This window comes from Lygodium microphyllum, chromosome 27, assembly GCF_053477565.2.
Source record: "Lygodium microphyllum isolate KBCC chromosome 27, Lygodium_microphyllum_v1.1.10, whole genome shotgun sequence".
Classification (NCBI taxonomy): domain Eukaryota; kingdom Viridiplantae; phylum Streptophyta; class Polypodiopsida; order Schizaeales; family Lygodiaceae; genus Lygodium; species Lygodium microphyllum.
This window is the reverse complement of record NC_141161.1, coordinates 94,934,104-95,006,192: the sequence shown is the minus strand read 5'-3', so window position 1 is coordinate 95,006,192 and position 72,089 is coordinate 94,934,104. Positions and strand designations below refer to the sequence as shown.

The 72,089-nt window shown below is 39.8% G+C and overlaps 1 protein-coding gene and 1 long non-coding RNA gene across 3 annotated transcripts; both read right to left on the bottom strand.

The window, feature by feature from the left end:
* Nucleotides 1-56,309: 56,309 nt before the first annotated feature.
* Nucleotides 56,310-58,824, bottom strand: LOC148012617 (peroxidase A2-like). Its single transcript, XM_087669589.1, has 4 exons — nucleotides 58,589-58,824; nucleotides 57,635-57,826; nucleotides 57,238-57,403; nucleotides 56,310-56,794 (listed from the first exon to the last, which is right to left on the bottom strand). Exons 1-4 carry the CDS (start codon nucleotides 58,817-58,819, stop codon nucleotides 56,409-56,411), a joined length of 975 nt encoding a protein of 324 aa, XP_087525715.1. The 5' UTR covers nucleotides 58,820-58,824; the 3' UTR covers nucleotides 56,310-56,408.
* A 3,143-nt stretch (nucleotides 58,825-61,967) lies between these two features.
* On the bottom strand, nucleotides 61,968-66,218 carry LOC148012616 (uncharacterized). Of its 2 annotated transcripts, none has more exons than XR_015689099.1 (3): nucleotides 66,100-66,218; nucleotides 65,882-65,992; nucleotides 61,968-62,457 (listed from the first exon to the last, which is right to left on the bottom strand). It is a non-coding gene; the product is annotated as an uncharacterized LOC148012616 (long non-coding RNA). The 2 variants fall into 2 exon arrangements; XR_015689100.1 differs by lacking the exon at nucleotides 61,968-62,457 and adding an exon at nucleotides 62,647-63,075.
* Between the last annotated feature and the right edge of the window lie 5,871 nt (nucleotides 66,219-72,089).

The window sequence follows — 72,089 nt, the reverse complement described above, 5'->3', positions numbered from 1 at the left end:
ATGCTTCTTGCCAAGTGTAGCCATATAGCGTGCCACAACACCAACTGCAAAGGCAATATCTGAACGAGTGGCTATCATGGCATACATCTGCCCACTGCAGATGCATAGAGAATCTTGGCCATCTCGGCCCTCTGCTCATCTGTCTTCGGACAATCAACCTGTGATACCTTCACATAAGAAGGCAATGGACAGCCAATAGGCTTTACATCCTGCATGCGGAAGCGCTCAAGGACTTTATGAATGTACTCCCTCTGTGACAAGTAGAGGAGTCCCTGAGGCCTGTCACGTCTAATGCGCATACCAAGTTTGTGAGCGGCCTGTCCCAGATCTTTCATCTCAAAGATCTTCTTGAGCTAAGCCTTAAGAGCATCTAGCTCATCATGAGCTTTCCCTGCTATCAGCATATCATCCACATAGAGTACCAAAATCAATAAAGAACCATCACGAGCTTTCTTCGTGTAAAGACACGGATCCATAGCACTCCCGCTGTAGCCCTGTGATTGCATAAAGGCATCAAACTTACGATACCACTCCCTAAGTGCCTGTTTCAAGCCATAAAGACTTTTCTTCAATTTGCACACTAGGTGCTACCTGCCAGGTTCTACAAAGCCCTTAGGCTACTCCATATAAATCTCATCATGCAAGTCCCCATGTAAGAAAGCCATCTTGACATCCATCTGGTATAAATCCAAGTCAAGATAAGCAACCAAAGCCAAGACTAAGCATAGGGTGGTCATCTTAACTAGAGGAGAAAAGACCTCGTCAAAGTCCACACCATGCTCCTGCTTAAAACCCTTTGCTACCAATCTAGCCTTGTATGACAGCTTGGGGTGTCCAGGGGTACTTTTTAGCTTGTACACCCACTTGCATGGCAAAGCCTTCTTGCCCGTAGGCAAGGAAACCAAATCCCAAGTGTCATTCTTATGCAGGGAGTCTATCTCAGACTGCATAGCCCTCTCCCAGGAGTGATTGTCACCCCTGCGCATAGCCTCATCATAGGTGAAAGGCTCTCGTGCATCTGTAACCAAGACATAATTCATTGAGGGCTGAAATCTATCAGGTGGACATCTGTCTCTAGTAGACCGTCTTATGGCAGGCTCTGTTGCCTGTCCAACACCTTGACCATGAGCATCTGCTCTGCAGCTGTAGGTTGTCCAACTGGTTGTGCGGGAGCTCTCGGCTCCTCCTGAAATATGACCCTGCGGATCTCAACAACTCTCTCAGGCTGCCTATGCATTTTGTCTTCATGGAAGACTACATCATGACTGTGGATGACTTTTCGCGCCTGTGGATCCCAGAGACAGTAACCCATCTCGCCTGCATCCCCATAACCAAGGAAACTGCATTTGACACTCTTGGGATCCAGCTTACTTCTCTTGTCCCTGGGCACATGGCAAAATGCCTCACATCCAAAGACATGGAGATGCGCATAAGAGGGAGGTTTTCCAGTCCATAGCTCCTCTGCAACCTAAAAATCCAAACCACTAGAGGGTGATCTGTTTATGACGTGCACAGTTGTACTAATTGCCTCAGCACAAAAGCTCTATGGTAGGCCTGCATGGCTAAGCATACTACGTACACGCTCTTGGATGGTTCTATTCATCTGCTTAGCCAAATCATTTTGGGGGGGTGTAGGGGGGCGGTCAACTGACGCTTAATACCCCTCTCATTACATAATTGCTCAAAAGCACGTGAGACATACTCACCGCCATTATCTGTCCTTAGGCATTTTAGCCTGTACCTAGACTGGTTCTCAACCAATGCAAGCCATCTCTGAAACATAGCCAAGACATTGGATTTCAGCTTAATGGGATAATCCCAAACTTTTCGTGAAAAATCATCTATGAATGTAACAAAATACTTTGTACCACCTATAGACTGACAAGGCATGGGCCCACAGACATCCGAATGTACCAATGCCAAGGGCTCACTCATGCGTGGCCTACCAGACTTCTTATGCGTAGACCTAGTCTGCCTGCCATAAAGACAATGCTCACATGAATCAAAATATGCATAATCAAGGGGCGGTAAGTACTGCAAACCAGAAAGTATTTTCATTCCCTTCAAAGACATATGGCCCAAACGGGCATGCCAAAGAGATACATGTGGGATAGAACCCACAGACAAAACATGATCAAGGGAAGAAGCTGATACAATCAAGGGGTAGAGACTGCCAGCCTTGGCACCTCTCGCAATCACAAGTTTGCCACGAGTGATCTTCCATGCAGAGTCTCCAAAACATACATGATATCCTGCATCATCAAGCTGTCTAGCTGACATGAGACTGCATGTCAAAGCAGGTGCATGACGTACATCCTACATAACAAAACTGCTACCAGAAGAAAACTGCAGCCTAACATCACCAATGCCCACAATATCAAGAGGGTTGTCATCACCCAAGCACACAGAACCTGAAACAGTATGGTATGAATGAAAACACTCTCGGCAAGGTGTCACATGAAAGGACGCACCTGAGTCCAAGAGCCAACACTGCATACATAGAGTGTATCGGTGTCATCTACGAAGCACTAGAAGAAGCTGCTAGGATATAATCATCATCATCAACATTCTCAGGCTGCATAACATTGATCTCTTCAATTTTAACACTGGACTTTGTAGGTACTATGCTGCGATCAGAAGACTTATCTTGCACTTTGTATTTCCCCTTATCTTTGTGCCTTTCATTGCACAATTTATGGCATTGTGGCCTAATATGGCCCTTTTTCCCACAGTGGTGACAAGTAACATCTGCATTCTCAGGCTGCATAACATTGATCTCTTCAATTTTAACACTGGATTTTGCAGGTACTATGCTGCGATCAGAAGACTTATCCTGCACTTTGTCTTTCCCCTTATCTTTTTGCCTTTCATTGCACAATTCATGGCATTGTGGCCTAGTATGGCCCTTTTTCCCACAGTGGTGACAAGTAACATCTGCATTCCTGCCACAGGATTTGCTACGTGACTTCCCACGAGACTTAGACCGAGATTTTTGAGAATCCTATCCACGGCCACTACCACTGCCATGCTTTCCATATCCATTATTCCTGCCTCTAACTGTCATAGCATGAGACATATGAGAGGCATCCAAGTTCTTACGGTTAACCTCTTCCTACAGAAGAGCACTCTCAACATCAGATAATTTCAAGGTAGTAGTAGAGGCACATAATGCAGTGCGGAATACATCCCATGACTCATTAAGAGTACCAAGCAAGAAAAGAGGAGTGACATCCTCTGCAAAAGTGATGTCCTACGAAGTCAAGTTCTTGAGTATAGCATGGAGCTGGCTCAAGTGAGTAGACATAGTCACATTCTCCTTTATGCACAGATCCATAAGCTGTTCAATAATGCAGGCTAGAAGACTGTAGACAGTTCAAAACTGCTTGCTGTTTACTGCAGAAAATGACCAAAAATCACCAAAAACAAGGAAAAATGGCAAAGAAAGTGGAACCAAAGCTGCTACCCACCAAGTACTAGTGAAAGTACATCATTTGAGAGTGTTTCAGCATGAAAAATCCATGTCAGTCCATACATATATGCTTGCTATAATAAATTTCAGATTTCAGTAAAAGAGAGCTAACAGTGCCAAAATCGGATCCCAAGGCAATCAGATACTGCCAAGAACAAAGCCGGCATCATGCGGGCATAGCATGCATATGATGGTCGATAAGCATGAATCCAACACCCAAGTATGTTATACAAACATCTACCAGTGAGTAGGCACACCCCCAGGCAACGGGGCAAAGTGTTCATACCACTACCAAAACTTGACACAAGTAGGTGTTAGTTCACAAAGATACGGATCCAAAACTGAGACTTAGCTCATAAGGATACAATGAACCAAGACATATGATGTATCATCCCAAAAGGTAAGAAGTCCCGAAGTCCCAAGTGCCTGTAACTGCTTAATAGCATGTAACGGCTCAATGCATAAAAGTACCACCTGCTCAATGTCTAATAAGCATTCAAGAATGCTCCCACTGGTACAAAAGACGTATGTACAAGCTCAAGAGCTCAAGCCAAGGCAAGACACAGTGCCAATGACATAAGTCCAAGACAATACATCAATAGTACATTCCAAACATATAGCGGTAGAGCATCTATATGTAGCATCCATAAGCATGTAAGACATCAAGTACATCCCAAGACACAACTTTGGCAAGCCAATAAATAGCTCAAGTAAGCTCCGAGAATCCAAGGTCAAGCCAAGACCGAGCTCCAGAGCAATAGGCTCCAAACAATGTAACTAGCATGTAGTAATGGCATGGGCTAAGCATGTCAAGACCGGTCAGACATAAGCAACATACATGCCATAAGTACATCCAAGACGGAGCATCCAAATGCTTTGCAAAGTAAGCTCAAGCTCAACCAATGATCCCGAATCAAAACCAAGCTCTATGTCGAGCCCCAAGTGTCAATACATCACCATATATGCCTGAAACATAGCCCGAAAAGCATAGGCATAAGTATACATGAGTAAAATGACTTCAACCCAACTATGTACAATAGTGCATTATGTTCAAAATTGACAATTTCAGCACCAAAATCAGCTCCAAATGGTTGCCAAACAATAGGCATACATTCCCCTAACATCCGGGCATCAAACGGGACCAACCGAGCATCAAATGACAATGCCAAACAAGTTGTAGCATCAAATGTCAGTGTAACACTGTCATAAACTGCATATGGACTATTATGACAGTCCCAAAATAGTGTTAAATCAGTCCAAATGCTATGCCAACACATGAACCATCAAAACCAAGCATCAAAGCATGTTCATATTCCCGAAATGGAGCCTTTTCAAGTGCCAATGAAGGGGGAGAGTTGCTGTTGTGACTGTCAATGCTGAAGACACATATGGTAGGGCTGCATGATTCTGCCAACTGTAAATGCTGGTCCTGGGGCTGCAAAAAATGGTGCCCAAGCTTCGGAGGGGTCCGGTTAAAGCCAAGGAAGGCCTCAAACAAGCTCCAGCAAGTCTTGTTCAAAGGCAAGTGAGATATGAAGCAAGGGAGCTTCAATGGTGGCTGCCCCAATCTTGTTTACAGCCTATGAGACCCGAGAACTGAAGTAGACCCTGAAGAAAATGATCAAATACCTCTGATGTAATGCCCTGAAGGTGTCGAACAATGTCGGGAAGGTGCTCGGGAAGCCGGGGAGTGACAGGAGCTCAAAAGAGTTGGATATGGCTGTCGGGAAGGAGATCCAATGCAAGTAGGGAGTCGATGGGATGTTGAGAATGCCACGAACCAAGCTCAAGAGTCGGAAAACAAAGCTCTGATACCAGTTGAAAGGGAGCGACGGATCGAAGGTTGGACTCGAGAGCTATGGCGGGAGAGCAAGAGCAAGAAAGGGAGAGACTAGCATTGGGAACTCTAACAGTCACAATGTGTGACCAGGCCTTCCTTTATTCAAACTGTCACTAAAACAATAAAGAATAAAGTGATGGTGATGGGTGCCCGCCACCTGCAGTGTGCAGTGGCGGTGACTATCAGTGTAGTGATACACGGGCGACTAGGCAGAGGGACCTTTATCCCCAACAGGAAAGAAGAAGGAGAGGAAGAAAAGAGGGAGAGAAGAAGGGAAGGAGAGAGAGAGAGAAGGAAGGAGAAGAGGAGGAAAAGAAGTGGAAGAAGAAGAGGTAGAAGGAGAGAAGAGAGAAGGAGAAGAGGGAAAGCAGAAGGAGAGGAAGAAAAGAGGGAGAGAAGAAGGGTAGGAGAGAGAGAGAGAAGGAAGAAGAAGACGAGGAAAAGAAGGAGAGGAGAGGGAGAGAAGAAGGGAAGCAGAGAGAGGGAAGGAGAAGAGAAGGAAAAGAAGAAGGAAAGGAAGAAGAGAGGGAGAGAAGAAGAGAAGGAGAGAGAGAAGAGAAGAAGAGAAGGTGAGAAGGAGGAGAGAGAGAGAAGAAGAAGAAGAAGAAGAGGAAGGAGAGAGAGAAAGAAGGAGAAGAGAAGAGGAAGAAGAAAGGGAGAGAGAGAGAAGAAGAAAGAGAGAGGAAGAGAGTTGGAGAGTGAAGGCGGTTCGAGGAGCCACACTCAAGCTACCCCCTCATCGGCAAAGGATCCCCTTTTTGCAACCTTCCCCTCATGAACCGGTCATCTTGAAGGCTGCTAAGGCTAGGACTATCCAAACCCCAAGTAGAAATGGCTCCCAAGAAGAAAATCACGGGAAGCGTACGTGCCAAGGCTATCGTTAGTACCGGTAATGCGGGAGAGATAAGCAGAGTGACCAACGTAACGAATGCCCCCACGATCACGAATCAAACCCAGGTTCTTTAAGCTTTATAATTAGTTATGTATTATTTCTCGTGGAGGAAATGAAGGGGTTAGTTACATGCATGGAACAAGGACGAGTCGTAGAACTTTGGTTTACTCTAAGCGCTAGGTTGCATGCGTGAAATGGTAGAGTACGGAGTTCGCATAAGTTTACATGCATGAAATGGCAGCTTTTACACACATAAAATGATAAGGCTTTCGCATTATTTCACATAAAATAATAGCTTTTAAACCAGTTCAGTGCATGAATAGTCATTTAGAATTCATGCTTCGCAATCGTGATTAAAAGAAACACATGAAATGTTAGTTTCCGTTCTTAAAATGCATTTGCACCGTTGAAAAGAAACCTAGACTTTCATATACGCAAGTCTCATGTGATCCGGTGCATTAGGAATAAGTATTCGTTGCCAGGTATGAAGAGAGCTAAAGGTCGTTTAGGATGTACAAATACACTAAATGCACCATGTGCATGATGGGTAAGGTTTATTGGGAAACTCCGCATAGTACCACACTAAGAGAGAGATGGAAGGGACACATGCATCTAAACTGTATCTTGAAGACCTAAATGAAGAGTCTTGTGTTTCCAAATGTGTTAACTGAACTTTGTTAGAAGTGGAAGGATAAAAGACCCTTGTTTGGGTTGCAAATAAGGCATGTTTGTTGCCTTGATTGTCAATTAATGCTTGGGTTAGGTTAGATACCATAAGGTAAAACCCAATGGAAAGAGCAAGTCAAAATAGAGTTAACTTACCAAGAACATTTGCTTGCATGATCTTGTTGAGAATATTGGGATCTCGCTATGTCACGAATGATCCAGGATAGGATGCTGGGAGCATCCGAGAAAAAGACCCAGGATCGAATGCTGAGAGCATCCGGAAAAAAAGAGTCACACCTTAGCAGTTGGTCATACAAACGACCTCTGAAATGTTTGTGCTTATACACTTAGATACATTATTTGATCCCTTGCTCAAGGAACTAATTCAAGGAAAAATACTTAATGCTTCAAGTTGAAATCTTGGAGGGAGAGGCAGGAGCAGTTACCTCCGACTATCTACCTGGCCCTATCCAAGGGGGTTGGACCTAACCCGCCGCAAGAGGTCTCTCTGTGGGTGCTCCTTGGAGCAGGAGGATGTTTGGGTGCCAGGGGAGGCTCTAGCTGTAAATCCCTTACCTCCGGATCCTGCACAAGAGACCGACGTGACTCAAGATGGGATCTGAAGGCCCGTGTACTAGTCAACGGGCGGAACTTGGAGCAGCAATCCTGTAGATTGCTGGGATAGCCTTCGGGCATGATATTGGATGTACTTCGGAATTATGATAAATAAAGAACAGATGTTGGAGAAAACGAAACTTGCTTGACATTGTTTCTGTCAGTGCCTAAGTTGCGTAAAGGAACCCGTGATTAATTTGATTAATTAAGGAAGCTGCTTTTGCATGTCAAAACATAATGTGGTAGGTAATTAGATAACTAAAGCAAACTGAGGAAAGTGCGGTGGGCATGACTTAGGTCTCCTACGGAAGGGTGGTCCCGGTTAGCTTGGAACTTTTCTCAAATGATGATATAACAAGACTATGAAGACCTAGTGTTAGTAGATGTAGAATCCCGGTAGGGGAAAGGAATGTGACTATGTTGTATGGCAGAGAGGTTGAGCTTCACATCCCTCTCATTTCCCATTCTCCATGAACCAAGTGCAGCATGAATCCACTTCGACTCTATTGTTCCTACGTAAAGTGGTATATCTGGAGCTCGATGCTAGCTTCTTTCTAGAGACTTTGCTGATAGGAAAGGAACCCTGACCTCAGGTCGATCCCAAGTGGGATTGGCCGGACACTTCCACTGGGGGCAGACTAGGAAAGACCTATATCGTGAACCCTGTGTCATTCCTTGCGAGTGCCAGGCAGAGCCTGCTAGACCCTCCTCCCGATGGGCTGCTAAGGTGTGTCCCACAAGCGGACGAGCGGACACGTTACAGTCCCTTTATTCAAGAGAAGAAGTGTCTTCTCAAATAAATTAAGCCACCCGAGTTTGATGGCAAGGGAAGGACTGTTCAAGCTGATGCCAAGATCTGGATTGAGTCCATGGAGAACTACTTTGAGGCAGCAGGAACTGCACCTGCTAACCAAGCCATGCTCGCCAAACTTAAGCTTACAGGCAAAGCGAGACTTTGGTGGAAACAGTGGTGCAGAGACCAAGCAATCTCAGAAGGGACAGTCACTTGGGAGAAGCTTAAGAAAGCTGTGCGAGGGAGGTATCTGCCACCTGCCTACCTCACACAAAAGATGAACGAATTCTATGACTTGAAGCAGCTAGGACTATCCCTTGATGCATATTATTCAAAGTTTGTTTCACTCCTAAAGTACGCGCCTCCAATGGATATAACACAACATGTGTCAAATTCTGTGCTGGGTTAAATCCACCCATAAACACCCGATTGGAATCCATGCGCCCAACGGACCTACAAGACACACTCATTCGAGCTGCTCCAATAATACAGGAGGTGCATACCAAACCAAGGAGTAACAGGACTTGGCCTTACAAGGATCAGAACAAGGGTATGTTTAAGGCTCAGACCAAGAGAGCGCAGGGTCAGAATTAGGGCCAAAGAAAGAAATTTAGGGCCAATGCTGTCACAACTTTGTTCCTACACAAGGTAATGACCGCAACCCACGTTGCTTCCATTGCAACGAGCCCAAACACTTTAAGAGGTAGTGTCCCAAGCTTAGCAGAGGACATCGCCAAGGGCAATTCCAAGGAGCCGCCCATGGCCAAGGAACCACCATTATGGTTAGAGGAAGAACCTTCAGTCTTTCCAACAAGGAGCTGGATGATGAAGACGATCCATCTATGGATGCTGACATTGAGAGGGCAACAGCTCATGCTGCTCTTCACAAGAAGGGTCCGAATCGCCAATTCTCGGTGATTCAAACTCCATCAGATTATGAAGGTAAAAGCTTCAAAACCCTAATTGATTGTGGCAGTACACATTCCTTCATTTCACCGATCTGTGCAAAAAGATTAGGGATAGCCACAATAGATGCACCTACTTTACTTATGGAATTGGCAAATGGTCGTGAGGTCTCTTATACTAGGCAAACTACTAAAGTGAAATTCCTATTGGGTGGGAAGCCAACTTCGGTGAGATTCAGGGTAATGAACCTAGGTGTCCACGAATGTTTACTCGGAATGGATTGGCTAATACCCAATGATGCCCACATCCACTGTGGAAAGGGCCAAGTCTCCTTCCAAAATTCTGAAGGAGAACTAGTCACAACTCAAGGAGAGGCTGGTAAGCCAAAAATACAGCTTCTAGCAAAAGCAACCCAGATAATAAAAGGTGTTAGGAAGGGCCTACCTGTCTATCTGATTAAACTGAATAAGCTGGATCAGAATCAGGAATTTGGGGAAGAGCCTTCATGGTTAAAGGAATATGCAGACGTATTTCCTGAAGATCTGATAGAACTTTCTCCTCAAAGGGAATTCGACCACGAAATCAAACTGGCGCCAGGAGCTACACCAGTCGCAAAGAAGCCGTATAAGATGTCCATTCCAGAAGCTATTGAACTGAAAGAGCAACTCAAGCAACTGTTAGACCAAGGCTACATCCATCCTAGCAGTTCACCATGGGGAGCTCCAATGTTGTTCCAAAAGAAGAAAGATAGAATGCTTCGTCTATGCATTGACTATAGAGGGTTGAACCAATCAACCATAAAAAATAAATACCCCATTCCAAGAATAGATGAATTATTTGACCGTCTTCAAGGAGCAAAGATCTTCTCTAAGATAGATCTCAGATTTGGATACTATCAGATAAGGATCAAGGAAGAAGATATCCCAAAGACTGCATCTAGCATAAGGTATGGACACTTTGAATTCCTAGTGATGTCATTCGGGCTGACGAATGCTCCTGCTACCTTCAACAGGTTGATGCAGGATATCTTTAGGCCCTATCTTGATGACTTCGTACTCATCTTCTTTGACGATATCCTAGTCTACTCTAAACAGGAAAAAGATCATGAACCCCATCTTTGCATTATTCTTGAAACAATGAGAGCACATAAGCTTTATGCCAAGAAGAAGAAGTGCACATTTTTCAAGTGACAAATTGAATATTTGGGATTCATTGTATCAGCGGAAGGAATTTCAGTAGATCCAGCTAAGGTCAGAGACGTTCTAGAATGGCCAACACCAACTTCTATCAAGGAAATACATAGTTTTCTTGGATTGACAGGATGGTATAGGATTTTCATGCAAAGATTATGCTTTGATTTTGCAGCAGCTCTGACTAATCTATTAAAGAAGCAAGTAGCAATTGTATGGTCACCTGTCGAACAAACCAGCTTTGACAAACTAAAGCAAAGCTTAGTATCAGCACCCATCCTGAAACTTCCTAATCTTAGTAAGGAGTTTAAAGTGGTAACTAATGCTAGCACACTTGCTTTAGGATGTGTGCTTATGCAAGAAGGTCATCCCGTAGCATATTATTCAAGGAAATTGAAGAGCCATGAAAGGAATTATGCTACCCACGATCTGGAGCTGTTGGCTGTCATCCATGCTCGCAAACTTTGGAGACATTACTTGCTAGGTAACAAATTTTCTTTAGTGACGGACCACAAGAGTCTTAAATGGATCTTCACCTAGAATGAGCTCAATATGAGGCAACGTCGATGGATCGAAGTGCTGGAAGAATATGATTTTGAAATCAAATACAGGCCTAGGAAAGAGAATGTAGTTGTCGATGCACTCAGTCGCAAGGCATTTCTAAACTCTCTTATTTTGCAAGATCCATCAACAGCAAGGTCACTAACCACAAAGGTATCAATGCCAAACAACCTAATTCTTGAGCTAGCTAAAGAATAGGCATATCATGACCCCGTCTATCAGAAATTGCTAAGAGAGATCCCCATCAAGGATCAAGACCCGAAGCTAAAGACAAAGTATCAAGAATTCTCTGTCATCAGTAGTGGACTTGCCTACTTTAGGACAAGATTATGCATCCATGCAAGCCAAACTCTCAAGCAGAAGATTCTTTGGGAAGCCCATGACTCCCCTTTCTCAGGACGTCCCGGCTATGCCAAGACCCTTAATGCGGTCAGAAAGAGCTATTATTGGGACAGGCTCAAGGGTGATGTTCTCAAATATGTCACGGAATGTTTGTCTTGTGTCAATGCATTAAGGCAGAACATGTCAAAATGCCAGGGAAATTGCAACCACTTGACATTCCCCAAATGAAATGGAAATTCATTAGTATGGACTTCATTTCATTGTTGGGCCTACCCAAGTTCAGGGAGGATACAACTCTATCATGGTTGTGGTAGATATACTCACCAAGATCGCACATCTCATCCCTGTCAAAACAAACTATAAAGCTTCAAACATAGCAAGATTATTCATCAAGGAAATATTCAAACTACATGGGTTACCCAGAAGAATCATTAGTGATCGTGATTCTCTATTCACATCACACTTCAAGAGGGCTATCTTTGAGGCTATTGGGACTCAACTATGTTTCAGTACAGCTTACCATCCCCAAATTGATGGTCAAACAGAACGAGTCAATCAAGTCATTGAAGATATGCTTAGGGCATACTGCTGTCACGAACCCAAAAAGTGGATTTAATATTTGCCACTGCTTGAGTTTGCCTACAATGCTTCTTACCAACAGAGTATTCAGATGACCCCTTTTCAAGCATTGTATGGGCATGATTGTCGTACCCCTTTGAGCTTCTCAGATCCAACTTTGAGGGTAGGCAGATGCTGGAAGACATGGATCATCAAATCAAGTCAATAAGATAAGACATCCAAGCTGCCAAGGATAGACAGAAGGCTTACGCGGACTTGAAATGACAAGATAGATCCTTTGTTGAAGGTGATATGGTCTTCATCTGCGTATGCCCTAAAAAGAGCTCACTTTCCTTGGGAGAGTACACGAAGCTAAGTCCAAGGTATTGTGGACCTTATAGGATCACTAAGTGCCTAGGACCTAATGCTTATAGACTACAACTGCCCGCAACCCTAAAGATTCATAATATACTCCACGTTAGCCTATTGAAAAAGTATCTACCTAATCCCAATCATGTACTTGATGACCAACAAATTATAATGCCTAGCCAAGGAGTCCTTGAGCTACAGCCTGATAGAGTCCTAGATGTCAGAGAGAGGCATTTGAGGTCAAGGACCTTGAGAGAATACCTCATCTAGTGGAAAGATTATCCCGAAGAGGATGCCACATGGATGGACAAAGATACTCTCAACCAACAATACCCCCAGGTCCTCTTGAGATGAGGACATCTCGATTCCTCTAAGGGGGAGAGGATGTAACATGCTCGTGCTGCCCCCCATAGGAACGTCCCCCCTTAATTTCAAAAAAAAAAATTCTTGTTAGTTCAAATTTTTTTAAACTCCCCCTCTCTCTCCCCGCCGACAGCACGTCGGGGAGAGAGAGAGAGGGAGTGATGTGGTGTAATGGGGGGCATGCAGCCCACCAGGTGGGAGGGGTGGTCATGCCACCCACCTCCTCCCCCTCCTATAAAAGGGGAGGCTCCTCCCCTCCCTCGGCCACAGACAGAGAGCGAGCGCCCCCTCCCTGCTGCGTCACCTTCCCCCCTCCGCTCGGTAGCTCCACGGCCCCTTGGGCTTTTCGATTGAGTCTCCTTCCCCCCCCCCTTGGAAAAAGGGCCCCTAGTGATCTGCAGAGGCAGCAAGCTCTCTCCCTCCTCCTGCATGCTTCGTCACCCTCCACGCAGTTTGTAGTAGCGGCCTTGGGCCTCCATGGGGATACTCCACCATTCCACCCCCTCCTCGATCACCAGTCACTGTGGGTCCCCCCCCCCTCGGGCTTCCAGCTAAAGCCACCCCCCTCCTTGATCGCTAGTCACTGCGAGCCCATGAGCAGAAAAGAAGGAGAGGGAGAGTGAAGAGAAGAAGAGGAGGAAGAGGGAGAGAAGGAGAAGGAGAGAAGAAGAAGGAGAGGGAGAGTGAAGAGAAGAAGAGGAGGAAGAGGGAGAGGGAAAGAAGGAGAAGGAAAGAAGAAGAAGGAGAGGGAGAGTGAAGAGAAGAAGAGAAGGAAGAGGGAGAGAAGGAGAAGGAGAGAATAAGAGGAGAGGGAGAGAAGAAGAGAAGGAGAGAGAGAAGAGAAAGAAAAGAAGGAGGAAGGAGAGGGAGAGAGAAGAGAAGAAGAGAAGAAGAGAAAGAGTAGGAGAAAAAGAGAAAAGAAGAATAAGAGGAAGAGGAGAGGGAGAGAAGAAGAGAAGGAGAGAGAGAGAGAGTAGGTGAAGAGAGAAGAAGAAGAAGTGGAAGAAGGAGAGGTAGAAGGAGAGAAGAGAGAAGGAGAAGAGGGAAAGAAGAAGGAGAGGAAGAAGGGAAGGAGAGAGAGAGAGAAGGAAGGAGAAGAGGAGGAAAAGAAGTGGAAGAAGAAGAGGTAGAAGGAGAGAAGAGAGAAGGAGAAGAGGGAAAGAAGAAGGAGAGGAAGAAAAGAGGGAGAGAAGAAGGGAAGGAGAGAGAGAGAGAAGGAAGGAGAAGAGGAGGAAAAGAAGAAGGAGAGGAGAGGGAGAGAAGAAGACGAGAGAGAGGGAAGGAGAAGAGGAGGAAAAGAAGAAGGAAAGGAAGAAGAGAGGGAGAGAAGAAGAGAAGGAGAGAGAGAAGAGAAGAAGAGAAGGTGAGAAGGAGGAGAGAGAGAAGAAGAAGAAGAAGAGGAAGGAGAGAGAGAAAGAAGGAGAAGAGAAGAGGAAGAAGAGAGGGAGATAAGGAGAAAGAGAGAGGAAGAGAGTTAGAGAGTGAAGGCGGTTCGAGGAGCCACACTCAAGCCACCCCCTCATCGACAAAGGACCCCCTTTCCGCGACCTTCCCCTCCCGAACTGGTCATCTTGAAGGCTGCTAAGGCCCGGACTATCCAAACCCCGAGTAGAAATACTTCCCAAGAAGAAAATCGCGGGAAGCGTAGGTTCCAAGGCTACCGTTGGTACCAGTAATGTGGGAGAGATAAGCAGAGCGACCAACGTAATGAATGCCCCCACGATCACAAATCAAACCCAGGTTCTTTAAGCTTTATAATTAGTTATGTATTATTTCTCGTGGAGGAAATGAAGGGGTTAGCTATGTGCATGGAATAAGGACGAGTTGTAGGACTTTTGTTTACTCTAAGTGCTAGGTTGCATGCATGAAATGGTAGAGTACAGAGTTCACATAAGTTTATATGCATGAAATGGTAGCTTTTACGCACATAAAATGATAAGGATTTTGCATTATTTCACATAAAATAATAGCTTTTAAACCAGTTCAGTGCATGAATAGTCATTTAGAATTCATGCTTCGCAATCATGATTAAAAGAAACACATGAAATTTTAGTTTCCGTTCATAAAAATGCATTTGCACCATTGAAAAGAAACCTAGACTTTCATATACGCAAGTCTCATGTGATCCGGTGCATTAGGAATAAGTATTCGTTGCTAGGTATGAAGAGAGCTAAAGGTCGTTTAGGATGTACAAATACACTAAACGCACCATGTGCATGATGGGTAAGGTTGATTGGGAAACTCCGCATAGTACCACACTAAGAGAGAGATGGAAGGGACGCATCCATCTAAACTGTATCTTGAAGACCTAGATGAAGAGTCCTATATTTCCAAATGTGTTAACTGAACTTGGTTAGAACTGGAAGGATAAAAGACCCTTGGTTGGGTTGCAAATAAGGCATGTTTGTTGCCTTGATTGTCCAGTTAATGCTTGGGTTAGGTTAGATACCATAAGGTAAAACCCAATGGAAAGAGCAAGTAAAAATAGAGTTAACTTACCAAGAACATTTGCTTGCATGATCTTGTTGAGAATATTCGGATCTTGCCAAGTTGTGAACGATCCATGATAGGATGCTGGGAGCATCCGGGAAAAAGACCCGGGATCGGATGCTGGGAGCATCCCGAAAAAAGAAATCACACCTTAGCAGTTGGTCGTACAAATGACCTTTGAAATGTTTGTGCTTGTACACTTAGGTACATTATTTGATCCCTTGCTCAAGGAACTAATTCAAGGAAAAATACTTAATGCTTCAAGTTGAAAGCTTGGAGGGAGAGGTAGGAGCAGTTACCTCCGACTATCTGCCTGGCCCTATCCAAGGGGGTTGTTAGCCGTGCTGGGTATATGGACCTAACCCGCCGCGAGAGGTCTCTCCATGGGTGCTGCTTGGAGCGGGAGGACGTTTGGGTGCCATAGGGGGCTTTGGATATAAATCCCTTGCCTCCGGATCCCGCACAAGAGGCCGACGTGACGAGATGGGATCTCTAGGCCCATGTACTAGTCAATGGACGGAACTTGGAGCAGAAATCCTGTAGATTGCATCACTCCCATGCATTTCTAAATCAAATCCTTCTATAGTGAGTAGAGTATTAGAGGATTCATATTCTCCTTGTTTTGTCATTAGTACTTCATAAAAGGGAATTAGATTTGAGGATTGATATCCCATGATTTTGTAATTGAGTACTTCTAGATGTGCCAACCATTTTAATTTAGATTTAATTCCAATCATCATGGCATCTATGAGTAGACTCCCCACCTATGAGGCTTTGGGTTAGCTTAGATCTAGTCTATTATTTTGGTGTTAGTATCATAGTTAGCGGAGTTACTATATAATTCATTGTCATTCTCATCCTTCATTGATTCTTCTTCATTATATTTACCCTCTTCTTCACTATTTACCTTGCTCTTGCATTAGGGAGATGAAGAGATTGTAATGGTAATCTAATAGGACTTGGTGGATCTTGATCCATTTCCGCTCACAAGATGAGTAGTTTGTCAATGATTAGTAGGTTAGCTTTAGGTGCACCTTGTGTGCCTCTAAAGCAAGGTTTTGGCTAAGTATCTTGCATAAGTCAAGCTTGTTTGGGGCACTAGATTACTCCTTAGTGCAAGTAGGTCTTGATGAGTCACCACAATTCATCATAAGAAGTGGTACTAAAATGGATTCCATCAAAGGTTCAATTATGCATGTAATGGGTTCTTGTGCCCTTCTTTGACTCGTGCTTAGAAGCCTCATGATAATCTCTTCCCCTCATTAATAGCAATTCTAAGGTGGCAAGTATATGCATCTAGTCTTTCTTATCCTTGGGGCAAGGTACAGATTGATTGAGGAGGTTGACTTTAAATCCATCAATGACGATCAAGTTGAAATGGACTTCATTAGGGTGAACAATATTGCAAAAAGGGCTCTTTCTTAATCATTGGATTAAAAAAAGAGACATGAAGGGTTTGCTACATATACAAGAATATGGTATTCTTGTATTTTATGTTTTAGAGATCATGGAATCCATTTCATGTTTCTCCTTTTTTAATTGATATCTTGAAAGTTTGAGATGTTTTGGTGGTTTCAATGGTCCTATTCATCACACTGATAAAAGCTATCAAAAGATATGGAAAATATGGGACTTAAAGTTAATGCTTAATGATTTGAAAATCAAGAGATTTAAGTGCATGTTTTCCATTTATCACCCAGTCATCTAACTTCTCTTGATTCTCCCTCTTGACATTTTCTCTAAGTTTCTTTCTCTACATGATAGGTGTACCTTTTTTTTCCATGGCATATTCAAGGCATCCTACTCACTCCATGAACTCGTGCATTTATTTTTTTCGATGGCATCCTCAAGGTGTCCTACATAATAGCTCTACCTTTTTTTTTTCCAGATAGCTCTACCCCCTTTTTTTTTCCCATGGCATCCTCAAGGTGTCCTCATTCCATGAACTCATGCATTGTCTATAAATAAGAGTGCAATTTGGGAACCCAAAACCTTTTTTTGTAAATGATTATGTTACCATGCTGCCATCTTACTGCAAGGCTCCCACAATGTAAAAAGATTAAAATTTGAGGATGTGAAACATCATTGGAAGAGATATATTGCTACTTTCAAAGCTACATCTCAAGTTCGATTCACTCAAGTTTAGCATGTTTATATGGCAAGGGATATCTAATTACCTTGAACTAAACGAGTATATCTACAAACATGCTATAAATTTTGATGAAATTAACAAATATATTTTTTATTCTATTGATGCAAGTAATACAAAGTGAATTTTTATTTACAAATAGTTTCCATCAATATGTTTTGAATGGTGGCCCACCGATAGCCTAAGTGGTACTTTTAAAGCATTTAGAAAGAATTTGCAATGATTATATATGCTAATCAAACCATGATTTTTTAATTAAACATAAGATTTTCCTATATTATATGAAATATATTGTCTCCTTGATACCAAGCATACCAATGCCAAGCCTTTTATATTTAAAGCAATGATGGGGGAGCGGGGGGGTGTAATTTGTTGAAGTCCTTAACCATGGGGGTTTAGAGAGAACGATGTAGAGAGTATGATTAAAAAAGCATAACGAAAGTGAAGATTGAATCGATTTGAGAACAAGGAAGATTTGTTTGAGGCTATCTCACAAAGCCCTTGATTCATATGATATGCAATAGAGTAAGTCCAATGCATGCACTCAAAAAATGAGTGCAATAACCGGATTGCCCAAAAGCTCTGAGATTAGAACTCAAAGATAACTCTACAATAGAAAAATACCCTATTGTACATAGGCTTCATGCAACTGCAAAAGCTTCAAATCTAATCTCTAATCCAAGAAAACATGTAGCATATATTTGCTACCATCAATCAAGCATGATACCAAGGGATGGTAAGCCCCAGATCCTGAGAAATCCATGTATGGGCCTAATCATATGAATTCAATCATATTTTACTATTATAAATAGAAGGAAAGAACCTCCTTTAATTTTTGGCCCTTTGCTAAACATTGTCTCTTTTGCATGCAGGATAAACATTGGTGAGTTGAGTGTCTTGATGCCCAAGCATACGAGGCTTAGAAAAACAAGCACAAGGCCCAATACATATGCACGGATCCAATACAATGAAGATCAAGGAATTTTCCAAACTGGAGGTGCATATGATTACCCAATTGGCAAGACCTACAAGGATGCCACATTGCAACCCACAAGCACCTTGTGGGCTAAGCAAGAGAAAGTTCACCACTAGGTGGCAAGATGCAGGGCTGCAAGCGCAACGCTAATGGGCATGCAACATTTGGCCCTAAGTTTGAGTCTAGAGGTTAGACTTAGCAATTGGCCTAGCAGCTCCAAACCACCATAGTCTACTTAGCATATCCTGTGAAAAATGTCTTTGTTTTATGGATGAAAAACATATTTTCTGTATGGAGTTCGAAGGGTTTTCTATTGGTATATGCTGCCATTGATTCTCCGTCTTTGTGTTCAAACACCATTAAAAATGGCAAAGGTTGAGGCTAGAAATTTGAATTTGCTGTATGGAGCAAAATGCCCACATGGAGTGCAATTTCTTGCATGAAGCAGAATTCTTGCATGAAGCAGACTTCCTACATGGAGAAAAATTCCTGCATGAAGCACTTTCGTGCATGAGGCAGAGTTTCTGTGTGAAGTAGAATATCCTAAATCTGGAATTTTTGTCTAGAGATGAAGCAGGGCAGATTGATTGAAGTAGTGATAACTACTTGAAGCAATGACAACTACCTAAAGAAATGGGTAAATCAAAGGAGAAGAAAAAGCGGTGCAAAGTTTTCTTTGATTCTGGACATACTTCAAAGCATTGTTCTTATGTTCATGGGTCTTGTGAAGACAGAAAATCCTACAAGTATTCTTGCATGTTTGATTTATGCAATGAGTATGATGGTATCCGCAAGAGGTTTTCATCAGCAATAAAGAAGGCTTCAAGTTCAAAGATGGATAAAGAATGGGAGAAGTTGGATTCTTTTGAGGATATTCTTCATGATGCTTATGAATGGCATGATGATCATGAAGGCAAGAAAGTCAGGTCTTGTTTAAGTGTTAAGCATATTGGGAGGTTGCTTACAACAGTTGAAAAGCTCAAGGAAAGATATGAAAATGTTTTGGATTATGATTCAGATTCTAATTCAAGTTCAAGTGATGATGATGATTGATGCTCTTGTTGAGATATCGAGCTCCACTCGTGATATGCCAGGGTGACCGTTGTGCATTTATGTCGCCGACTTGTTAGCTGCAGATGTGGTTGGTACACCGCCCATAAATAATAGCTAGATGACAGCTATCCTTATCTACTCTAGTTCGTGGCTCAGTTAGTATGCCACCTTAGTTAGTTGAGTTTGGTTTGAGACCCATATATAGGGTTCTTCTATTTCTCTGTACTAGTGTTCTTTTTGGCTTACACAACTAAGAAGAGGAAAACTGTTTTCAGCCTCCACCTTTGTGTGTATTCCCCCATTGTGTAAGTGAGAAAGCTACAAGTGAGACTCCTTCCTTCTCTCCCACAATCTTGACATGGTATCAGAGCCTGGTTCGTGGTAAGGAGCTCAAGAAAGCAAACCAAGTTCGCGGTGTTCTGGTAAGAGGACCAGTGTTGCTTTCATTTTTCGAGTTTGGGAGCAAGTCTCTGCAGGTAGCACAACCAAAAAGTGCAAGAGTGCATTGTCTCAAATTGAGATGCCCTTCGCGGTGTAGCAAGAGGGTAGTATATGCTACGGGTAGAGGTTTTAGCCCTCAGTTGCCCTGTTTTTTTGATTCGAGGCCATTTCGAGGCCTGTTTTGGAGGCAGAAGTTTTCCGCACGCACTCAGGAAAAGGCCCTATTTTTTGTTGTGCGACCACTGTTCTACAGGTCGGTGAAAAGTTACCGTAGAAATTGCATCGTATGTCCGTGCGCAGAGACATTGGGAGTTACAGAATCGTCCTTGTTGGCTGTTGATGCAAAATCATCACTAGGAAGTGACTGTGTGGTCAAATACCACTTTCGTTAGTTTTGCAGATTTGCCCTTGTGAGGCTGAAGCTGTGTTTTTTTGCAGTGATAGAATTTTTTGCAGTGTTCTGTAATGGCGTGTGATTCTCTTTCACAGATTGTCACTGAAAAGCTTGACAAGAACAACTTCCAAGCATGGAAGTTTAGAATGACGAATTTCCTTATGGGAAAAGGATATTGGGAATTTTTTGCAGGAAATGAAGAAGAACCAGTTCTTCCTAATGTTCCCAATCAACAGCAAATGCAGGCATTTAAAGGATGGCATGAGAGAGCCAGAAAAGTTATGTATTGGCTGTCTATCAGTATTTCAGACTCTATGATTGTGCATATTCAGGATGCAAGTACGCCAAAGGAGGCATGGGATACTTTGTCAAAAATCTATAGCACAAATACGCAAGCGAGGAAAATGCAGCTCAAGCAAGAGTTGCACAATGTGTAAAGAGAAAGTATGAGCATCAATGACTACCATATGAAGGTGAAGAAGATTGTAGATGCACTTGCTTCCATTGGGTCGCCAATGGAAGATGATGATTTAGTTTCTGTGACCTTGAATGGTCTAGGAAAGGATTCTGCACAGTTTCGAACATCCATTTTCATCTGTGAAAGATTTCCTGATTTTGAGGAGTTGATTGCTCTTCTAATTTCTGAGGAGTAGAGAAATGGTGGTGCATCTTCTTCAAGAGGAGCTTCAAAAGAAACTGTCTTCTACTCAAATGCTGGAAGAGGTAGAGGCAGAGGTAGAGGAGGCCGATCTGGAGGCCATGGTAGAAATCAGAATATGCAACAAACTCAAGAAAACCAATCCTATGGAGGAGGACGTAGTAACTCTAGAGGCAGGGGGAGCCAAAGAGGTCGTGGTGGATGGCAAAGAGGCCAAAATGCAAACAACAATGTTGAATGCTACTACTATGGTAAAATGGGTCATATGGCTAAAGACTGCTATAAAAAGCAGAATGACATCATGAATGGAAAATTGCAACAAGGGAATTATGCATCTTCTAGTAGACAGGGTGATGACAGAAATGAGCATTTGTTTATGGTGCAGCACATGACCAATTCTGTGACAAGTGCAGAAGAAAGCAATGATGTGTGGTATGTTGACTCAGGTGCATCAAACCACATGATAGGTCATGCAGAATGGATGCAGGATACAAGGAAAATGGAAAAACCAGGATTTGTGGAGACTGGTGATGATGCTGCACATCCTATTATGCAGATTGGAAAAATTCCTTTGTCTATGTAGGATGGGAAAAAGAAATACCTGTCAGACGTATTTCATGTCCCGAATATCACCAAGAATCTAGTTTCTGTTGGTCAAATGGTTGAGCAGGGCTTGTAGGTCAGATTTAATCCTCATGGATGCTTTGTTGAGGATATGAAAAATAAAGGTCGCTTGATAGCAAAAGGAAAGAAGAAGGGCAGAATGTTTACATTGGATGCAGACATGCCTGAATTGAGTGCAACAATGTTTGCACATGGGACCGATGTAGTTGTAGATATTGATATCTGGCATAAACACATTGGTCATGTTAATGTACAACGACTTAAATCAATGCAGACCCAAAATATTATTGCAGGATTGCCTAAATTCAAGGTTGCAGAAATGCATAAGGTATGTGAAGCTTGTCAATTTGGAAAACAGGCAAGGAAACCATTTCCTAGATATGTTCAAGAGAGTAAGAAGCCATTGGAATTAATCCACTCTGATGTGTGGACTACTAAAGCTGCATCTATTGGAGGCTGTCATTATTTTATCACTTTCATTGATGACTATAGCAGAAAAGTTTGGGTGTATTTTATGAAAAAGAAAAGTGAAGTATTTAGACATTTCAAAACTCTTAAAGTTATGGTTGAAAAAGAAACAGGTCTGCAAATAAAATGCCTAAGGTCAGATGGAGGGGGAGAGTACCTCTCAAATGAGTTTACAAGGTTCCTGCAAGAGCATGGCATAAAGCAACAATATTCATGTAGTCATACCCCACAGCAAAATGGAATTGCAGAAAGAAAAAACACGCATATTGGAGAGGTATCATGTGCCATGCTCAATGAAAAAGACCTGCCAGATTTTTACTGGGCTGAGGCAGTTACAACAACAGTCTACATAATGAACATGACTCCCACTGCAGCAATACATGGCATGACTCCAGAGGAGAGGTATACTGGTAGGAAACCAGATATTTCTCATTTGAAAATTTTTGGTTGCATTGCCTATGTTCATGTGCCAGATGAGTTGAGATCCAAGTTGGATCCAAAAGCTGAGAAGTGCATCTTTATTGGTTACTCTCTATAGTAGCAGAAAGGGTGTAGATGCTATAACCCTTCTACTCATAAGTTTACAGTGAGTAGAGATGTTGTTTTTGATGAGATGAGTAGCTGATATAAACCAGTAAATGTGATTGATGATGTAGATGCACAAAATGGTAATGCTGCACAGAATTCACAGTAGCAGTCACAAAATATTAGTGGACCTGGAGTGTCCTTTAGCAATGGTTCACATTCTTCGCCATGGACAGGCAGATTGAGATCAAGAGAATCTCCTCAAAGCAATGCAGATAGTGGTATGCAGGTTTCACGAAAAGGAAAAGAGAAGGTAGATCAGCCCATGTTTGATGTGAATGCAGGTCACTCTTATGTGGATGGTGAATCCAGTGGCTCAAAACAGAGCATTGATGATGAGTTGGGTATTCCTTCTATTGTTACACCTGGAGTAAGGAAGACCAGGGATATTTTGAGAGCAGCTGGGAGTGAACCTACTTTGCGCAGGTCTATCAGAGCTAGGTATCCTGTGGATAGGCTGAAATATGATGGATTTACAACCATTCACTATGCCTATATGGTCAAAGTGATACAGGAACTAGAACCCACTTCTTTTGAGCAAGCCATGGGAAAAGAAAAATGGGAGAAAGCCATGGATGAAGAAATGGATGCCTTGGAAGCAAATGCTACATGGGAATTAGTACCTTTGCCTAAAGATAAGAATACAATTGGTTGTAAGTGGGTTTATAAGGTGAAGCACAATGCAGATGGTTCTGTGAATAGATACAAGGCAAGATTAGTAGTCAAGGGGTATGCACAAACATATGGCATTGATTATGAAGAAACATTCAGTCTGGTTGCAAGGATGGCAACCGTAAGAGCAATCATTGCTATGGCTACATCAAAGGGATGGTCTTTACATCAGATGGATGTAAAGAATGCCTTCTTGCATGGTGATTTGTAAGAAGAGGTCTATATGGAGCAGCCACCAGGTTATGTGCATGCTATTCATCCTGAGTTTGTTTGAAGGTTGAAGAAAGCCTTGTATGGCTTGAAGCAAGCACCTAGAGCATGGTCTGACAAGATAGGACAATATCTTGTCACTATTGGCTTTCAGATTTCCAAGGCAGATTTCTCACTTTATGTGAGAAAAATAGAGAAAGGTATTATGCTACTTGTCATTTATGTTGATGATTTGATTATGATAGGTGATAGTGATGAAGATATCCTTCATGTGAAAATGTTATTGAAGCAGAAGTTTGAGATGAAGGATTTGGGAGGGCTGCGTTATTTCTTGGGCATTGAGGTGATTAGATCACCAAGTGGGATACGGCTCTTGCAGAGGCAGTATGGATTGGACATGCTCTCCAAATATGGGATGACAGGCTGTAAGCCTATTTCAGTTCCTTTGGAGCAGAATGTGAAGCTGAGTGCAGATGCAGGTGAGCTTCTGGAAGACCCTACTATGTACAGACGCATAGTAGGAAGTTTGATTTATATGACTATTACTAGGCCAGATTTGAGCTATGCTGTTGGAGTGGTAAGTCAGTTTATGCAGGCTCCAAGGAAACCGCATTTGGATGCGGCTAGATGCATACTCAGGTATGTGAAGTTCACATTGCAGTATAGACTATTTTATGAGACTGGGATTCAGATACAGTTGCATGGATACACTGATGCTGATTGGGCTGGTAGTATTTCTGATAGAAAATCTACCAGTGGATATGTGTTCTCTTTTGGGAGTGCTGCAGTCACTTGGAGCAGCAAGAAACAGCCTACAGTTGCCTTGTCGAGCACAGAGGCTGAGTACAGGGGTGCAGCAATGGTTGCATGTGAGGTAGCTTGGTTGCATAAGCTACTTTATGATATGCATCAGCCTATAGATGGGCTAATTGTCATTTATTATGACAACATGAGTAGTATACACTTGGCAAATAACCCAGTCTATCATGCTAGAACAAAACACATTGAGGTGCATTATCACTATGCACGGGAGAGGGTTTTACTAGGTCTTATTGATATAGTTTATGTCAGCACAGAGGACCAGGTAGCTAACATATTTACAAAGGCATTGGGCGCAGAGAAGCTGTGCAAGTTCAGAGACCTGCTTGGTGTGCAAGAATTGGGATTGAGCTCGAGGGGGAGTGTTGAAATATCGAGCTCCACTCGTGATATGCCAGGGTGACCGTTGTGTATTTATGTCACCGACTTGTTAGCTACAGATGCGGTTGGTACACCGCCCATGAATAATAGCTAGATGACAACTATCCTTATCTACTCTAGTTCGTGGCTCAATTAGTATGCCACCTTAGTTAGTTGAGTTTGGTTTGAGACCCATATATAGGGTTCTTCTATTTCTCTGTACTAGTGTTCTTTTTGGCTTACACAACTAAGAAGAGGAAAACTGTTTTCAGCCTCCACCTTTGTGTGTATTCCCCCATTGTGTAAGTGAGAAAGCTACAAGTGAGACTCCTTCCTTCTCTCCCACAATCTTGACAGCTCTTTACCCATGGTCTTGCCAAAGGTTGAGGTAAAGGGGGCGAGAGAGGACAATAGCTAAAGAAGCCAAGAATCCTCGAGTGCCCCAAACCCAAGATCAACCTGCCAATGGGAGAGTGGATCATCATACACTTTGCATCAATAATCTCAAGGTATTTTCCATATTTTGGTATTTTGCAAACTGTTATAATCAATCTCAAGTCAGCTTCAATCAAGAAGAAAGGAAGTCAGTAGTTATGAACAATGAAGATGATCGGATTGGTTATAAAGAAGATCAATTATGTATTCTAGAAGATGATGTTATTATGGATGATAAGTTTGAGGATTATGGTTATTGCAATGAGGATGTCATTGTGCATGATTTTCTTGGTTCTCTTATTGATGCTAAGGAAGATAATGCAACTACTAAGTTGGATTTCAATGAACAAATTTAACCAGAACTCGAAGAAGTGCCGCTACCTGTAGTGCAAAATGCACCATCTTTGGATGTATTTGTCCAAGATACCAATGTTTCCAACATGCAAGATAATATTTCAGGTCATTGCATTACTTGATCTGAAGAACAAGCCAGTGTACTGCTATAGGAATTGAGTAATTGCAAGATTAGCATTGTAATCCCTTTGCAAGAAGTGCAAGATTGCAAGATTTGCACTACATTTCCTTTGCAAGAGTTGGCCAAATATGAAGCATTGCAGAATGCAATTAGTTTGCATGGTTTTTCTAAAGCTCCCCATGAGGTACACTCTATGATTCAGTCTCAAACTGAGATGATTCATTCGTTTTCTGTTGAGCTTGAAAATGAGAGAAATGTAGCCAATGTTGCAACAATTGAAGCTTTGCCTATTATTAATTGGCTCCAAGAGGAGAAAGAATTACTATAGCAAGAGGTTTCTCAACTGAGGAATGTAATGGATTTCCAAGTTTCTCATTGTTTTGAAGTCATTAATGCTCTTGAGGAAGTTGTTCTACAAAAGGATAATGAAATTTCTTATTTTCATACATAGTTGGTATTTTCTCTTGATTTAAGTCAAGATGTTATTCTTGAGGATCTCTATGCATTGAATGATTAGGTTGTTGATGTCTCAATTCAAACTGCTATTTCTGAAGTCTTTGAGGACTCTAATCAGTCTATCATTGAAGTTGAAGTATTTGTAAGTATGCAAGTATCTACAGTGGATATCTATGCAGTTCATATTACAACAGGAATGATTGATGTTATTCATGTTGATTGGTTTTTGAGGATGAAAGTATTGATGTTGTATGAGGTGGATGCTTGTAGCAAGTGTATGTTACAGTTTTTTGTATCAAGAAAACTTCAAAATGATCTGCAATAACCTAAATTTCATCAATTATTACTGCTAAACTTTGAATTCCTCCAACAGTATCTTGACTTCATGCAGCAGCAAGCTAAATTTTTGCAGTACCTACAACAACAAGTTGAATTTCTGCAGTACTTATAGCAACAAGCTAAATTCTTGCACTTCCTACAACAACAAAATATACTACATCAAGCTGAATATACAGCCAGAAGTGCTACAACAACCTCAAAAACAACAAATACGATAACCACATGCTGATTACTGGTTCCAAGTACTTGAAAATCAACAGTTACAAGTTGTTGTGGATTATCTTACATATTTCTTTCAGGATGCAATGTCTTATTCAAGATCCAAATTGGGTGGTACATTGCCATACATTTTTTATGATCTTTTATATCTTCATTCTCTATTATATATTATGGATGTCGTTGTATATGATGAGTTCTCAACACTGGCATATTTCATTGAAATGGTTCTACTATAGAACTATGGTTCATTACATGTCAGTAGTTGCAGATACTTTCATTCTGACTATAATGCAAGGGGACATCATTCAAGTTGGTTATGATGAGCCATAGAAGGATTCACGGGTTTAACCAATAGTTGGAATTAATTTTATGCAAGTCACTATTGCAGTGCCTCACGCAATAGTAGTACGGAATTCTATGGATATTATGGTTATTTGTCAATTTTATGAGATAAATAGTTCTCAAACTTTGACAATATCTCATTATACTTATGCTGGTGATATTTTAGAGCTGCCAACATTAATTTTTTGTCTTGAATGGACAAAACAAATGTCATTCATGTTACAGGAAACTACAAACTTGATGAAGGTGATTGTAACCTTACTGCAAGAGACATGGTTATTGCAGTAAGAAATAAGGTTATTGCAGCAGATAATAAGGTTACTACTGCAAGCAATATGGTTACTACTCCAAGCAGTAGGTTTACCATTGTTAGTAAACAATAACCCCTTGTTGCAACATAGTTACCCCATGCAGCAACACAATTACCCCATAGAGCATCAGAGTGATTTCATACAACAAGACATCAACTTGGTTGCAAAAAGTAATGGTAACTCTGAGGGGAGTAAGGGATCTAATATGGAGACACTCAATAAGCAACAAAAGCCTTTATAAAAAAAGAGGAGGATTTTGATAGAGTAAGTCAACAAGCTATTATTGATGCGGACTTGAAATATGAACACACCATGAGTAAGTCACTTAGAATGTTTGAAGATGATGTTCAAGAAGTGTATTTGGATGCTGAGTCCCATTCTAAATCGATAAAGTCAAGAAGACATGAATGGGTAAACTGACACATTAAGAAGAAGATATTTAAGGAGGAAGATCTTGTTATGGTCTATAATCCAAAGCTTGGAAAGCATTTGGGAAAGCTAAAGTTGAGGTATATTGGTCCTTATGAGGTTGTAAAAGATATGGGTCAAGGAATTTTCGTGTTGGCTACTTTGCAGGGTGAAATAATCAAGCCAACTATAAATGGGTTCAGATTAAGGAGGTTGGTACAACCAGATTATAATGATTTACCTCCTGAAGTTCAGAAGAAATCCACAGTTGTTGTCAATTTGATTCAACTTTTTGCAGTTTTGCCCCATAGAGCAGACAGAGCAATTTTGCCTCATGGAGCAATTTATGATTTTCTTACTCTTTCTCAGCCTTACACAGTTTTATAGCAGTCATTTGTGTTTGGAAATATGGAAGCATTTTATTCATGAAAAAAATGCTTTTAAGGAGAAAATTGATGGGATGCAAGTTGAGTATCATAGACTCGTGTCAATGATTACTGCCTCTGCTTTGCAGAGTGTCAAGAAGATTGATCATGCTGAAAATTGGTCTTCTAATGTTGATGTTATCAAGGCTGATATTAATGATGTATTGCATGATATTCATAACTAGGTGTAGATCAGGGATCTTACAGTGGATAAGATTCATGATATGGGTGTTTTACCTATTGGATCGCATGAGCAGCATGACCAAATGTAGTATGTTATGGATTGCCATGATTTTAATGAGCCTCATAGTTCATGAGTTACTTTGATGTACCACTGTCATATCTATTTCTGTCTTTGTCTATCATACTTACTTCATATTTGATATCTATGCCTCTAGGATTATGCCTTTATGTTTTGTTTTGATTGTCTTTTGAGGGGATTATGCGACTATAGTTGTGTGTGTGTGTGTGTGTGTGTGTATGTGTGTGTGTGTGTGTGTGTGTGTGTGTGTGTGTGTGTGTGTGTGACAAACAAACAAACAAACATGCATACAAAGAGAACTACTTGGATAAATATGTTAAAGGTCTTATACTTGAGAAGGATTTGAAGTCACATAGTTGAGGCTTTGAGTTGTAGCTAGATAAATACCTTACTTTCATTAAGAGACCTTAGAATGAAGAGGGAAGCCATAAGAATTTAGCTGTTGAGTTAAGAGGCATACTTGAGTTGTTCTTTTGTGATCTAGTGAGAAGAATATTTTCTTCTTAAGCCTATAGTTCTTCTTATTGGTCTTGTAAAGAGGAATTCAAGTCAAGCCCACCCTAACACTAGATCACTAAACCCTACCAACGCTTCTTAGTATCTTCCCCCATCCATATGTGAGTTTCCATCTAAGAGCGCATGTCAATGTGTCATGTTACTACCCAAAGAGTAGGAATAGATTTTTGGGATGGAAACATAAGGAGCCACATTAGTGTAATAAGAATAAACTATCAAGGAGCCGTCTCCATTGTTGTCCATTTCAACATCTCCGCATTCAACTGCAAAGTATCACATGCTTTTCCATTAGCCATCTTATTGAGGGTGACCTCCAATGTTTCTTAAGTGAATAGAGCACTAAATAGCTGTGTATGTACATCACATTTGATGGGCTATACCCCCTTCATGCATGTAAAGTTCTGTAATATATGATAGCATGTCAGCATCTGTAAAATCCCCCATAACATTTGACCATTTGGTTTGCAATTTTCTCCATGCTTGCCTTGGATATTTCTCAAACTCCCTAGCATCTTCACTTTCTTTGGCCACTACTTATCGTCGTCACTTTTTACGCATGAGAGCATTTTATCATTTTTCGGCCTCACTTCATTCTTGTCCCTTAGGGAGGCCAAAACCTCTATAGCCATATTTAACATTGCATCTCTCAGATCAGCCCATGTGCTCCTAGTAAGATTGCTCATAAGACTATCTAGGTGACCAACATATGCTTGTTTCTTGTCTACATCAATATGGAATGCACCAGTATCTATGGTGTCCCCTACATGTCCTACATGGTAGCAAATATCAAGTGTCAAGTGCAAAGCTATATGATCTGATTCTGGATGTTTTTCACCTAACTAGAACTCTCTAATCATGCATAAATCATTCATGTGTACCATTGCATAGTCTACCACACTGGAACCTCCGCTAGCTAAGTAGCATGTGTATCCTTCAGTATCAGGGAAACAATTCATACCATTCAATGTCGGCATGTGCAAACCATTAACCATATCCATCAAAGCACATCCATGAGCGTTAATGTTTGTATCCTCCGACTCTCTATACCAACGTGCATCTACATCCACCACCTCTTCCTTGTCTAGCTCATCATGTGCTATGGGTTAAAATTGCATACGTCCAATACATGCATTTAAGTCACCTAAGACCATCACATGTCCTTATTTCATATATGTGCATGCATCCATACTCAAATCTTCAAGAGGTTCTTGCCAATCCACTTCATGTTGTACATAGAAGAGGGACTCCTTACGTGGAATGTAACATCCTGCAAGGTACATCAGTGTAGTGTGCTTGAGCATAATCCATATGTACCGCTTATGTTGATCTACTTTACATACATCAATCATTCCTTCCAAATGACATTTGTATATGCATGCAACTCCTCCTTGCCCTCTTTTTCCTACATGTGGATGATATGTGTTATGAATTATGTACCATGGGATATCCAAAATTCTACATGTCTCTCACTCCCATGTCTCGGCGAGGAACACAATGCCAGCATCACCAACCATAATATTAATGCTTTCACCTTTATGCCATGGAAACCCTCTGCAATTCCAAAACAACACCTTCACAAGCGTGTAACTCCCATGGGTCGTGCATCCCTATACATCCTTTGAAGTGTTATCACTAGATTTCTTTCGATTATTGTCTTGCTTCCAGTGTTCCTCTTGCTGCATGGTGGCGCGATCCTCATTTACATAAAAATTTGTTCCTTTGAGGTATACTCGACTACTGCCTAAAAATATAGTTCTCTTACATGCATCCAATAGAGTGCATACAATGGCTCTTGCCTTCCCATCATCTTTCTTCTCGCCCATACGTAGAGCATCAAAGATAGGTATGTTTGCCATGGAAAAATGCTTACCAAAGAACTCGGTGACTTCCGTAGTAAGAGACAGTGCAGTCTCATCATCTGTTTCGGGAAATCCCCAAACAACCAGGTTTTGAGCATGCTTTTCTCTTTCTTTACTTGAGCTTTGGAGTCTTCTCGATGATTTAAGAATCCAAATTACACAAATGCAAGGAATAGCAATTGCTTCTAAAAATCCATCAAAGTTAGGCCTAAGTAATAGCTCTTTTTGACAAAATTCACTTTATTAGATTTTGAAAACTTGTAAATACAATGCCATGTAACAATGCAATGCTATCATCAAGAGCATTTTTGTCAATGAATGAGTAAGGTTAATTACTTTAGGCTTGTGTTTTAAGGTGTATTGATTATAGTGTTTCTATTATGTTTATCATATACAATGCATTATTATATGTATCAATTATATAAGTTGTGTGATTATCTTTGTTGATGATTTGTGTGGAATACCTAATAGAAGAAGTTTGTGCCCCTTACAAAGGTGAATCAAAGTGCAAGACCCTTCCTAAATGCCAAATATTAACTCCCTAATTTTTTATCTGTTGTATGAAAGTATCACAACTAAACTTATAGAAGGCCCTTACATTTAGATTGACCTTTGTAAGGAGCCTAGTTTCTTCCATACGTTTCCATATGATAAATGTGCTCGATAATCACACCATATCTCCACAAAGAGAGAAAATTTTTAGGAATTAAAATATTATGCCCATTAAGGCATGTTCATATGCTTGAACTATAACTTTTCTTCCTCTCCTCAATTGTTCACAAAGAAACCTATTCACACTAACAAATAGCATGCACATAAGAGATGACAAAAAACTCACACTTTTTATCTTGAATTAATCATCATGAAGAATCTCAAGCTCACAATTTTTTAATCCCCTTCAAATGTTTTCTCCTTGATCTTGGATTGCCTTAGAACACAACAATCATTTTGAGAAATTTCTTGTATGACGAGGTTTATGATTTTTGACTAGACTTCATAGTCTTATTTAGTATTCCCAAAAACATCCTCAAGTTTTCTATTGTAATCCTCAAAGGTGAGAGTGGGAGTTGGTCACTCATAATATAAATCTATCATCTGGATTCAACATAAGGGAATTTAAAAATCCCTTTTGTAAATTTTTTTACATACATAATATTATTATTTGATAAGAATATTCATAGGTTGAATAAGAAAAGGATATGGTTTATTTATTTTAAATTTAGAAACTAAGAGATTTTAAAACTAGGCCTTCAACACATGTGATAGTAAGGGTTTATGTAAAATGATCATGCTCCCCTCCAAGTGCCCCCCACCCCTCGTAGGCCCCGCACTCCAAGTTGTAAACTATGTGCTTCAGGGATAGATAGAAAATTGCCTTGAATAAGTGCTCAAGGGTTTAGCATATATTTTAAATGGTTCTTTGGGTCAAAGGTATGAGTATTGAATGTTTTGTAAATTTGGCTTTGAATTGTCATATGGCACTTGTTGAAGTAGTATTTATTTATATATTCTATCAATGGATGAATAATGTTTGGATATTGTTGATAAAAGAGCTCCTTCAAAAAAGTAGTTGATCTCTTGTAGTACAAGGTTGGGGGAGGGTGTAGAGGTGGTATCACTAGGGTTCTATAACATAAATTAGGAAGATAACTACCCTACTCTTCTCTTTAACTATCTAGAATAGAATTAGATCTACAATAGAGTCCTCTTTTCTAACTCTTCACCTCCACTATTTCCCTTAGGGAATTTCAAGGACCTTGGAGTCCAAATCAAAGCCCCATTTGGATTTCACTAAATTAGGATGTGAATGTAATCCTTCATTTCCTTTTCCTTCCTTTCCTTTCCTTTTTTGAATACTTTAAATTTTTAAACTAGCTTTTTTAAAGGCTTGATGTTGTGCAAAGGATAACCTAAAGTATGCATGTGGTGGATATGTGGTGGATCAAGGAGAGATGTATAGAGTTGATCCTAGATAAGGAAACTAAACCAATGGACCCAAACTTCCCTCTTCCATCAAATTTAGCCTATACAAGGACCAAGTGCATCCAATATCCCCTCCAAAGGCAAGTAGTAAAAGCAAGGGCAAGACCAAGAAAATTGCCATAAAGAAGATCACAACCAAATCTAAAAGGAAAGGAAGTTCTCTCTAGTAAAGTTCAAGCTATATCTTCTCAAGTCCAATGGGAAATGATTCCCCTTGAATTTATAAGGAAAAAACCCACTACAAAGAAACCTCTCCTCTTTGTAAAAATGGTGGAAGAAGTCTACAATAGAGTATCATTATTTTATATTGTATTACTTGAGTAGAGCAAGGGAAATTTTAAGAGTAGCATTATTTCATACTTTATTACTATAGTAGAGCATTCATTATACCATTTTGTATATTTATATTATCAATCCACTTATGTATAAATGATCATTTGGTAGGTCTACACATGTATACTACTCCTTGAGCTTTAGGATGGTAGTCTTGGAAATATAATCTAGTTGAGGATCCAAAAATGAAGATTAAGTTCAATTGATGAGACATACCGGTTTGATGGCTTTACAAACTAATAGGGAGATAGATGAGCACAAAGCAAGGCCAATTGGATTGTTTCTCAAAGGATAATTCAAGGAATGGTATGAGGAGTGAAAGGGTAACTATCCTAAATTGTTTGTGGCTTTGCTAGACCAATATAGAATATAGGCATGGAAGAAAGTCACTCGAAAGTCAACAAGATGCTAGAAGAAAATAGATAGATGTGGAGCACCATATAACTAGGTTTGAGGCTTTATGGAGGAAGTTGGAAAGGATTATAAGATGGATTATTACATCTACCAAAAAAGAGAAATTTGTGGCTCCTTTGCATCTTATCATTAGAAGAAATTCTATTATCATCAACCCTAATACCTATGAGGAAGCCAAAAGTATGCTATAGAGCAATGAAAAAACAAAAGAAAAAGATAGGATTTGGATGTCAAATAGAAAGAAGGCAACATTTATGGTCTTATGCAAGAAATATAAGCCCCTTTATAATTACAACCAAAAAATTCAAGACAATACAAACAAGACAAGAAGAGCCTATTAGGGAACCTCAAGCTAATTTGAAAATTGCCATTTATAGGTTGATAGAGCATTTGGGTAATCTTAGCTAGTGGCTATGCAAGCTATGTAGTAGCAAGTCCATCATTTACACAATAACATAATAAAAAAGGACAAGAGCCATGTAGAAACATAGCTATTCAATGATTTGATGGTGATAAAAGAGGACATGCCATGCTTTAATATCTTTATCTAAGAAGAGAGACAAGTGGAATTAAGTCATCGAAAGGTTAGAAGAAAATATAGGAAGACCTTCTATTATTAATGGTAGTGGATGTGCAAGTCCCCAACTACAAGTCAATGATGTATAAATCTAATTGGATCATAGCAAAAACATCAACACAGGAGCATGAGAAGCGAAATGCAAAACCCATGACAAGACATTTCACAAGGTATCATAGGCTAAGCAAAGAGCTAATATAATATTCAATATAATAATTAGGCATATTAGAAAGAAAATGAAACTAGCTAATTCTACAAAATCATAGCCTATCCGAACAAGAGAAACCTGCTAGGAGTAGAAGAAGAAAACATTTATTTTCTTCGACACACACACACACACACACATGAGAAAACATGCAATCTTATTGCCAAGATAAAGCAATTAAAGAAAGAGAGCTACTGCATTGTTGGAGGAAAAGAGAGAGATAGGAGAATGTGAATGTATATGTGTATGTGATATCACATGCGTGTGCACAATCAAACCACTAGCATTGTGAGCACATAAGCTCTATTTTAGTGAGACAAATAAGTTAAGGAGACAGAACTACTAATGCATTGTTGGAGAGAGAGAGAGAGAGAGAGAGAGAGAGAGAGAGAGAGAGAGAGAGAGAGAGAGAGAGAGAGAGAGAGAGAGAGAGAGAGAGGTGTTATTAAGTGGGGAGGAGAGGGAGGTGCATGTCATGGCTCTCCAACATATGAGAAAGAGAGAGAGAATGGAGGAGAAATGCTGAGTGAGAGAGTTAGCAAGATGTGTATGTGTTATTGGTGGGGGGAGGGAGATATCGATGGTGGGTCTTCAACATGTGTGTGTGTGTGTGTGTGTGTGTGTGTGTGCACGCACGTGCACGTGCACATGTGCATGTGTGTGTGTGTGTGTGTGTGCACGCATGTGCACGTGCACATGTGCATGTGTGTGTGTGTGTGTGTGTGTGTGTGTGTGTGTGTGTGTGTGTGTGTGTGTGTGTGTGTGTGTGTGTGTGTGTGTGTGTGTGTGTGTGTGTGTGTGTGTGTGTGTGTGTGTGTGTGTGTGTGTGTGTGTGTGCACGCACGTGCACGCGCACATGTGCATGCGCACATGTGCATGTGTGTGTGTGTGTGTGTGTGTGTGAAAGAAAGGAGAATCGATACTTGAGAAAGAGACTAATAAGTCCTACAGGTGGTGTTGGTTGTGGTATTGATGAGGAGAGGGAGAATAAGATGTGGTGCTACGGATGGTGGAGATGGAGGAGGTTGTGGTGGGAGTAGTGGTGGGAGTGGTGGAGCAACAATGGGGCTTGATATATGCCCACAAGAAAAAGAGAACCAAGCGGACTATGTGGAATCAAGATTGGAGGTTGCCAAAAAAGCTCGCTCCAAAAGCTTGCTTCTTGCATGCGCTCATGCCTTACAATCTTTTAGAAGACAAGAAGAATAATAAATTGGATATGGCCTATGTGTAGGCTTTATATTTAAGCTCTAGATTGAGGAATAAATGGCATTAGGTTGGCCATATCAAGAGAATGAAAAGATAGGATGAATAGGAATTTCATGTGGTTAGGATTCACAAAGATGATTATATTCTCCCTAAGGCTCAATACTCATGAAAATGAGATTAGGTTGAACCATTTCTATGTGGATGAAGGAGCTTAATTTTACATTTTTAAAGAAGAGGCTATGAAACAACTTAGCTTAAAACCTACAAGTCCTTCTAGTTTTTGTGTTATGATGGACATTAATGCTAAGGCCAAGTGCATTAGGTTATTCAATACTTAAAGAACTAGATACTTGGGGTAAAGATGTGTTACACATCTAGATGTCATGCCAATTTTTGTGAGGGTCACCTTATCATCTTGGGGAGGTCTAGCTAAGATTGGAAAAATGGTTTCTTGGATATTTTGCTTGACATGTCAACATCTGAGAGAGTGAGATATGGCATTGAGATATGTAAATAGGTAGAGATTAGCTCAAATGAGTTTGATGATGCAAATACTAATGAGGGAGAATTTGAATATATTGTGACCTCTACTACTTTCACACCCTCTTTAGAAGAAAGCAATGTTGACTTTGAGAAAAGGATCTTACACTTAGAGGCAAGATATTGAAGTGGGATTTTAAGTGCATGTTTAAGAGATGTTTGAAGGCATTCGGAAACCATTTCAAGGCATCCTAAGGAAAATGTAATGAATGTGGATTCAAAAAAATACTTAGGAGTTATTATTTTTAAGAGTATTCTCAACAACCTTCAAAGCAAAACACACTCTTGTGATTTGTTCTTGTTGAAATGACCAAATTAAAAGCTATGTTCTTTTCTTTCTTCTCTCTCATGGTTAAAATAAGGGAATCTCACCACATCGAGACAAGAGTGGAGGCTTTGAAGACCTATTAGCAACTTTATGAAGCATTAGTGGTGTCTCTTTCACCTTCTTCTCCTCCTTGTGTCTCGCAAAAGTGATGGAATCTCCAATTAGCAATTTCCAATGCATAAATGACTAATCTTCATAATATTTTTTTAGTAGTAGATACCTTGTGTTCATATTAGTCCATGTTGTTAACATATTTGAATGTCAAAAAGTTACATACTTTATCCATGTTCACATTAGATTTTTTATACCCATTAAATAGAGAAGAATGGTTTAGATGCTCTTATAATGAAAAAAAAAGATTTTCAAGAGCACATTATGCATCATTGTTCCTCTCATTCACAAGCATCATTTTTTTAATTTAATTTTTATATTTTTGATAGTATAAGAAAAGCCTTGTTTCCATCCCCTAAAGGTACAATTGGTGCTTGCATTGTGCATTTAGTAAAATATTGAATCTCAAATAGAAAGCAAACTACTATGAGGACTAAATTTTCCAAAATTTAGCCATTATTGCAATCTCAAAGGGCTTTAGAGAAGTCAAAATGTATTGTGCATTAGTACATTGCAAATGCAAAATGTTAGAATAGTCAACTGATAAGGAATGGGTACTTGGAATTAAGTGGTTGTTGGCCTATTGAAGAAGAAGACATAGATTATGGGATGACAATGACAATGTAAGGCCCATTGATGTCAACCAAGGAGTCTTCAAGGGATAATTTTCTAAACCTACAAGTTGACTCATTCTCTTCATCAAAGATGTGTCTAGCTCACTTGTGAGTGGTGCATGTGTAAGTGCAACTAGAAGATAGGTCAAATTCCAGGTAAATTCAGAATGTTACTCCATATTTGAGGACCCAGTTGATGTAAGCCTTCAGGTAACAAGTCATCCAAGCAAGTTTGGAATGTTTTATCATTAATGTACCCTGAGTTTGTTTTATGGAGGCGAGGGCTAGGGGGTTAGAAAACAAAGTTGACCAACTAAGAGCATTGAATTCTTCTAACTTGAGGAACCCTAAGTGCAGTAAATGTGGGATGCACCTATCAAAGTTGGAGTTTGTACTTCTTTTTTCCTTTTTCTTTATTTATTTTTCTCTTTTTTTAATAAATACAAATAAATAAGTGAAGACTAGCTCATTACTCTCAAAAAGAGTGTGGAGTATCCTTTGGAGAGATCTATTCTAAGGAGGTATTTCTTAATATAATCTCCAGGATATAATGAATTCTTGAAGAAAAATAGGTGGATACACTTGGCTAGCCTACCATCCACCATATCTTTCAACAATTTTATATTATAGATAGGCAATAGAAAAGCCATGAGGATGGAGTTGCACCATTGCCATCAATCCAATTCTTGTATTTACATCAAAGATCAATGGTCGGAATCCATCTTTGTAAGATCTAACTAGCTACTATATGAGTTTGATCAAGAGCTTCATATAATTGCAAGTAGGGATAAAAGAAGAATATGGGCAATTATTGAAGTCACGTACAAAGTGGCTAAAGGAAGACACTAAATTCGATGCCTAGAATAAGTAAGTCTTATCTTTATGAGCAACTATTACATTTGGAATTTTTTTATTTATTGAGATTGATATTGTATTTTATGTACCATTTGCAATGGGTTTGATGAGCAGTGATTCAATCTTATTTGACACCTTGGATATTTTGATAGTCTTAGTACTCAGTGATATATACTCTAACTTTACACTACTAGTTGCATTACACATCTTGATTGCTACCTAGCCTAGTCTTGATAGTGGAAGCTTACTTTTTTGCATGTTTGCCAATAGTTGCATGCTGATTTACTATCCTTTTATGGAAAACATGCTAAAAATCAATTTTCAGAGGTTTCTTTGAGAGCAGACACTTGTATTCAACACTCTAGTGCTTCCTACTTGTGGACAGTAGTATTTTGGCTTAGTCTTCCTCCTATTACACACTTTTTGGCTTGGTTTTGGGGCTGATTTGCTATTATTACACTAGCCATATTTTCTTTGTTTGGAAACATAATGGCAAGTGCTTCAAATTCTTTCAATGATAGTACTAACTTCAACATAGATAAGTTGGATGGCAGTAACTTCCAATATTGATGGAAGACTCAGATTTGGCAAGTATTGGTGCAAAGAAGCAAGTCAAGATTGAAATTAGAGGGAATAAGGCCAGAAGGTTATGATATAGATGATTGAAGAGCTTCATGAGCTATGTAAGTCTACTACTATTTTGTCATTGTCAAAGCAAGTATACTTCAATGTCATTGAGATTAAGGGTGGTTTTTATGCATTATGGAAAAAAATTTGTGATTTATATGATAAGCAGAGTCCCGACAACTATAGTTGTATTAGCTTAAGAAACTCATGGACCTTTGTGTAAAGGATGGGATGTTCATGTCTTCTCACTTGAATGAGTTTCATTCCATTTTTAGTCAACTCAAGCTGACGCACGGACTACTTATTGTTTCAAGCGTTTCAAGCCGAGCACTAATGGCTACCTCTCACATAGCTGACACGATATCTCTCTCTACAAGTGTAGTGAGCTTACCTCCATGCCCGATCGAGTTGCCTCCTCTCCCGAGCACTCTAGTAGCTCCACGATCCAAGTGCAAGCTTCAAGCAAGCTCGTCAAGCTCCATGCTCCAAGCTCCATTGCCACGAGCGAGACAAGAGAAGAGAAGAGAAGAGAAGAAGAGATGAGAAGATGGAGAGCTTCTCCACCACAGTCCCTCACCCTCACACACACACTCCCTCACACTCACACTCCCTCTCTCAAGCACAAGCTCAAGCAAGTAAGAACAAAAGGAAGAAAAGGAAGAAGAAGACGAGAGCTACTTTTGGCCACACACAAGAATGAGCTTCTCATTCACTTTTTAACTTTATATACAAAACCCTAACCCTAATCCCCTTGGAGCGGTCTTTCCCTTTTTTACATGGTCGGCCATTGTGGGCAAGGTCCTCTTTTCAATTTTCTTCTATTTTCCTTATCTCTTTACCTATGCTTGCCTACCTTTTACAATTTGCACAAGAGGGAGCCTGTGCTCTTTTAAAATAGTTTTAGGGACGCCTTGTATTTAAAAATGTGCTTTTTCCTTTGACTTGATTTTTGAGGCTGCCCTTACACTTTTAGTTGTTCTCCATCTTGCTTCTTATGTTGCATGCTTCTTCTATTGCATATGCATTCGTGACTTCTTTTTCTTCCATCTCAAACTGGGGTTAACATTACTCCCCTCCTAAACAAGTGCCAGTCCCATGGCACTTGCAAGGCTGTGCTGATGAGGGCTTGGTGCCTGGAAGGGTGGTTGCCGAGGTGATGATCGGCCTTGTGTGGGTGGGTAGTGGGTGAGAAGCTTGGAAAATGATTGTGCTGTTGGAGGCCAAGGATATGTTGCATGGATGGCGGGGTCTCTAATGTTGGTGGTTTGCAGCATCTGTCATTACCTGAAAGAGAAGAAGTGCACTACCTAGGGGGTGTGTCTACCTTACCGTGTAGTCCAATGTGGCATGGTGTCGGTGCTAGTGAAACTAGGAGTTGGGTTGGAACCTCAGGGAAGCCTGTGGTGTTGTCCGACACTTGAGGACCCAGTTTGTGTACTAGGGAGGTGTTGTGGGTGTCACTTATTAGGTAGACAAAGCACAAACTCCCTAGGTGTGTCTTGCCCTTGATATGTCCTAAGTATGAAGTGGGGGGACAAGAAGGGCTAGGGGGCTAGGCACAGAGCGGCTGACGAAGGCCACCAAACATGCCTAACTTGAGGACCCCTAGGTACAATGTTTGTGGCACTCTGATATACATGGAAAAGCTCATTGTTCATTTCCTTTTACTTTGTGTGTGTCTTTTATTTGTTTTCTCTTTTCTTTTTCTTTTTATTTTTGTTTTTATTTTTCTTCTTTTTTTTGGAGAGTATCGGGAGAGGGAGCATGCTAGACATCATCCTGATGCTCTACAGTAGTTACAATTAGAGGGGGCCTAAGAGATTTGCCAAGGGATGCATGGCTTGGCATGGAGCCCATGTTGCACTGCCCTCGTTGTTAGCTCTAGTTTTCTTTTTAGTTGTTCCAATGTCTGTTCTCCTTTTCAGCTATGTGACATTTAATGTGCTCAAGGAGGATGCAGGTTGCTGCTCCAGCCTTCCTATCTTAACAGTTGCGACTTTGCTTTCCACCAGGAGGCATTCACTTTTGGAATGTGCCAACTTCTATACTAAATCTTTTGATTCCATTTTTGTTAGAGGAATCTCCTCCTCCTCATTTTTCCTTTGTGTAGATCTGTTTTCTCCTTCTCTTCTTTGGCCTTCTTCTATACGGAGTCTCTTTCTTTGATATCTTAGCTCTTCCTTGGCCAAATAGTGCTTCCTACTCTCCTTTGTCCTCACTCACGGTCCTTTCACTAGACTGATCCTATCCTTGGTGTGGAAGGGACCTATCTCACATCTCACCAACTTCCTTGTCGTCTTGTGCTTTCCAAGGTTCTTCTCTTATGATGGTTTTCAAGATTCCTCTGAAGCCAATGGTGTAGGCCTTTGAGGATGACAATTTTCTACCTTTAGAGCCCAGGGACTCTCCCCATGAGGGTCTTCCCCTGGTGGCTAAGGCTTTTGCTGACGTCTCTATCATCTTCCTCGTGAAGTCATTGAGGTTTACCTCATTGAAGGATTGGGTAGCAATGCTTTCCAACATTCGTATGTTGATTATGTTCATCAATGCATTATACTACTAACTGGAGAATAGAGCATGCACCATTTTGGCTTGGATTTGCACCACAAGGTCCAGGATGTTGGCTAAGCTGATGCCATCATTTGTGTGGACTATCACTTTGTCCATCCATAGCATATCGTATACATCTCTCTTTGGCCATTTTTCTACTTTGTTTGGTAAGCCTAGTGCTTTCTATATAATGTAGGGCTCAGCTCGATTTCTACTTGGCGAGCATCATTTTCTAGGTGCACCATGACAGTGCCCCGGTTTCTGTGGAAGGTCTGTAGGAAATTGGTGCACTTCTCATAGTCAATGGCTTGACCAACCTTTTCCTCATACTTGCGCAGCCTACACTACTTCACCAGTTGCTGGAAGGATGGTTCATCCATGATTACCTCTTTCAGATTTAGGATATACCTGAATTCGAGTTTATTATAAGCCCTTGTGTCCAACGAGAGGCCATATTTTCTTACTTTTCCTTTGAGAATGGACGTTTGTTGTGTTTATCTTGACTTGCCATAGTTCATCATTAGTGTTTTCAAGGTAATTTCTTACAAAAAGTTGAGCAGGAATTGATTACACTTTCTAGGGAAGGATAATATGCTTAATTACAAATAAGAGCATTTTTTTCTTCAAGCAATCCATTCATTCCAAATATTTTAGAACTTTTTATCAATTAGGAGTTGATTTTTATTCACTCTCTTCCGCTCTTGGTCTCATTGATGGAGGTTTCATTTGTGCATTTCATTCACCTTACTTGTTCGCATGCTTGATTTGCACCTTGCCCCAAAATCCTTCCTAGCATTAAGGTTTGAGGGGTCAAGGGCATTCCATGTTGGCTTGCAGTGTTTTACTTTTTCATGAGCTAATCATAGAAGTTTGAATTATATTCGAGACTAGCATAGCACTCCATGTTGAAAGGAAGGATGCCTACTTGAGTGATGTAGGTAAGAACATCCATGAGGAAGTCATTGGAGTTGATCCTACTAGCAATGTGTAACTCTTCCTCTATCAGAATTGGGTCTAAGTATGGGTGGGTCATGATGTGCTCTTCTAGGGGTCAGTCACGAATGGTGGTCAACACCCTATAGGAGGTTGGAGCTGCATAAGTGGGGTCATACTTGGAGGTCTTAATGGCACGTCACTACTTATCATTGGTCATGATTTGGCAACCTTCTTGTTCCCACTAGAATCTGAGAGCATACCACTTTCTCAAGAAGGACAAGTCATTATTGGCTAGCTTGCGGAGTTCGCTTGTGGTTGTAACTTTACCCTTGTTGTAGGAGGTGATCAGCCATTGTTTGAGGGCTTGGTCTCAAGATACATTGGCATTAGCTATTAATTCCTCTATGACCGTGGGAGTTTTCACCATCAACAAATTTGTATTCCTCCCCCAGGTGCATGGCATGGCGTGGACTTCCAATGCTAAGGATGGGTCAAGTAGACCTAGGTCTAAGCACTCATTGCTCTTAGTAAGTAGATGAAAGTGGCATCTAACTGCTTGATGCAGGTGATCAGGTCATCTCCTATGTTTTCAGCTAGGTCCTTAGCCAACGTGAGGATTGATCGTCATTCATAGGATGGTTTAAGACTTGCTGGTGGCAGGTAAGGCTTGACCAAAACTAGATAATTTGGCAGCTTACGGCGGCTGAGCCTTTGGTTGTTCCTAAGGATGTGGTTCTCATGTGGCTAGGCTCCTTGTGTGATGGGCTTGGTCAAAAAACTTGGGGGTGCCATGCCACTAGATGCTAGTGAGGTTTTAGGGGTACTAGTTGGACAGGGTTGAGGTAGTGTGTGAGTGGCAAGCTGTGGCTTCGGTTGATAGACTTGTTGAGTCTCTGCCGGCTTATGCATTTGGGATTCTACGGGCCTCGTAGCCTGAGTCATTTTTGGCATTGGGGTGTTTTTTGATGCATGGCTTGGTGTGGTCAAGGTTGCGGGTGGAATTTGAATGGTGCCTTGGCCATCTTGGCTTTAGGTACCCATATCCAAGAATTACCCTCGTATAATGACCTTGTGTCTCAATAAGATATTTGGGACCCATCATTGCTTGACTGTTTGTCGATGCCTATAGTTCCTTCTCTACCTCCTAGATATTGAATTCAAGTTCCTAGCCTTGCGATGTCATGATTGTGTGCTTTTGGGTGGTAGCCCTTGATGTTTAGGCATCCATTGGAACTACAATACATGGGCCTTGGCTTTGATTTCAATGGTTTGTTGGCTCTGAGGTTTGGTGGGTTGTGACAAGTCACAACCCTCCTCCTTAGCCTTGGTGGTGGGTTTCTATACCAGTGGCCTTATGAGCTTGGATGAAGTTGCGTTGCCCTTGCTGAAAGCGGTGAGTATTCATACATTGCCGATAGCAAGGTGAATATGCTGTGAGTTGTAGTCGACATTGTAGAGTGTCTGATTTTTAAACGTACGTCCTAATAGCAGTTTTGTACTTGCATCCCTCGTATTCGAAAACAAATAAAATATTAGGGGTATGCTTTCAGACTTGATAGAGACTGCAACCTTGCACTTTCCCAGAAGTGCATGTGGTCAATCCCCAAATGGACTGAGTTTGGTGTTGGTGGGCTGTAAATGTGGTTTGCCAATTTGAACCCAATGATCATGAGTCAAGATATTAAAATCAACACCCTCATTGATCAATGCATCAAATGTGTGTGCTTGTTTGGCAGTGACAATCATGCGGATGTAAGCCGGAGCTATGGCTTCCTCATCTTCATCTTTGATTTCCATGATAGTGGCCACTCGTACCTTGATAGGGGGTTCTAGCAATGAAGGCTTGTGTAGTGGGTAGCAGTCCTCAATGCTGAAGGAGTAGTAGTCCTCATATTTTCTCTCATCATTGAAGGAGTAGTAGTCCTTGTATTCATCTTGAGAATTATCCTCATCCAATTCCTCATCTTGATGCAGCGTTTCCTTTTCATCGGTGACTAAGGCCCGATTGTACATTAAGTTTAGGTTGTGCACCTTAGTCCACTGCCACTTGGGTTCATCCAAGAGATTGTTGAGAGGTTTCAAGTTAGCAGTAGGGTTGCTAACTAACTTGCCCGTCAGGTACTCCAAGACCTTTTAGAGTTCTGGCCTATTGCTATGGACATGGAACATGACAAGTTTGGGTTGGCTACAAGGACCTTTGGCCATCATGTAGAGTGGCATTGTAGGCTCCTTCTTGGGCACTCTCTCTTTCTCCGCAGCTTGCTTGTACTCCTCTTCCTCATCTAAGAATGGCAGATGGATTGTAGCAAGTACATGCATCCAATCTTACTCATCCTCTAGGCAAGGGATATACTTTGTGAGTGGCCTATAAGAGTTTCTAATCTGCGCGTCACCCTTCAGCATGGTGGAGATGGCATGCAGGTCGATTGGTGTGGTCTTCCATATTTCCATCTCCACTCTTAAAGCTTCTATTCAATTTCCCAAGAATATTAAACCATTGATCTAGTCTTCTATCACCCGTGCATTGCACATCCAAGGCCGGCGGCCTAATAGGATGCCATAGTCCACTCCCTTCATGACTATAAAGTCAACTAAGAATTGGATACCTAAAATCTTCAATGGCTAGTTCTTTAACACTTCAAATGGCTGCACTTTTGTTCCATTGACTAGGGTGACATTGAGCCTAGCATTGTCAATAGGCGGGTTACCCTAGCCTTGGAGTACTGCATGGCTCAACACACTAACTCTTGCTCCCATATCTACAATTCCCTTTCTTATAGTGTCTCCTAGGGCTAGGAATGGTAAGACTGCATGCCTTTTGGTGCCTTCCCAAAAAGTATTGACATGCAAGGACTTGGGCAACAACGAATGCAGCATCAGGCTGGGTATCTGAGTTATTGCATCATGATTGTATAGATCAATTGCTCCTTTCTCCATTGGTCCTTCAACGCACTCCTTTAATTATTTCCATAGCATCGGATGCTGCCTTTGTAGGTTTCCAAGGCTAGAGTCACTGGGGTGGTCACTAGTGTAGTGAGGAGGTTACTAGTTGCTTGTTTTTCTCCAAATCCTACATTTCCAAGCCAATGGCCTCAACTGATTTGCTGGCCCATAGCATTCAATCTCTGTCCAAGCGTCTCGATTTTGGTCATGGTGGTGAGACTGGCGTGCCTATGCCTGAGAGATCATCGATCTCATCTTCCAATATGGGCTCAGTGTCTTTTAAGTGTTCTTGGGCCTCTTTCACCCACTCCTTCACTTTTTTTATGGCTTCAAGTTTGTGCTTTGGGTTGGGGTACTCCCTGACCTTTGCACTTTCCTTCTTAGCCGTATTCCAACATTTCTGCCTCTATGTCTATCACCTTTTTTCCAGCAGAAGGTAGCATTGTGGCACTCTTCGTTTTTAGCGTTACCTTTGCGTATGGTTTCCTTTTCCTTTGCCTACGACTCTTTTTTCCAATTGAGGCTATGTCTAAGTTGCTAGGCCCTGGCAATTATATGCTAGCCTGCTTCATGTGCGTGCAGGTCATGACATGCAATGGGATGGGTGTGGCCTCTCTGTCGAGTGTCTTGACACCAAACAACCCCAATGGGACTGATGGCACAATTGTCGAACTAGAGGATGGTTTATGTCTGGGGAAATCAGCAAAGACATGAGTGATTCCACACTCCACGCATCTAAGATCTGCCTTATTGTAGTTAACCTACTCCCTCTCGAGGCAGCACGAGGAGATATGCCATTGGTGACCGCAAGTCCCCCAACATGAGATCAGCTCTTGGGTCTACCCTCCTAAGCCTCTACCTCTACCTCTACCTAATGCCATCACTAGTATTGGTACGTAATCCATAAGAATCGGATTACCCTCTTCGCCATACAAGACATAACGGTTCACATAAGGTTCTTCGTCATTCGGCTCCTCCACATAGTGGACTAGTCGGTGGATGAGTTACATAGGGTCCACATGGTTTGGGTATTCCTGTGGGGTTTATCTTCATCCTAGGAATGGTTGGTTTAGTGTTGTTGGGTGTCGAGAGAGCAAATGGGGCTCCCTTCCGAAGAAGTTTGGCAGCCTATTCGCTAGGTAAGGCTAATTGTAAGGTTGTGAGTATGGAAGTCTCCTTGGTAGTAATGCATGGCATCATGGACGAACCTACTGTAATTTGCATAAGGTCAAGACCTAGGGTCTTGACACTCAGCTAGTAGGTGGTTTCTGCCACAATACACACATTGAACGCGAGGGTGTGTTGGTCTTCTCATGATCTCTTATAGTTTAGCTAGCTCCATCTTCATCTCCGCTAGCTCATTGGGTCAACACCCTTTCCTTTGTCCTAAGTACTTGGGCCTGATATTTTTCTTGACGTTGAAGCTCTCTCGAAGTTTCTAGGGTTAGTCTCTTCTTGGCTTGAGCTCCTGGAGCTTCTCTCCTTGAGCTAGTCATCCCCTCTAATGGCCTCTTCAAAGACCCTAGTCAGTGCATCTTGTTGCAAGCTTGAGTTGCTGCCAAGGCCTTGTAGTGTTCTTCACTTTGTATCCCATTGATGAAAAATGTGGACACCGCTCTCTCCGTGGGTCATTTGTTCATCAAGATTCTCCTAAAGAGACTCCTCACATGGGTCATATAATCCCTGATGTATTCCTTTTCTCTCTGTTTCACGTTCATGAGTCGTACAATCAAGTTGTCTGAGTACCCAGCCTCCGAGAATCTCTTAATGAAGAGATTCTTGAGGTTATTGAATTTATTGCACTTTGAAGCATCCAAGTTGGTGTACCAAGTCCTTCCCTTATTTCCTAAACATAGGTCGAAAGCTTATGATCACTGAGAGCAAGATTGGTGAGGCTATTGGTTTCACAGACCTACTTGAACTGCTCTACAAAGCTGTAGGGATCATTGTTTGGCTGGTATTTATCTAGCTGCTTCGCAACTACATGGATTTTAGATTGGCTCTTGGAGCCCTGGGTAACTCCTAATCCTACAAGTAGTGAAGTCGTTAGGGCTGTTGTACTCTGTTCTGTCACCGTGTTATCTAGTAGTCGCTTCATCAATAGAAGCTCACTCAATGTGAGGTTCTCTTCTAACGCTCTTTCCCTCTCTGCATCAAGGCCTATCCTATTTCAGCTTGCTAGGGCTAACACTCACTCAATCTCACACATTTCTATGCTCTATCGCAAGCTTTTGGCTTGTTGTTCCTAATTATAGGTCACTATGCCCTGCAAGCTTCCCACGCTAGTCTCCTCCCCTCTTCGAGATCCGCTATGATATCCTTGGACATCCTATCGTGATGGTCTGTCCAGGTCTATAGGTCGTAATTGCTGACTAGCCATTGGATTTCTGTCGGAAAGCCGCCTAGGTCAAGCTCTTCGTCATGCCTATGGTTAGTGCTTGACTCTCCCATATTCGTGATCTCGTGCTCCACCAGGTTGTTGATGAGATTGATCAAGCCGAGTAGATACTCCAATGGTGTCGATCCTTACAGCATCTGGGTTGCGTCTTCCACTTGGTCCTACGCTTGGGGATTTGATCACTCGACTATGTCTCAGGGTCTTCTCCTACTGGTGGGTTCATTCTATGGTTACATATGATTGAGTTCCTTGTTATTTACAAACAATCCGCAATTTACAATCACACCATGTGTGTGTGTGTTTCTCTCTTCCATGCACTGTGCGCAATCACGCTTTCGACTTTTCTTAGGTGTACTTCAAGTGCTAGAAAATAGTACGAGTGCGAAGGTAAAGCAACTATGCAGCTCTCGCACTCTCATTTACGGATTTGGACTGATAGGCTATAAGTTCCATTCTCACTGGTCCTAGGGTCTGTGTTGCATCATTCAACTTGATTGAGATCTATTTGGGGATCTATGACTCAGTCCGGTGCTACTAGTAGCTTGGACTGCTAGCCGGTCGGCTGAAGTCACTTCTAAGTTCCTGTTTTGCTAACTTTCCTATTGCTCATGCCAGAAAGGTGTTTTAAGCATATATATGACCTTCAAGGGTTTGCATGGTAGTGGTCTGCGTCAGTTAGGGTGGTCTACAGGTTTAAAAAATTCAAATTCGGTCCAGCAAGTCCAAATTGCAGGGGCCGAATGTCCGATTCGGCCCATCCGAATGGCCGAGGGCTAAATGAGAAAGGGCCGAATGCAATTGGTCCGAGTGTCAAATTCGGCCAGTCCGAATGTGGTTGTCTGAGGACTAAATGACCGACGATGATAATGGGCCGAATCAATCGGGCCGAGGGCCGAGTGGTTCATCCGAATGGGTTTGGGCCGAACAGCCGAGGGCGGAGTCAGGTGGGCTGAATGCAAAGTTGGTTCAAATGGTGAATTCGACTAGGCTAGATGTCAGCTTGTCTGAGTGGGGTTGGGCTGAGTCAGTAGGGCCAAGGGCTGAATTTTCAAGTGTCCAAGTAAGATGGGCCGAATGGTTGATTCGACCGGGCCAAGTCCTAAGCGTGTGAATGGTGGTGGGCTGAATGGCCAAATACAAGAGGGCCGAGGGCCAATTCTAGGGTTTGGCTCAGAATCATCATCACTTGGATGGGCCAAACACGGCACGGTTTTGGTAGATACGATGACAAAGCGATCAAATCGTACGATTTAGGTCACGACATATAGCACACACCTCCAAATCAAAGCTATGGATAGAGTAGAGGACTTGTATATACCTACAATAATGCGCAAAAAACTCTTGGGTGAAGTAATCGATCCAACGCGGGCAATGGGTCTCTCTCTCTCTCTCTCTCTCTCTCTCTCTCTCTCTCTCTCTCTCTCTCTCTCTCTCTCTCTCTCTCTCTCTCTCTCTCTCTCTCTCTCTCTCTCTCTCTCTCTCTCTCTCTCTCTCTCTCACACACACACACACACACAGACACACACAATGCCATAGTTGCAAATGAGCTCTCCCTTGGCCTCTTGGCTTGACCTCTCCAATCACTCTCTTAGAGACATAAATCCATTCAAGCACTCTTTTTCCCTGTTTTTCTTGATCTATGCCCTGTTTAGGCCTGTTTTACAACAACAACCCTAAAGCTTTCCGCTTTGATTTCTCGATCCTATCTGCTCTAAATGCAACAAAAATCAAAAGTAAAGTATTGAAATGATTTCTCCTACTTGCCTAATCATCAAAAACCAAAAATATGTACTTGTTGCAAGGACTAAAAACTCAAAACCTCCTATCTAACTCAAGCTCCGATTCGGGGATGAACCCTTACTTCGATGCTCAAGTTGAGGCACACAAGTGCTCAAGCTTGAATCCCTTTGTCTCGGCAACAAAACCAAAATGTAGAGGCGAGCTCAAGCTCAACCACGAAGACCCATGGACCGCTTATTATTTCAAGTGTTTCAAGCTGAGCACTAATGGGTACCTCTTACATAGCTAACGTGCTATCTCTCTCTACGAGTGTAGTAAGCTTACCTCCGTGCCCAATTGAGTTGCCTCCTCTCCGAGCACTCCGGTAGCTCCATGATCCAAGTGCAAGCTTCAAGCGAGCTTAATCCTCAAGATCCACACTCCAAGTTCCATTGCCACAAGCAAGAGAAGAGAAGAACAGAGGAGAAGATGGAGAGCTCCTCCATCACAGTCCCTCACCCTCATACACACTCCCTCACACTCACACTCCCTCTGTCAAGCACAAGCTCAAGCAAGCAAGAACAAGAAAAAGAAGAAGAATAAGACAAGAGCTACTTTTGGCCACACACAAGAATGAGCTCCTCATTCACTTTTCAACTTTATATACAAAACCCTAACCTTAATCCCCTTTGGGTGGTCATCCCCTTTTTTACATGGCCAACCATTGTGGCAATGTCCTCTTTTCCATTTCCCTCTATTTGCCTTATCTCTTTACCTATGTATGCCTACCTTTTACAATTTTTACAAGAGGGAGCCTGGTGCTCTTTTACAACAGTTTTAGGGGCGCCTTGCATTTAAAAATGTGTTTTTGCCTTTGAGTTGATTTTTGAGGCCGCCCTTGCACTTTTAGCTATTCTCCATCCTGCTTCTTCCATTGCATCCGCATTCTTCACTTCTTTTTTTTCCGTCTCAAACTCGGGTTAACACATTACTTGATTCTTGAGATGCACTCCTATGAGTACCCTTCTAACAATGGCGTTAAGCTCAAAGATGTAGAGTATCCCTTGCTTATAGAATAAATGAATAGAAAGAATCTTGATATAGTCCATACTTCTCATGCACTTACGATGAGAGGTAGACATGGTGATAAAGGAAATAATAATCATAGTAGAGACTCATATCCTAACAAAGGTAAGTCTAAGTCTTATGGGTAATCATGCAGTAAGTCTCATAGCCGCAAGTTCTCTCTTACTTGTTGCAATTATGGAAAACAGGGTTAGATAAGGTGGTAGTGCCATAAGATGCACAATGATATGCACAAAAAAGGCAAAGGGAAGGCACAAGATAAGACAAATCTTCTAAAGATCACAACACTATTTCTAAGTATAGTGTTAAGAAAAAGAGATAAATGACATAGAGTATAACTTAGATAATTACATACTTGTTGCTTCATCACTTGATGCAACTCAATTTCTTGATGTTCAATCTACTTATTCTCAATATTGGCTTCTTGATTCGGGAGCTTCTTTCCATGTTACCCTAGTACATTGACATCAATTTTATACCTACCACATTGTTACAAGTTCAGTCACATTGGGTGATAATCATGTATACAAAATTGTTGGCATAGGTGATGTGAAATTGCAATTTGGTACTAGTGCTCCATTTGTGCTTCATGATGTACATCACATCCCATCTTTGACTAAAAGCCTTATCTCGGTTGTGCAATCGGATAATGACAAGTACCATATCTCTTTAGGTGACTTAGCATGAAAGATTGCACATGGAAACCTTAATTTCTAGATGCCAAGGTTGGCACTCTATACCCCTTGCCTTATCTAGATTTGTTGTTTTGGTTGTGATTGATCTTCCACATGTATCTCTTTGGCATTGCTATCTTGGGCATATATCACTTACAGGAATGGAAGTACTCACTCACTTGTAGTATTTTCCACCTCTTGACCTCTCATGTTTTGACTCTTTTGATCATTGTTCATATGGCTACAAACTCGTCACTCGCATTAAAAAGTTTGATTCTACATGTGTAGGTGAGCCATTGGCTCTTATGCATTCACATGTTTGTGGTCCCATGCCCTATTAGTCATTGGGTGGTACTAATTAGTTTTCCACATTTATTGATGATTATTCCTATAGGTCTATGCCTATTTCATAAAGAAAAAGTCGGATGACTTGGCTATATTTCAACACTTACTAGCTATAGTTGAGAACCAATCTCGGCATAAGCTAAAATGCCTATGATCTGACAAGGGGACAATATATGTCTCTAAGGCATTTGAGAAATTTTATGATGAGAATGGTATTAAGCATCAATTGACTGCCCCATACACCCCACCCTAGAATGGTGTTGCAAAACTATAAATAGGACTATTCAAAGAGGCTGCAATATACTTAGTGAGATAGGCTTACCATAGTACGTTTGGGTTAAGGCAGTTACTACAACATTTCATTTGATTAATAGATTCCCATCAACTCCTCTTCGTGGTGGAGGAGGTATGGTCTAGTAAACCTCCCTTGTATGCATACTTGCATGTCTTTAGATGTGAGACTTTCTTCCATATTCCCAAAGACAATTGAAATAAGATGGATCCAAAGTCAAATGCATCTTTCTTGGATATGGTGATGTACATGGGATGGGCTATCGCCCTTAGGAACCATAGGCTTGAAAGGCTATCCACATCTATGATGTTGTGTTTCACAAAGATAAGATGCATAAGCAACCTGAGCATGTTGAGGTACACAAGGTGGTCTTTCAGGATGAGCCTCTTATAACAATACAGTTAGCCTTAGTTAGACAGACTACATCAACTGTTGATGATGTAGTAGCCCAAGATCCACCTATTGTGCAGGATCATGAGGTTAGATAAAGAGGATAAGCCCTACATGGCCCACATCTAGTTTTGAAATGTTGTGCTCAAGCCTCATGTCCTCTTGATCATTTTGAGATCTCTATGCATTATGTCATGGTAATAGATTCTAGTGAATCCCTTACTTATGAGGAGGCTATGCGTAGAGGTGATAGTCACTCTTGGGAGAGGGCCATGCAATCTGAGTATGATCTACTATAGAAAAACCATATATGAGATTTGGTTCCTTTGCCCAATGGAAAATATGCATTGCCATGCAAGTGGGAGTTCCCTTGATCACCTTAAGGCAGCATATAAGCTCATATTAATTGCTAGGGTTTTGTGCATGAGAAGGGAGTTGATTAACTTCCATATTTCAAGTTTTGCTCTTTTTTCTATGAAAAAAACTCCAACATATCAACCTAGAGATTGAGAGAGGGCACGCAGTCCTAACCTAGAACATCATAAAGCCTACAAGCATAACCATACCAATCCTCAAGTCTAGTAATCTATATCAGTGTGCTCTCATGAAGATTCTCCATACTATTTTGCTCTATTGTCCCAAAAACATAGAACACATCTTTATCTCCAATCTAGCCAAGCATTCTCTTCTTTTTTTCTATCTAGGTGCTTGAAAAGAGTACAAGCATGTCTATGTGTTCACACACCAAGTGCCACTTCTCATTCAAGACATGTGCATGTATCTTTACAATCATAATCATACAATTATTCTATGAAACTGAGCATATTGGTGGTGTAGTGGATGGCACCATGTGTGGGAAGGTGTAGGCTATTGAAGTATGTTATATCTCAGTCAGATGTCTTGTAAACTCATCCAATGGAGTCTAAAAATCTAACATCATCAATGAGTTTTGGACTATAGTGTTGCATAGATGTTCACCTCGGTAAATTCATAATGTGAAAACCTAGGTACATATGATTATGCCTCCTCTACATGACAATATGCCAATATGTAGAACAAGATAGCATGGTCTATTGCTAAGCTAGTTGGTCTACCTAAGATCTCAAATAACCTAAAGATCTAGTATTAAGCTCAGTGAACCAATCAAGTAATCCATAGAACTTGCTCCCTTCTTATTATTCAATATGTCAAACCATCTAATCCTAGCCATAATGATATTCCATTAAGAATACCTAGGTTATGTGCGCTCCACAATGCTAGTAGGTGTCTTCCATGTTCCATCAACTCTCTATTTTGGGCTGATCTAGATAGCTCACCTCATCTAGTACAAGCTCTTGGAACATCTCATTACTTGTGTCATAGAAAGTAGATTGATCATTCCCTATGTAGGCATTAAAATCTCCCACTAGTAAGACATCCCTAACACTCTCATGAACCTTGTGATTTCCTCATAAAGTAATGCACACATTGATTTCTCCATAGTGGTGAATCTAAAATATGTGAAGGGAACAACATAAATATGCTTAGGTCTATTTGTGCGCATCCTATCCACATATATCTTGCTTCCACATCTTTATGCATCACATGGACCACATCTCATAGCCCTTATCTAAATAGAATATCTATATGACCTAGCCCCATGTCCTCCTGGATTGATATGGATATGTACTTTCCCATCTCTATCCATGTACACCAAATAAGTTGTTTCCCACACACATGTATTTATGTGTACATATCAATATTCTAGTTCTTGAAAGTATCTTCAAAGTGTCCTCATCAAGTCTCAAAGCTCCATTATAGTTCTAAACTATCATATGCAAAGTCAAGTGCACATTATCTGCACATTGATACTATGTAATGATCAATGCACTATCATGATATACAACATACTTGGGTTCTTTTCTCAACTCAATGATGTGCATCATATGCTCTTTCCCATGTGTCACTTGGGAAAAAGTAGGACCCTCATCCGAGAATATTTTTTCCCCTTTGAGGTGTTTCTTGGGTCTCAATAAAGCTTTATTCTTATCTATATCTACAAATTTCAAGGCTAGAATATTTTCTCCAACTATCCCCATTGTTAGCAATGCACATCATAGGAGCAATCCTTCTTTTCATAGGGCTTTCATATATTGCAAGAAAGGTTTTAAAAGGCGCCATTGACAAAAATCTCAGCTTAGAGAGGCTTTCTCTCACACCAAGTACATTGTTGAGAGGGGATCCTCATGCCCCACAGGAGTCACTTTCTCTAAAGCGAGCTTCATGTGTGACAACAAGGTGCATGCAACATTGAGTGTTATGTATCATATTTATAATAGCATATATTGTTCTATTATATGCATATTGCCATGCATTAGACGTTAGGTGTACTCAAAATTTATAATATACTATTTTTATTGTTATGTATGATATGATGTATATATGGCAAATAGGTAATCTAGTAGACATGACAACAAAGATCTAGTCTTGCAAGGGGCCAAATCCTACTACTTTCCTTTGCACTCATATGTGTGTGTGTGTGTGTGTGTGTGTGTGTGTGTGTGTGTGTGTGTGTGTGTGTGTGTGTGTGTGTGTGTGTGTGTGTGTGTGTGTGTGTGTGTGTGTGTGTGTGTGTGTGTGTGTGTGTGTGTGTGTGTGTGTGTGTGTGTGTGTGTGTGTGTGTGTGTGTGTGTGTGTGTGTGTGTGTGTGTGTGTGTGTGCATAATGCATGCATGCATGCATGCATGCATGCATGCATGTATGTATGTATGTATGTATGTATGTATGTATGTATGTATGTTGGCATCTACACTCATTGGTATGTCCATTTTAATGCATGTGAATATACATACTAGCATGCATATGGATGTGTATTTTGATGATGCTTCTTCTAGTGCTTATATCGGTGCATCCTTGGCAATGGTCATTTCAATGCACATTCAATGGTGCAACCTAACGTATAAAAACATATCCCTTTTCACTACGATTAATAAAGGGAATATCCATAACATCCCTCATAAAAATACAAGTGAATGCTTTAAAATGTCGAATCCCACCATTGGAATGTGTGTTAGTATGACAATTGGCAAGGGTCCATTAGTATATGTGTCGAAAATGTCATTGGAATATGCATTAGTATAGATGCTAGTTTATACCATCATGCATTCCAATGGACTTATCAAACAAGTGCATAGGAAAAAAAGTTAGCATGAATTGAGCTCTTTGTAGGGCCAAATCCCTGCTATCCATGCTTGCTATCATATTAAAGACATGCAGTAGCTATTTGCCAAATATTTACTATATCATACAAATAGTAAACATATTACATTATAAAAATTTAGTCCACATAAAGTTGCAATGCATGGTAAGATATAATATAACAACATATATGTATTCTAACTATGATATACAAAACTCAATGTTATGTGCTAATGCACATAGAGATTGCTATCCAAGAAGCAACTAGGGTGGTGATTGTGAAAGGAATCGTTGTTCAAAGAAAGATTGCTCCTACAGTAATGTAGACTATCAAATCTCTCTCCATCGACGTGCACATGATAGTCAAGCTACCAATATAAATAGGTGCTCTCTCTCTCTCTCTCTCTCTCTCTCTCTCTCTCTCTCTCTCTCTCTCTCTCTCTCTCTCTCTCTCTCTCTCTCTCTCATCATAACAACAAAAATACAAAAAAAACAACTAAATCTTTTCCAAAACTATGTACTGTGACAATCAAACAAGAATTGAAAGAAATACGAAGAAAAATAGAGGGTTGAAACACATGTAAAACATAATGGCACCAAATTTGAGTGGAGAAGGCAAACTATCATCTATACACACTTTTTTCTAGTGTCAAAAGGATATTTGGTACATCCATCAGTATGTACATTGGTAAAATTTTTAAGACTACTCTAATATAGCCACCGGTAGATACCGACACTTATAACAATTACCATATTAAACTATCATGTACAGGGTTTTTTTTCTACTATCAAAAGGAACATTGGTATGCACATTGGTAACTATTTTATTGAGGGGTTTGGGGAAGAGGTTGGGGGGGTTCAATCTTAGGGTGCAAGGGGACATACAAGGTTTTATTTGCATGATTGTGGGCTAGATTCCCTCTTTCTCTTCCACCCTCTCCTTCTTCTATGTCTACTCACTTGACAAACTAATGCTAAAAAAACCCACATATTCATATGATCATATTATGGATAAAATTAAAGAGTATTTCTTATATGTTAATGTAGTACATAATATTTTTTATTATATTATAGCACACACACATACAAAACATTAATAAAACATTAAGATAAAAATATTATCTTATATCACACACACATACAAAACATTAATAAAACATTAAGATATCATCATTTGTATAATAAATATTTTTAATATTTTAGGAAAAATTTATGAGGCTTCTATGAAGAATCATCATCAATATAATAAATATTTTTTATATTTTAGTAAAACATTATGAGGCTTCTATGAGGGGTCGATTGTGAATAGAGTCTATTCTTCCATACATGTGTAAAGCCACAAGACCTTCTATTTATAGAGTAAATACGACTGAGCCATACTATCAAAATGGTTAATTAATCACATTTTTAACACATCATCTGACAAATTGTTACATAAGCCCAAAAATATGGCCAAGAAAGTCAAATATCTTAGAGACTTCATAAACCCCTACACTTATGATGCACTCTATGCAACATGGAACTAAGATTACCATCTACTTAGAGAAGGTACTCTTCATAAGAGTTAATGCTTATAGCTTGTTTTACTACTGCTATGAGTTGAATCTAGTGCAATCTCTCCTTATTTCACCTTGATTCCCAGTTAGAATACCAATGGAGCTCATCTTCATCATTCCTTCAACAAATGCATTGAAAAAATCACTTTGTGATGTTGCAAACCTATCTACAAAAGGTTTTGTCCGATTATCTTCAAACAATTCTTGGTCTGTTTGAAGCAATCCTCTATTAGCTTGAAGCTCTGAGAAATAAGAAGTGTCAAAGGTAAATTGTGAATTTGGATCAAATGCAACCACATCAAGGTCACTTGCATTTGTTGGGCATTGTTGTCGAAGTTGTTGTACAAAGTTTGGATCCATGCCTGGACTAGAGAAACGAAAGGCAAATTGCCTGCACTTTGAAAATCCAATTGTATGTGCACCTGTAATGGCATAAAATTATTCTTTATAATTTATATACTTGCATACTTCTACATGCCAGAGGTAAGAAGATTATGAATAATTTAGAATGCTACACTTACCAAGACAAATGTTCAAAAAATAAAGCTAAGTAAGGTTGATTACACATGAGAGGCTTTATGATGAGATATGAGAAATGATACAAAATTCAATAGTCAATCAATCACATTAGTATTTTTTAGTAGGGTTGACATAAGTAGAGGAAAGGCGAAGCATGAAATAGTTGAATTTTTTAATATATTAATTTTTACAAGAAAAATAAGGTACTTTTGTAACAAACACCAAATGCAATTTTGAGAAAGTAACCAATATTGTCAAATTTTTTTACTATTTAAAGCTTCTTAGCACACATTTGAAAATAGTTAATATAAAAGAAATAAGAGAGAACTAGATAAAAATAACAAACCTGATAGAGCAACCAAGTCTTGTATGTTAAGTCCTTTTGATGAGAATAGGGAGATCAATTCATCAATACCTAAGTTTGATGGTGGTATGTTGCCTGGTGAATTTGATTCTAGGGAGGTTAGGCTATCCCTTCTACCTAGTGCAACTTGCCAAGTGGGTCCACCAAGCTGCCAAATTAAAAACTTCTATAAATTATAATAAAAAGGATTGTCTTTGAGACAACATCAATTCAACATACATCGATTTAATATACATAACTTTGTTGAATCAACAATAGCTCAAAGGAAGACCATTCTAGTCCATTTGCAAGGGGTTTCGCAAACCCTAACTTAAAGTTAGCTCAAAAGTTTTCAAGATATGAAATGCACATAGAACAATGAGTGTGAAAAGCCACTTACAAATTGAACAGCCTCCTCAGCAGCAAGTACCACAAGGTCTGCACATGAGACAACTCCTGGACAAACTGCATCAACCGCTTGTTTCATGCGACTAATCGTGTCAAAAGCTTGTTGAGGGAGATCATTATCAACATAGTCTCTCTCTGCTTTATTGTTAGATGTGGATGAAATCAAAATGGAGGCATCGCATCCCTACGAAATAAAATACATCCAACACTCTCAAGGTTCCCACATTTTGTGGTCAACACATATTACAAACAAAAATGTTCACGCCAAGATACATTACATTCATCATTTATCTCTTGCCACCACACTATGTTGTTTGTTTTCTTAATCATTTCTTGCACACAAATAATGAATGCATTTTCCTTTTTAAGAGCTATATGTGTATAATCTATTACCACAAACATAACAAATAAGAAAACCATGCAATACCTAGAGTAGTTTTATGTGTATTAGTGTGGATGTGAGCATGCATACATGTGTATATAGGTGCTCTTGTGACTTATGAGATATTGTATGAATCAAAGATAGAGCTACATAATATGAAAAATTCAACATCCCTCAAGGTGAACCTTCAAGCAAAAGAATTAAGAATTAGTTCCTTGATGCAACTACACTAATTCAATAGTTGTATTTACACAAAAACCAACCTGCCTTAAAATTTTTCATGGTAGCATGGGGCTACTATATAAAACCAATATACCCTAAATTCTTTATGTTAGCACGGAGTTTAGGTACACATTTGAAGAGAGTATGCAAAGATTTCTAGGGTACTTTTTTTATGAATATTAATGGGGCCCTTCAGATGTATATGAATTGATTCATTTATGGTAGTGTGGCATGCTCATCATGCAATATTGACTTGTAATGTGGTAGAGAACATGGGAGTCTTTCTTAAACTTGCCAAGTTATAATGGAACAAGGAAACCCAAAGAGCCAAAACAAGCAAACCTGAATGAAGCAATCATGATTGATAAGTCGCAATGTTGCAGGGGAAACGACATTATCGCTACGCGCCAAAGATTGGTAAGTTGAACTTGCAATGGAAACTGCATTTGGACATGTTGTGTTGTAGAAGCTAGGATCAAGATTTTGAGCATCGGTATTGATCATTGAGGTTAGCTGAATACTCAAGAGGATTGCAATATGGAAAATACTAGCATTCATGAGATATAAGAGCATCTCGAACTTTGCCACAGTCTGCATCACGAAAAGCTTTCACTCAATGAGATCCTCTAGTCATAATTGTTAACATCATTATTTAATAGGAATAGGAATCATTAGTAGTGTTCGACATTAATAGATTTTGTCATGACTAAATAATTGCACCATAGTTATGGTTTTTGAATGTATCGTGTATGTTAGGTAAATTAAATTGCATTGATTTAGTTTTAAAAATTGAATTCCTAGGCTGACCAATTATTAGCATTTTCTCAAACATAATATAACTTGATCACATTATATTTTTAAAATATTTTTCAAATTAAAACCCATCTAAAAAACTACAATGTTTTATTATCCAACCAATTTACTCATTCGCTTGACTCTAAACCAAGGTTTCTCAAGAATACTATGCTATAATCAATATATTTTTTGTAGCATGACTTTAAAGTTGTGGAGGATCTTCTAAGCAAACCACTTATATTTATAGCTCTTACATCCAAAATATTTCTCAATTTTACAAGTTTAACCATTAGTTTTCCAATTTGAAGGATTATTTAAAAAACACTATGATCCCTTGTATACTAAACCTCAATTTTTCAAGAATTCTAAACAATCTTGAGAACCTAATTGGTTTGCAATAACCATTTTATAAGCAACAAACCTTCCTAGTTGCCCAATAACAAATCTACACTATCCAAAAATGATAATTTCCTAATCTACACTATTCAAAAATGAAAATTTTATTTTCTCTTTTCTTTTTTGTTTTCCAAGGTTTAGGATATACAACCAAAATAACCTTGAATTTTTAATGAATTCCCAATATGCACCTCATAGTTCCAAACATACAAATTTACCTTGTGTATCCTTTTGGTTAGAAGACAACCCTTTTTTGCTAATTATAGGGCATGCAACATGGCCTGACACAAAAGATATATTATCAACTTAGAAAATATGTGTCTTATACCAAGCTTGGCTTTGATAGCTTCATTGATGCTCATTTAATTATTCTGGGGTGGCAAAGCAAAAACAACAATGTTTAAGACCAAATGAATCCAAAAACTAGCTTTTTAGGGATTACTTTGAAGAAAGCTCTTAGTAAAGCTTTGCTAGCTTTAATATTAGGCTATGAGATACCTATAAAAGAGAATGGCAAGTTGTGTGGAGAAGACATGTGCAAGACAAAACCTTGTGATTCAAAGGACCTATGGGTGTAAGTTGGTTGTGTACTTAATCTAGAAGGAAGTATTAATTGTCTAGATGAAGGTGATGGAGACTATCAAAGCACATGAGGCACTATAGCTCCAATGTTACCTATGTGTGAAAGCATATGTCTTAGGTTTCAATTATTATTTTTGTAATTTAAGACTAAATCTAACTTTCAAGTTGTCTTTCTACACACACATGAACATTATTTGGTTAATCTCATGTTATTGGATTCATGAATTTTATTGTGGCATTTTATAATATTGTTGCTTATCATCTTCAGAATATGCTTTTTTGTTATGCTATTTTGAATGTTGATTTGATTCCTTAATATTGCCATGTATACATATGGATTGTAAAATATTCTCTCTTTTCATGCAATATATAATCATAGAAGAATCTCATACATGATGTCTTTAATTTCCAACCAGTAATTTACTACATTATTAACTTCAAATTCACTCTTTATGGCTTTCCAAAAGGTAGAAAAAACAATGGCTTTATTTGTAATTACTTCCAAGCTTGTTGATCTACTTTTAGGTGAGAAAAACTTGTGAAAAGCACGGTTGATTTGAGGAATAATAGCAACTAGCCAATTTTTTTTCTCATCCTATGGTCATGGGAATCCCACATTATCTTTTCCATTGCAAGAAGGTTATGATTTTCCTCTTCACTCACTCACTCTCTCTCTCTCTCTCTCTCTCTCTCTCTCTCTCTCTCAAATGCACCAAAGGATCTATCTTCACCAATAAGCTATTACATTGGAAAGGGCAAGATAACAAACACACACTTTTGCTTGGAGAAATGAAGTGTCTAGGGAAATGCAAAGCAGTTACAAGCTTGATGTGATGTCCAAGCAGAGCACTTGTCTTTGCAAGCCACTTAGTAGGCACACAAGTATGGTTTAAAATTGAAACATTGCAAAAGAAAATCCAAATTACAAACATGGTTCAAAATTGAAACATTTCTCCCAATTAGAAAAATAAAGGCAAATGCCTTTGTCAATGAAGATGCTTTGTCAACAACCAATATTAATATACTATTAAAAGTATAACAATGTTCATGATGAAAAGATTGTGACCTAACCAAAATGCAATACCAATGAAGTACGTACATATATTAATAGATTGTCTACCTATATCTATTTGTAATAAACTCAAACCAAATATAATTTTGTAAATTTGAGATAAACATTTTAGGTGATAAATATGGATGACAAATACTATTTTAAGCTAACATTTATAGATATTTTCTTGTGCTAAATTCAAGATCACATTTATATTAAGTTTTGTTAATGCATGTCCTCTTGAGCTAGCAATCTCTATTTTTTATGGATAATAAGATAGGAAGAGATCATATACTTTGTTGTACTAAGATGTCAGTAAAAAGGATCAAAATAATTGGTCAAATAGCATCAACAAAAGAGCTTGTTATTGAACATCATCTTTTAAAAATCGAGAACCGGGTTCAATATCAAGATTAACATCTTGTTTTTAAATCATACTATATTTATTTGAAAATATAAATGCGGAGGATAATATCTATCTATAAAATTAACAATATAAAATTAATGCATGTAATAATATCTATCTATAAGACAAAAATCGGTTCCAATTTTGAAAGCTAACATCACAAATCATGGAGAGCAAACATGGATAAATTGATATTTTTTGCCTTTAGCATGTATAAATCATAAGAAACAAGGTTAAATTTTTATGCAAAGTTATTTGTATGTTTACAGTCCATGGCTACACTTGCATGCATGTTACTCTGAACTAGTGTCAAAACCATGCTTGAATCAAGACAATATTGCCATTGATATTGGCCAATGACTGTTGCCCTGTTTCAAGTATGATCGCTATGAATACCTCTTTCAAAGCCAAGGATCTTAAGGAAGAAAGACAAAGATGTTAAATGATGAGAAGCAGAATGAGATGGAGAAGAGGTAGATCGAGCCTATTGCTTGAGCAAGCCAGTTTATTGAGACACAGACATGAGAATGAAGCAACATGAAAAGATGTTGTGACAAAGAAGTAACAACTATTGATGTAGCAGGAAAAATCAATTGACTGTATCACTAATCACGAGGTTAAACACTGACTCTCGAGGATGAAGGACATCAGGTTGGCAATTTAAACTAGAGAGAGAAGGCTAATTGGCTCGGTAAGTAAGTTCAGACTGCTTCCTTCCACTTTTCTGCCTACAGCATGTAGGGATGATTTGCAACGTTGAGCAAGACTAACAGGAGGAGGGCCACTAGCTATAGTTAATCTCTGTCAACAGTAAAACCTGGGTGTCCAAGAGGAGCTTGTCTACAGTCCTTTAAACTTATCAAGCTGTATGATCTTCAGATATGCAGCCCAATGCTCAGAAGAAAGAAGGTGCTTTCGAACTGAAAGTGATGTCTGCTGGGTACAACAATAGTTTCTGCAGGTCTATATCCAGAGGCTCCACTGCAACATGCACAGGAAGCTTTTGAGCTACTACAGACAGCCTATTTAGAATTTTCTTGAAAACATGGAATGTTTCAACAATTTTAACTATTTCTTCCAAGTACTGATAAGACTGATCCACCTCAGCAATTCCTACATTAGATCTACAGTGAAATGTGAAAGATACCAAATTGAATAAGGCCTGGGTGTACAGATATAACACTGATAAAGGCAGGACAAGATTACAGGTAACAGTATCTATGTCCTGTATGAATGGGCCACAAAGGCTCCTGAAGAAGAATTAGCTGAGTTTGAATGTAAATATTGCTATGCATTCAAAGATGATAGAATCCATGTTAGATGTCAATTCCCTCAATTTTGCATGCTCCCTTCATTCTTCCCCTTTGCTCAGTAATCAGATTAACATTACCCCCTTCCTAGACATGTGCCACTAGGCTAAGGGAACTTTCCCCCCCTTCAATCTTAGCCATCAAGTGAGCGTGCATCTCTCAGGCCCTTCACTTCCTACAAGCAACTGTCCAGAAGAAATCTGAGCTGCTCCATGCCCCTCTTAGTGAAGATCAAAGCTCTCAAATCAATTCCAGTTCATCAAAAATCGCCCACAGAAGCAAGGCAAACCTGCACCAGTAACGAGACACGACGTGTGACATTCGGGATTGGAGAGTGCTCAGCCTCCTCAAATGAGATGACGGGCTTTTATTTCTTTTACTAGACCACATGTGTGTGAAATTCAGGCGGCCACTTGACATAGTTAAGGAGGCCGTCACGTTATTGGCCCCCTTACCCTATATACTGTTGTACCTCCTTGCTAACTTTTAGATCTACCTGCACATTCTTTTTACTGGGCTCTATAGGACCATGGACTTCAAACAAGGGGCAAGCATTAAGGGCACAATCATGAAGCAACAACTACTGTATCAACTGTTGATTCTGAAGAATACCATGCAAATCAGGCCAAATACACTAAAGGTAAAATAGTTTCTGTATCAAAGAACCTTTGTTCAAAGTGTCAAGACATGCCATTTCCTACTCAGTCAACATCCATGAACATATAACAATTTTCCAACCATGAAAATAGCACCTTCTAGTTTTTAATCTGATTTTGACCTGAACTTACTGCTTAGTTCGATAAAGAAGCTGAGTCAAAAGGTCCATTCTAAAAGATCACAAGTATATAGGTGTAACTTGTATCTTTGCACCCATATGGAATATTACAACCACTACAGATATACAAAATTGAAGAGGAAGAACTAACTTTCCTGCCTTCCATTACTGATCCCGCAGTCAAAAAATGAAGCCAATGCAAGGGTTTACAGTGGCAGTGAAAGATGAAGTCTCAAAAGAGTCCTTGTTTGATCAAATAGCCTTTCCCTTCTAGTCAATCCAAAACTCCTTTATGCAAAATACTGTAGCTTAAATGGTAACAAACCTAAATGGTAACAGACCTGCTGTATACTCTGGTCCAAGTGCTTACATGTGACCTGCTGTATACTCCATGACGATGATATGGCCTCTCCCTCCTAGTCAATCGAAAATTATTTTATGCGAAATATCCTAGTCTCAGTGCTAACAGACCTGCTATATACTCTAGTCCAAGTGCTTAGATATGACCTGCTGTATACTCCATGATGATGAGTAGCCCAAGTGTATGCATTTGAGCTATTGTGTAGTCCAGCCCAAGTACTCATGTTGTATGCTGTATATGAACTCCAGACATGTCGTATACTTCATGAGGATGAATAGCCCAAGTGTATGCATTTGAGCTTCTATATAGTCTGGCTCAACTGCTCATGATGTATGCTGCATATGAGCTCCGGACCTGTTGTTTACTCCAGTCCAACTGCTGAGAGAGACCTGTTATATAGTCCAAACCTGTCTAATCTGCATGTAACCTCCAAACTCGCTTGTGCTGTATGCTACATATGAGATGCTGTATACTCCATGAACATACAAAAGTAGAGTGACAGGACTTGCTAAGACTTACGTATTAGAGACTGGATTGTTCCATGTGTATGAGTAGTTGTATACTCCATGAGAGTGAGCGACGAAGTGCATCCATATGAAATATAGTCCAATCCTCAGTGCTGAGAGAGACCTGCTGTGTGGCCTAGGGAAGCTTCACAACTAGAAGTGGCCAGAGTGGGTTGCTTCTTACTCAACCATGATATGCATAAGCTACCAAGCATAAAACAAAAACCACATGTGGATACATGTGTCATAACAATCAACCTAGTCAGAATCCAAAAAAGCATGTAAATCTGGAGGTAATAATCCCCCCTTGGGGATAAGACAACTCAAGGTGTGGAATACCACTCAAGTACTGAAAGATCTGCTTCACTGCCTGGCGATGCCTAATGCCTGTGCCCCTTTGTCAATGCACTGCTAAAGCCCAGCAATACTCAGCAATATAATTGAATCCCATCAACTCCTAAAGACCAGATGGTGTGTCTCAGGAGAAGCCACAGAATCAACCGTAGCATCTAGCATAAGAATTACAAAGCACTGCTAAAGCCCATCAATACATTAATCTAATTCCCATCAAGCTAAAAACGGCCAAACACTTCATGCCAGATGTTGTGTCTCAAGAGAAGCTACAGATGCAACTGTAGTGTCTAGCAGTTATGCATTCATACAATACAGGACAATCTTGTATTCTTGCATCCTCAGACTCATCCCTATAGTCTATTAACAACCTTAATTTGAGCAAGAGCCCAACATAATGCAGATATCAAATCTTGTTATCGCTTGAGTAGCTATTTAAATTTAGGTCAGAAGTTGATTACTTTTGTGGAACCAGCTCCAGTGTTCTATCAGAAACTCGGTGTACAAGGTTTCATAGAAGATCAGATGCCACTTTTGCTTTACAGATAACATAGGCCTGCCATACAACTTAAGTAAAGAGATTATTATACCCCTTAGGATTTTCCGACAAACCAGTAATGACACACACTAACTACTTTCATACAACTTACTATGCAGGTCATCTAGAAGTAAAATTTCAATGTATGAGAAATCCTTATCATGTTCACCATAAAATTTCAACTACCAAGTATTTTCTGTGCGATGTCCCACAATCACGTGAGTGCTTTCATACTCATTAGAAAACTTCAGACCTGCTGCATGGTTCAACTAGTTGATCACTTACAGCAGTATCTAATACATACTAAGTATCCTCATTGCTGCAACAGATTGAGACCAAGTATTCTAATTGCTGCGACAGTTTGAGACCATTTCAATCTAGGGAGTACTTCAGAAGTTTATTCAGGCCTACTATCAATGTAATGCCATGATCCCAGATAAGAAGCAAGAGATAACTGGTAAATTCAACATTTAAGAGTTCCTAAAAGATGAGGTTATCATCGACCAGAAGAAAACCACCAAGCTGCAAGATACAGACAACTAGGTGGGCAGATATAATTTGTACCTCTAGAACTTGGGATCCCTGCAACACTACTGGTTAGAACAGGGCCTTCTATCGATGGAATTGTTTGGCAACCAGCTGACCGGTGGTGATAGACCAATACGATGAGGGAAGCTGCGATCGAGAAACATGCAGTGGAGACAGGGATAAAAGCATATCAGAACAGAATGCTGGAGAGAACATTCATGCGAGAAACAACAAAGCTCGATTAGGAAGCTTACCGTCTGAGAAGAAAAATGGAGGATGAGATAAACGATCGGAGGGAGAATTGTTAGTAGACTGGAAGCACAGGACGTATCTCATGCATGCCTGATCGTGCTTTCTCCTTTTTTAGTGCTTCTGCCTAAAAGCACGGTTTTGCGGGTCTCATACAACCACCAACCTTAGCTTTGGTTTTGCCTTTAAAAAGAGCGCAGTAGATGTGGACCTCCAAATATACCTCACTTTACTTCCCTCTCTTCATAAACCTAAAAGTAAGCTACTTAACACAAGTTAACTGGGGGTAATTTTTGAAAGAGACACGTCACCTTATCACGATTGTCGAACCAACCATTGCAATGGCACCGTATCGTAATAGGCAATGTTAGCAAGGGCGCACTATCACACACAAGAGCATTGCCTTTCTATGGGAGAGGGGGGCTTTAAAGAGAGCTTGAAGCAAGTTGATTGTGCTGTCTTTGAAAAGCTAGGATGTTGCCTATTGAGACAAAACAAGTGAATACATATGACTATGCTATCTCGACTTGACAATAATAATGAAAATGAAATGGAAACAACTAACGATATTGATGCTCATATTTCGAGGGCCTGCTAGCATAGGCTAATATCGTGTACCACGAAAATGATAAATAGCCCTCTCTAAAAAAGAGGTACTCTCCTCAAGGTGAGAATATCTATCATGGGGTGATCCAAGACCGGTACACACACACACAAAGTCAAAACCATTTAGTATACTTATGACTTTTATACTTCTCTAATAATTAATACGATTACCCTTTACCAAAGAAAAAGAGAGAGAAACTCAAAAATGAAGAATATTGAAGGTACAAGGGCTTTTTTATTAGATATCCACAATATTGCATGTGGTAAAATGCATGCTACCTTACTAGGCAAGGAGAAGTATTTTGTTGGGGAGAGGACTCTAGGGGTAGGCTTGGCCATGCAATTGATTTGGATGTGACACACCCACAATTAGTGGAAACACTCGGCAATACTAGTATTACATATGTTGCTTGTGATTAGTATCACACATATGCAATAATAATCAGTGGAAATATACATGTGTGGGGAGATGGTACACAAAGTTTTTGGACTTCTAGGTTAAGGGAATGAGTTTAGCCATTGGATGCCTCAGAGGTTTTATCTTTCATACAATATCATGAAAGGAAATATAAAATGTAAAATGCACTTGATCCTAGTATCTTAAAATGTGATGAGTCTCAACAGTTTATATATCTATTATGTATAACCCATCCAAAATCTAAACTGTAATATCTCAAGTGAGCCTACAAAATTGAAAGTAAACATCAAATATGCTTCATAAAACATAACACTAGTAGTGTGCATTTGTCTTCTAGCCATTACATGATCAAGTTGGCACACCTATTAAACCATAGTTAACTTGCAATGCTTTACTCACCCCCCAATTTATTCTCTATAACCTACACTTTGGCATCACAAGAGTGCTCTAATTTAAAAAATTCATAATTGTGACAAGAAAATAGAGGCCAAGAGAGACTTAGAATAGGTAGGGATGTGAAGGTATAAAGAATGAACTTATGTACCTAAGTGTAAGCTTATGTACAACCATCTAGGATGAGATTGAAGGAATAGAGTGGAAGATTGATGAATCAAATTTTGTAAAAGGAGGTGCATATTGAGATAGCACTTGAATATGCTCCATTATTCAAAAGGATAGAGCATATCAATGTAAACCCTCAAGTTTTAGAAAGCTATCTTATTGATCCCCCTAATCAATAGACCTTTAGTTTCCTTAGGAATCACAAACTTGTTGAAATATGTATGTGAGGGTGAAAATGTATTGTTTGGTTATACTAGGTGGCTCAATGAACGTATGCTAAAAGTATTCACAACCTATTGTAAAAAACTATCTTGATGTCATCGTTGCACATCAACTTCACATAAAATAGCTAATGGGACAAGTGAAGTAACTCAATAAAATTATAACTCAAAAAAGTAATCAGATTATCATAATACAAGACACTATTCATGGCATTGGTATCTTGTACGAGAAGATAAAGCTACAATTTGACCATCTAAAGAAGGCCAACAACAAGTTTACACATGAGTGCAAATGACAGAAAAAATCAATTTATGAATTAATTGTGAATAATGAACAATGGAAGTGATATATCAAGGCATAAAAGGTCGCCCAGAATGAAAACCTAGGTAAAGTTGAACTTGGATCATTCATTCAAAGATTGATGAAGGCAAGTATATCGAAAGATGCTTTGAACAACCCAAAGTTCAAGGCTATGAAGGAGAAGGTGATTGAGTCCACATTAAATGATATCTCAAATGAGTTCTCAATGGTGGATACACAACCTATTTGTAACAGGGCTAGCATTAGCATAGGGACTTACTCAAAGATATTCAAGAGTATAAAGGATGGGCTTGGTTGTGTGTTGAAGAGAAACAAAATCGTGCTTCTTCCTAAACATTCAAAGTTAATAGAGCCTCAAAGGCTACTCAAGACAAAGATTTTGTTAAGTTTATAGAGCTAAACAATCATAATGTGGATCTACGCAAAGTGCAATTAGCAATGATAATCTATTATAATAAATATATTGAAGAATATAGTGGTAAACTGCATTTTATCATCAAATTGGATGAAAGTGAGGTTGTCAAGGGAGTAAAGCTAGAAAGAGTTGGTGTCACACTCTTCTTCATGTACACAAGCATTCCACATATCATCAATTGCTAAGAACATGATGAGATACTCTTAGTCGAAGGACATGTTGAATACATGGTCAAATGGCATCATCCACGAGACTTAAAAACTTTGAAATGTATAGGTGGAATCTCCAATGGTGCAAATGGAAAATATCCATGTATATATTACTTAACAAAGAGGATGGAAGAAAAGGACACAAAGAAGAATTGGTAAAGAGTGACAAGTACTACATCAACACGTGATAAAGAAAATCCCACACATGAAAGCCCATTTTCAACATTCCATTGGATCGTATTCACATTTTTTTCATTACATTCTTTTGTTAGGATTATGGAGAAAATTGTGTATAAATATATTTGATTTATCTATAGAATGCAACGAGAAAAAGAAGCATTGCAATATATAAGAATGTGGAGCGAGTGGTATCAAATATTAGGCTACATAAGCATCAAGTAATGATTGAAAAGTACAAGAAAAGATTGGGAAAACCTTGTAACTTGCTAAAGAAGCCTGCTTTGGAGGATCCAAGGCTAGGAAGTTTCGTTTAAGACCGATTAATGAGAAAGGAAATGTCATAATCCCTAAGTCACAAGACTACAATGGGTGGAAAAAATCGCATGATGTGGTTTCTATTTGGGAAAAGCCAAGGTTTGGATTAGTCTTAATAAATTAGTTCCGTTACTTTGAAATATGGTTTTTAACTATGGAGGTAAGTAAGAATTTACTGGTATTGTACATACACTCTATGAAAACATGGTGCAAGAGTGGGATAAAAGTTCTATCACACATTGCATGGTACATACAAAGTTAAGATCTTAGAAGTATATGAATTGTATAAGTTATTATGGATACTTTTATTTATGTGTGATGTGTGCCTTTGTAGCATATCCTCATAGTAGGAAGAACTTACAATTTATTGTTTTAGAGAGAGAGAGAGAGAGAGAGAGAGAGAGAGAGAGAGTGAGTGAGAGAGTGAGTGAGTGAGTGAGTGAGTGAGTGAGTGTGTGTGTGTGTGTGTGTGTGTGTGTGTGTGTGTGTGTGTGTGTGTGTGTGTGTGCACGCGCGCGCGCATCTATGTGAATGACTCTTAAATTCTAAGGCTCACTATATATTAAGCTTTCACTCTCTATCTTATTCATTGAGTTTCCAAATCGCTTGCTTTGTAGGAGAGATGGCTAGGCCTAGGGTATTCGCAAATAAGCTTCCTCTCAGAGCCCCATATCGTGTTCAACTCAATGAAGCATCTACTGGCCCACATGCAATCTTTGACAATGATACTTCAATAGCTTGTCAATGAGCCACCCCCTTCTCAACCTAACCTAGCTTTTTCAAGCCACCCTAAGAGGGGTCCTCCTCAATATTCCACAAGCAACACTAGTGGAGGCTAGGTACAATGGCTGTGAGAGAAATAAGGAAGCATCAATGCTCTTTTGATCTCATCATTCCAAAGGCTAGCTTCTCAAGACTTATTCATGAGATTGTGCAAGACCTCCACTAAATGAAATGTAGAAGGTGATTTTTTGCATAGGCTTAGGATAGACCCAATTGTTTCATAAAAGAATGTATTCATGCTCTATTAGGACTACACATGATTTTTTGGTAGACTTAATAAAATTGATGCTCAAGGTTTCATGCAAAGTGGATTATTGTAACCCCCAAGGACTTTCAACTTGTAAGAAATCTTCTAGCAGTGAAGGATGCATTTGATCCGATGTAATGAATGTTGTTTGTAATATTATCTTTCTAAAATAGTGTTCCCCACATGCATAGGACATGTGGCGATGTTCCACTACAAAAGTCTTATACCTACTTAAAAGTATAAATAGAGGCTTTGCTATTGGCCTTTGCTCTCAACTTTAATGTGCATGTTTGTTGTATTTTTTACTACTTAATTACAATTTTTACTTGTCTTTTAACAAGAAAAATATGTGAAAAGTTATATTTTCTTATTGCATAGTTTACTTTCGATGCCTTTGTACAATCTATGTAGTGTGAAATTTCTAAGGATCGGTAAAATTGCAATGTTAATTCCTCAATCATTGATCCATGATTCCTAATTTTAAGTAGGAACTCTTATTATCGAATCACTAGACCATTGGGCACTCATGCTCGTCGAAACTAAAATTCCTAATTGAATTTTTAAATGTGTATGTGTCAAAGCTTTACACACACAACCATTTGGTAGCCAAGAGTCCACCTTTTTTTTTGTCCAAAGTTTGAACTTGGTCCAAAGTCTGCCATTCGGAGCCACTTTTCTTGCCATATACCAAAAATTAAACCAAGTCTCTTTTGGCGTTTTGTTAATTTTAAAAAATTTATGAACTCTTGGCCACCTAGCAAGGTGGCATGTGAGGGCTCATCGCATTCTAACAAAAAGTTATGGATTTATGATCACATGATGAGCTATGCATATGAAGCTCTATTTACCCAATTTAGGATCTAAATGGATTGAACGTTCATCCTTCTTCTCTTTTTCATCTCTTTCTTTCATTCTCTCCTCCATTCTCACTTCCCCAACTCTCTTCTTCATCCCACCTTCCTTGAGCTTGCATGGCATGCACCAAGCAAGTCACTTGCGGTTTCTCGACAAAGACCATATGCATGGTCCCACCAAGAGCACAAGGTGGAGCCTCCTCTAGGGGGCCAAAAAACAAAAGGTGCTTCCCCCTAAGCATGAAGACCACAATAGAATAAGAGGAGATGGAGATCATGCATTCTTGCCCTCGAGATAAGGTGTATTCAACGTGGTTACAAGCTCCTTATCCCAAGAGCATCCTTCCAAAAGGTGGGCAAGTAGACTAGAGCAACCATGGAGGGCCTACAAACCACTTGTAGAGGTGATTCTCATCAAATTGTTCAATGATACATAGTTAGTGGTCATCCATGCAAAGTGTGTCACAAAGCATGTCATAGTCTCACTAACAAAGAGATGAGAATGTGTGTGTGTGTGTGTGTGTGAAATCTCATGTCACCTATACTCAATTTCAATCATTTTGAGTAAAGTTGTTTGTTTTGTTTCTTGAAATGCATGTCCATTAACTTATGTTTAATGTATGTACTCATCACAAGTAGTAATAGGTACACGTATTGCACATGATGTACCACACATGTATTGTATGAATATGAGTTTTGTTATCACATATATATGATCTCATGTGTATATGGCACATGTGTACATAAGTAAATCTGATTATTCCAACATATGCAAACGCATTGTATATTATTGTTGAAACATTTGTATGAGGTTATGCATATGAGTAGTGTCTTTTGTGTATGCACCACAAAATGGACTACACC

Excerpts from the sequence above, each read along its gene's own strand:
- LOC148012617 (XM_087669589.1), bottom strand. The coding sequence starts at position 58,819 with ATGCTCTTATATCTCATGAATGCTAGTATTTTCCATATTGCAATCCTC. Across the intron at positions 57,827-58,588 it reads ATCATGATTGCTTCATTCAG|GGATGCGATGCCTCCATTTT; the intron begins GTTTGCTTGTTT and ends TTTATTTCGTAG. Across the intron at positions 57,404-57,634 it reads CTGAGGAGGCTGTTCAATTT|CTTGGTGGACCCACTTGGCA; the intron begins GTAAGTGGCTTT and ends TTAATTTGGCAG.